Raw genomic sequence first — 59,653 nt, forward strand, 5'->3', positions numbered from 1 at the left:
CACCTGGACAAAAGGAACCCCTATGTGAGAATGCTGTTCATTGACTACAGCTCAGCGTTCAACACCATTGTGCCCACAAAGCTTATCACTAAGCTAAGGGCCCTGGGACTAAACACGTCCCTCTGCAACTGGATCCTGGACTTCCTGACGGGCCGCCCCTAGGTGGTAACGGTACGCAACATCTGCCATGCTGATCCTCAACACTGGGGCCCCTCAGTTGTGCGTGCTTAGTCCCCTCCTGTACTCCCTGTTCACCCACGACTGCATGGCCAAGCACGACTCCAACATCATCAAGTTTGCTGACGACACAAGTGTTAGGCTTAATCACTGACAACGATGAGACAGCCTACAGGGAGGAGGTCAGATATGGACAACGACCTCTCCCTCAACGTGAGCAAGTCAAAGGAGAGGGGGTTGAACAGGCCCCCATTGACGTGGCTGTAGTGGAGCGGGTCGAGAGCTTCAAGTTCCTTGGTGTCCACATCACCAACAAACTAACATGGTCCAAGCACGCCAAGACAGTCGCGAAGAGAGCACGACAACACCTTTTCCCCTTCAGGAGACTGAAAAGTTTTAGCATGGGTCCCCTGATCCTCAAAAATGTCTACAGCTGCACCATCGAGAGCATCCTGATCAGTTACATCACCGCCTGGTATGGCAACTGTTCGGGATTTGACTGTAGGGTGCTACAGAGGGTAGTGCGTACGACCCAGTACTTCACTGGGGCCAAGCTTCCTGCCATCCAGGACCTATATACTATACGGTGTCAGAAGAAGGCTCAAAAAATTGTCAGACTAGTCACCCAAGTCATAGACTGTTCTCTTTGCTACCACATGGCAAGCAGTACCAGAGCGCCAAGTCTAGGTCCAAAAAGCTCCTTAACAGCTTCTACCCCCAAGCCATAAAACTGCTGAACAATTAATCAAATGGCCGGCCACCTGTACTATTTACATTGACACCCCCTCCTTTGTTTTAACTCTGCTGCTACTCGCTGTTTATCTGTGCGTAGTCACTTTATCCCTACCTAGATGTACTAATGACATCAACTAACCTGTACCACCGCACATTGACTCGTTACTGGTCCTCCCTGTATATAGCCTCGTTATTGTTAATGGTTACTTTTTATTTTATTTTTTACTTTATTTCTTGAACTGCGTTGTTGGTTAAGGGCTTGTAAGTAAGCATTTCACAGTAAGGGCTACACCTGTTGTATTCGGCGCATGTGACATACAATTGTGATTTTGATTAATTTAAGCAGGGGGCCTGTTGTGTGATAAATAATACACCCAAAGTCATGTATTTTTCTTTCCTATGTTCCTGTCCCGTCATAAGGAAACCTTGTTAGGTATTTGCTGTAGAACCGGTTGGAATGGAAATAGAACAGCTCTTTAAATGGAAGTGCAACAGCTCTTGAGTCAGCAGTCTGTCATTAATGATACATTGGTTATTTATTTCCTTCATACATCCATACGTATGTATAATCAATCCTGTTTTGAACCTCTGCAGATGCTGGGTAAGAGGTGCTTGTCCCAGTCACTTAGATTCTTTGCCTGCCTGCAAGTAGCATTAATGCAGTGTTTGGCTTCAATGTGTGTCTGCTCAGGTGGTTTGAACTCTGTTTTCCTGGATAGATGGCAGCATAAACGTACTGCTGCTGACATTAGGTTCCTATTTCTCACATACAGTGCCTTCGGAAAGTATTCAGACCTCTTGACTTTTTACACATTTTGTTAGGGTTACAGCCTTATTCTAAAATGGATTCAAAAAAATTTCCCCCTCATCAATTTACACCCAATACCCAAAGCAAAAAAACATTTTTAAAATTTTTATGTGAAATTATGACATTTACATAAGTATTCAGACCCTTTACTCAGTACTTTTTTGAAGTACCTTTGGCAGCGATTACAGCCTTGAGTCTTGGATATGACCCTACAAGCTTGGCACACCTGTACTTGGGGAGTTTCTCCCATTGTTCTCTGCAGATCCTCTCAAGCTCTGTCAGGTTGGATGGGGAGTGTTGCTGCATAGCTATTTTCAGGTCTCTCCAGAGATATACGATTGGGTTCAAGTTTGGGATCTGGCTGGGCCACTCGAGGACATTGAGACTTGTCCCAAAGCCACTTCTGCTTTGTCTTGGCTGTGTGCTTAGGGTCGTTGTCCTGTTGAAAGGTGAACCTTCTCCCCAGTCTGTGGTCCTGAGCACTCTGGAGCATGTTTTCATCAAGGATCTTTCTGTACTTTGCTCCATTCGTCTTTCCCCTCAATCCTGACTAGTCTCCCATTCCCTGCCACTGAAAAACATCCCCCACAACATGATCCTGCCACCACCATGCTTCACCGTAGGTATGGTGCCAAGTTTCCTCCAGATTATGACGCTTGGCGCTCAGGCCAGAGTTCAATATTGGTTTCATCAGACCAGAGACTCTTTTTTTTCTCATGGTCTGAGAGTCTTAAGGTGCCTTTTGGCAAACTCCAAACAGGCTGTTGTGCTTTTTACTGAGGAGTGGCTTCAGTCTGGCCACTCTACCATAAAGGCCTGATTGGTGGAGTGCTGCAGAGATGATTGTCCTTCTGGAAGATTCTCCCATCTCCACAGAGGAGCTCTGTCAGAGTGACCATCGGGTTCTTGGTTACCCCTGAGCAAAACCCTTCTCCCCCGATTGCTCAGTTTGGCCGGGCGGCCAGCTCTAGGAAGAGTCTTGGTGGTTCCAAACATCTTCCATTTAAGAATGATGGTGGCCACTGTGTTCTTGGGGACCTTCAATGCTGCAGACATTTTTTTTGGTCCCCTTCTCCAGATCTGTGCCTCGACATAATCCTGTCTCGGAGCTCTACGGACAATTCCTTCGACCTCATGGCTTGAATTTTGCTCTGACATGCACTGTCAACTCTACAAAGTTTATATAGTCAGGTGTGTGCCAATCAATTGAATTTACCACAGGTGGACTCCAAGTTTTAGTTGCATCTCAAGGATGATCAATGGGAACAGGATGCACCTGAGCTCAATTTCGAGTCTCATAGCAAAGGGTCTGAATACTTATGTAAATTGCTGATTTTTATTTAATTTAGTCAACTTTAGGATAAGGCTGTAATGTGGTCTGAATACTTTCCCAAAGGCACTGTACAGCCACACTGAACTTTAGCAATTTTAATAAAATAAACTTTTCTAATTGAATGTGAACAGGAGTGATGTGGAGCTCCAAGCGGAATGAGCCACCCCTGACTGTCCCGGTGCAGACTACTGGGCAGGACAGCTTCTTAATGTCTGATGCAATTTTTTTGATGGAGCCTTTATTTAACTAGGCAAGTAAAGTTATTAAGAACAAAATCTTATTACAATGATTGACCTACACCGGCCAAACCCAGATGACGCTGGGCCAATTGTGCGCTGCCCTAAGGGACTCCCAATCACGGCCGGTTGTAAGACAGCCTGGATTTGAACCAGGGTGTCTGTAGTGACGCCTCAAGCACTGAGGTGCAGTGCCTTACCCGACTGCGCCACTCGGGAGCCCATTGTTCTATTACCATTCTTCTATCAGTGCAACATTCTGTCTGTCACACTGAAGGAATAAGGATGTGGGATACCTCGAATGTTACCTCGAATGTCTCTATGGGTCTGCAAAGGCTTTGTTTGCCTTTTTGTGTTGCTGATTTTTTTTCTTTAATGCCTTTCTCTCCTCAGAGCTGTCAGCTGCATGGAAAAGTCTGAATCAGACCAAAGCTGCTGTAAGTAAACCCATATTAACAATGTTATTTCACAGTTTTTCTATTTTTGTAGACTCACCACTTAATGCAATGACACATGGGCTGTGGTATTTGAGTTTTTGTTCTGCATTCTTTGTCTGAGTCAGGCGCTTTTGTTTTCCTTGCAGTTGCAGCACATTGAGAACCACCTGGAGGCTTCTCCTGGCTCTGGAGTTCTGCTGGATTCCGTCATGGATACAAAGAAAAGCTCTGGGGGCGCCACCAGGAAAGTGAGCCGCAGAGGTGAGGTACACAATGATATATCTCATCCTTGTAAGCCATGGTTACTATTTATAAAACAAGGTTCTCAAACTGGACTTAGCAGCAGGCATCGTCATTACTTTGCGTTGTTTTGCATTGCAAGGTTACTTTGCAGGAATTCTAACCCTATCTCTCCTGACTCAGATGGGCGGCGCACAGAGGACTGCTCCCAGGCAGGCGGAACCTCCAAGTCCAGAAGGAGGAGTCATCGGAGCCCAGACAAGAGCTCCCGCAGCCCCCTGAGGAACACCACACAGGACAGCAACGTCCACAGGAACAACTGTGTTGAGTTTAAAGAGCCTCTGACCTCTTATAGGTATGCACTGTTAATGTGATGTAAAAATATTTTAATTGTATTTCTACCATGTTAACTAATGTATGCTGAGATTGTGCAACGATACAGTGCAAAAGGTTGTTTTTAGTCCCTGACCTACCCTATAAGTCCTGCAGTCAGAGATGGTCGTTAAGTCGCTACTTTTACAGCCACATGTACATGTGTAGGTCTTTGCACATAAGGCTGCCATTCAAAGCCATGTGATCTTGACACATCCCATTCAAATAGCCTGAATGCTTATGTGACCCCCCCCCCAGGAAGCAACCCCAACACCCCCTGACCTCCTCCCAGCTGGAGGCCCAGAGTCTGCAGTCGGAGGATGCCACCCCCCCTCCCCCGGACTCCTGTCTCAGCCAGCTGGTCTACCAGAGCGACACGCGAGACCAGCAGACTCGCGGAGACCTGGACAGCACACACTCGTCTGCTCTGGACAGCACTGTGGTGCGCTACCTCAACCACTGTCCCACGCTGGAAGCCCTGCGGCCCCCAGGCCACGCTGCTACAGCCAGGGACGCTAACAAGGAGGGGGGCCCGGAGCACAGGCCCAAAGCACACACCCTGGAGGGCCCGGCCCCACCCCCAGCAGAGACTGTTTCCTCAAGCCCTGGTTCGGCCTCCCAGAGGCTGGAGAACCTGAGGCGGAGGAAGCCTGACGACAAGCTGGAGAAGCTGAAGGAGACGATCCGCAGACAGAGAGAGCACCTGGAGGCTGCTGACAGAGACAGGCTGCTGGAGCAGCCTGTGGGCATCAGTGGAGCTGTGGAGACCACCACCGTACCCACGGCTAAGATACGCAAAGTGGCAGCCGCACCTCCGGCACCTATATACAAAGGTAAAGCCCACTGGATAGAGAAAGTTGGTCTCCAATTGCACTGGATGTAAAAATCTGATTACATCATTCCTTCAAACCAAACAGTCATTTGTTCTTATCAGGTTTCAACAGGAGTGAGACCAAGATCTGCACTCCTGATGGTAAAGTATGGCGAGAGATCTACAGAGACCTGTCTCTCCAGCTGTCAGGTGAGCACTGAGTGGTAGATGACCAATCAAAGGACACACCCTATGCTATTAGCTATGCTTACATAATGACCCCTGCAGTTAACAGGTGTTATTGACAGATGTGGGGAGTGACTGAAAGGACTGTGGAGATGAACTGCCAGCTCATCACCGCTCAATAGAATCAATGGGCTGTTGACGTCATAGTGGATTTACAATGGAAAAGGGCATCAGATGGACAGCATAGTCCAGGGGTGCTCAAGTACTATTTGAGAAGATCTGATCATACAAATTTCATGGTGGCACAGGTCTGAATGGATATTGTCGTTTACTGGCATAATAACAAACCCCCACCTCGCAACCCATGTGATCCCTTGTTCACACCTTTTGTTGGCGGAGAATTTTTAGCAGTTTTAATGCTCATTTCCTGCAATTGTACACATTTTCCCATGTATTACGTGTTTCTATGGTACAGGGGTCAAAGCTTCCCCCAAAATAACTTGGTCGCTGTGTTAGAACATTTATTTTGATTGGCGATTTTGTGCATTTATCAAAAGGATTTGCCCACGTGAACATGAACATTTTGTCTGAAACGGCAAAATCGTGGCAAAAGACGGCTAAAATCGTAGTCTGCAAAGTCTTTAAGTGTTTTTCTTTTCGAGCCACATAATCTTTGGGATGGAAGAAGGCTTTGTTTTACTTGAACTACTAAAACCGGATATAAAGTATGTAGAAAAGATGATGGACCTATATAATCTTTGAGAACTAACAATTCTGAGAACTGAATTCGAGACCATTTATTTTATGTTTGAGCATAAGAACACTGCATTAGCCATGGCAAAATGCATAGAATTGCAGGAAATTAACTTTAAAACGGCAAAATCTTCTCGGCTCCATGCAGAATAAGTGGAATCGCATGAAATTTGCTTTAAAATTGCAACATTTTCTCTCCGCTCCATGGAGAAATCTGTAGAATTGCAAGAAATTGGCAAAAAAAAGTAAAACAAATTTCTCTACAATGCCAAGATGGGGGCCAAATATTATTGTCCTGGGCCATTCAGATTAGCTGACCAGACCTATTGCCACTCCCAATACCTAAACTCCCAGTTTGATCTGGGGAAAACACTGTAATACTAGGCTATAAATATAGTTGTTGTTCCGATTTCAAGCTCCTGTGCTTAAATACTGCTCTGCCGTTCAAACTGCCCTGGAAATGAGATGGCATAAAATACACTCCAGTATTTTCAGAAAGGCTAAGAGCTATTTTACCTATCCCAGTCAACTGTTTCCTTCAATAAATAAAGCAACTGTCCCATTTCGGACAAGAATGATTTTGAGAGAGAACATTTCCACCAAAGAAATGAGTGTCCTCTAAATTTAGGATAACTTGATGAATGTGGTGAGGTTTTTGCTGCAGCAGATTTTCCAGGCATTTTGCCACAACCGCAGCACTGCTCGCTTCCCTACCATTTTGTATGACTGTTTGAAGAAACATTTTTGTATTTTCTTTGTCCTCCCTGGCTCTCTGCTGATTCCTGGGCTTCCTCACAGGTTTTCATGCCAAATTTCTCTGCTTGTCCTCTGATACTGTTACAGTCCACCAGCTTCATATTCAATTGCTTTGTTTTGCATTCAGATGTCTTTCAGGAAGGTAGCAACTTTTTCGAGATTTGATAGTTCTGTTATTTTTCCCTCTTTTGTGTTCAAACTGTCATGTCATATCCTTTCTCCCCGTCTTAGAGAGCACCAATCCCAAGCAGCGACCCACAGAGAAGGCTAAGGAAAGGAAGCCGTCCAAGCCTGTGAGGAAAATCCATAAATCAGCTTCTGTTCCCGACCCGGAAACCAAGCTAGGTTGGATCTCTTTTCATTTATCCCCGTCTCTCTCTATCTCGCTTTTTATTTGTCTCTCGTGCTCACTCATCCTGGGTCTATGCGTTCAATAGAAGATGTGGAAGCTCCTCCAATATTGTGTGTGTAGGTGATAATTCATTACAAAGCCCAGGGGTCTTTCACAAACAGGGGGAATCTCCTCATTTGTTTTGGTTCATTAGTTACTGTGCAGCAAGCACACTGAACCTGAGCAGGCGTATCACAGTGAATACATCTGGAAGGCGTGTACCACAAGGCCTTAACTGTGTGCTCTTAAACAGGCCTCTGTTTGTCAGTGGCACCATTTAAGTCACTTATCCACAAAGAAATGTCCAGAATGTATCGAATGCTGATTGCAAGCAAGCCGCAGTGTAGATGCACACTGTAGTTGGAATGCAGATGTGGCACAGTTCTGCTGGGCTGGGCATACCAGCTCTCTGACAGCCACCCTGTACTGGGCCCATACCAGCCTCCCTCCTTCTCTCTCTCTCGGTGTGTGTGTGTGTGTGTGTGTGTGTGTGTGTTCTTCACAGTGCAGTGGAAAGTGAGATGAGTGTGGTATAGTGTAGTTTTACCCTGTGTTCCTGCTGCTGGACATCTGCTTCCAGCCCGCTCACCAGAAATAGCCCCCTGAATTCTAGGATCAAGTTCAGCTCCTTTACCAAACAGGAACAGCTGCTGGCCTAACGTCAGCCCCTGCTTTGTAGAGCAAATCGGTAGGCTATATTATTCAAAGTAATGGAAGAATTGAGAAATGGTAAAGTTCCATTTGTTGAAAATGAATCCAGCAACACTGTGCTTTGTGTTAGATCCCTTGAGTTCACTGCAGTGCTGACACCTTTTTATGAAGGATTTTTTTTTTCAAAGTTGGTTATGCAGATGGTGCATAATTGACCCATACTCATTACATTTGCATAATGCAGCTCTAAAATAATTTCTCTCCAAAGACTTCATATTAGAGCGAGACGACATCATTATGTCTCTTTTTGTGCAAGTGAGTATCACTTCAGTAAAACAGCATTAGGTTTTTTTTGGACACATTTTCAAGGGGCAATAAGCTGTTGAAACATCAATTTCTGGACATGGAAATGAATTATATGTACCAATTAAATCTTGAAGGATATAACTTATAAATGCCTCATGAGTTCAACTGTTGTACCCCATCATAACCCAAATAAAAGCTAGTTTTACTTCAATGTTTGTAACTATGTAAATGTAAACAAACACTGTATAGCCTCAAAGCATAGTTAACTGTCATTTTGATATCATGGATGGCCAGTCCTTGCATCCATAGCCCTGTCTATTACTGAGTGGCAAAAATTTCAGGTATATCCCTCCAGCTTTTTACCAAAACAGAGGAGGGTTGACCACTTTGTTTCAATTAAGGATTCTAAGTTGAAAGTCTTTGCTTTCTGATAAACAGTCCTGCCATAAGTCATTACTGCTGAACTCTACAGCGACCATGACCTTTCTGTGTGTTTTCGTGGTGTGCTCCCTGTTGCTGCAGTGATCAGCACCACGTCATGGCGGGAGGGCCAGAAGCTGGTGAAGATGGTACTGGGCCCCGCTCCACATCTGCCTCAAGAGCAAAGGCCAGAGCCCACAGACAGACTGGCCAGGACAGGTGGGTTGGGAGACATACAGTGCCTTTGGAAAGTATTCAGACCCCTTGACTTTTTCTTCATTTTGTTACATTACAGCTTTATTCAGAATAAATAAATAAGAATCCTCAGCAATCTACACATTATCCCATAATGACAAAGCAAAAACAGGATTTTAGAAATGATTGCATATTTATTAAACATAAACAGATAGCTTATTTACGTAAGTATTCAGACCCTTTGCTATGAGATTCAAAATTAAGCTCAGGTGCACCCTGTTTCCATTGATCATCCTTGAGATGTTTCTACAAAGTACTGAGTAATGGGTCTGAATACTTAGGTATATGTGATATTTCAGTTTATTTTTAAATGTGCAACATTTTCTAAACCTGTTTTTGCTTTGTCATTATGGGGTATTGTGTGTAGACTGATGGGAAAACCCCCTTAATTTAATCAATTTTAGAATAAGGCTGTAATGTAACAAAGTGGAAAAGGTCAAGGGGTCTGAATACTTTCTTTAGGCACTATCCACTACCCTCACCTATCTCTGCTCTACTTGGCCTTCTCTCCTCTATCCCTCTCACCCCCTCCACTCCCCCTCATCCCCCTCCACTTAATCACACAATAATGTGTACGGCTACATGCACACAATAATGAGATTGTTGTGGATAGTCAGATTCATATAATAGTTTGATTAAAATGTTTACATGCTATGCAAGAAGAACGATTCCCTTAATAATCATGTTTACATGGACACCTAATGGCACTCTCATAAATGCAGAAAATTGCATTTGTGTTACTGTATATGTGGCGTTCATGTTTTTGTTTGTTTATTGCATGTTAAAAGGCGTACAGTGCACGGCTAAAGGAATATCAATAAATAAAGAGTTTGTCGTCTCTTCTAGCACAGGCAGTCTCCCTACATTAGCCAACTTTGGCTGTCAGTGACCGGAATGAATTAAGATTGACTAGCCGTTTCTGACTGACTGCGCAATTCAGCATGGTCTGGTTTCCATGGGTTGTGCTGGTGGTAGACTCATCTGGGGGTTGGGGGTGAAGCATGAGGCTGCTTAAAGGGTTGTACTGCCAGTCTCTTTTTTTTTTACTGCTATATTAATTTATGCATTGTTGGGGTTAGACTTTTTAAGAAAGGCATTTCACTGAACTTCTGCAAGTGACATTAACTTGAACTCCACACAGAACATCTACTTAAACAATTGTAGATGTGTTGTCTGGATATAGCTACTAGGGCTGTCAAACCATTACAAATATTTATCAAGTTAATCGCATGGTTTTCTGTAGTTGACTGCGATTAATCTCAAATTTATTGAAGATGTTTCAATTAAAACACATCACATTGGGTTGTAGGAATAATTTAATTTGACTATAGGGGAAGAAAACACAAAATAGACTATTTAAGACAACTGAATAATAACAGATCAGTCAAGTCTTGAGTTCATGTAAAATATCATACAGCTATTAGATCTAGCCTAGACTATTTCTTATCCATGTTCTTCAACATGAACTAGTTACAAGCTGTTACTACAAGAATTGGGATAATTTGATCATATCTTTTGACCTGAGGACTATTAACAAAAACATAGCTAAATTGAATGGCTGTTCTGTTTTTAAAATCAAAGTTTAATCTAGAGGTATTCTGCCATTACATTCTAAACATTCTCGTTTGGCTAGCTAGCTAACGTTAGCATAACAAGCTAGCTACTTCTGTGCAAATTAAATGTCTGCTGTTATTTATAGAAACGCCTGAGAAAGTGTATGGTTGAACTTTCTGTATGTTTTCTTTCAAAATTGTTGCTCAAAGCTGCGTGTATAGTTGTTTTAGCACTACAAGAGAGGCAGACCGCTCTGCTGTTGGTAGCAGCTGTTAGTAGACCAACAGCACAGTGTTCCGCTTAAAGGGTCTGTGAGGAAACGGACTTGGCTGACAAAAATGAAATGCGTAGCAAAGATTGCCATTTAATTGTAACGCTTTAACTCTGACAGCCCTAATAGCTACCACAATTTTCCCCCTAATCATGCACACAAAACACATGTTCCTTTCAATTCACAATAACATTTAGTCACAAATCAATACAATACCCCTTGTCGTTTGCAAATTTTTTTCCAGCATCCCATCCTCGGTCAAATTCGGATCCCTGTCCGGAGCTTAATCGTCGGTCCAGACCCAGCAGCTCAGAGAGACCCTGCAGCCGGGACAGGACCACCCAGCCCACCCCAGACCCTTTCTCTGCAGGCCCAGCCGAGGACAGGGCCCTCAACACAGATCTCCTGTCTGTAGACATCCGGGGCATCCTGGACGACCTGCAGCTGGAGCACAGAGCAGAGGAGCGAGCTCCAGTGGAGCCCGGGATGGGTTCAGTGTCCGGGGCCAGAACCACAGCATGGATGGCTGGTTGCTCATCCTTACGGGGCTCCCGCAGTGCCAGCCCCACCAAGCGCAACAAGCCAGAGCCATCAGAACCAGGGCCCAAGAAGAGGCACTACGACGCAGACTCAGTGCGCCAGTACATCACCCGGCAACAAGAGGAGCGTAAAAGACGTCTAGTGGAGGAGCGAAGGGCCCAGAGGGAGGAGGCGGAGAGCAGGAGCCAACGTCTTCAGGAGCTATATAGGAAGCAGAGAGCGGGGGTAGCCAATAAGGGCCCTGCGGTACTGGAGAGTTCAGTACAGAAACGCCTGCAGGAGACCTACACCAAACTACTACTGGAACAGGCTGAGTTAGAAGAGGAGCCTCTGCCTTACCAGTCTCAGCCAGCCTCTACCACAGTCATCCACCAGGTAAAGGCATAGTTGAAGCCCTCACTGTCCCCTTACTCACATGGCAAGCTTTAGCGAAAATGTGGGTATAGAGCATGGTATGTATGTATGGCGTGTCAAATGCATTTTTATAGCTGTCCTTGTTACATTAAGGGCCAATAAGTGAAATGGTGACATGTCGAATTACCCTCAGTATAACTTTGGACATATAATGCTATTGCTCGTATTTCATGTAGTCAAGTGGCTTGTAGGAAATGACTCATCCTGTGGTGCGTTAAACTAGCTGTGAGTTATTTGTGGTGTGTGTTCTCCTTTAGCAGAGGCCCCTGTACCAGCCATCCGGGGAGTCGGACAAGGAGAACAAGAGGCAGGAGAGACCCCAGAGTGCCTCCTCTAGCAGTGACCTGTCTCTATCTGAGATACAACCTCATCCACTCTCCAGGTCAGCACACACCTCACTAAAACACTAATTACAGCTTATACAGTGCCTTTCGGAAAGTATTCAGACCCCTTGACTTTTCCCACATTTTGTTAGTTTACAGCCTTATTCTAAAATGTATTTAAATTGTTTTTCCCTCATCAATCTACACACAATACCTCATGACAAAGCAAAAACAGGTTTAGCAAATTTATTATAAGTATAAAACTGAAATCACATTTCTATAAGTATTCAGACCCTTTACTCAGTACTTTGTTGAAGCACCTTTGGCAGCGACTACAGCCTTGAGTCTTCTTGGGTGTGATGCTACAAGCTTGGCACACCTGTATTTTGGGAGTTTCTCCATTGTTCTCTGCAGATCCTCTCAAGCTCTGTCAGGTTGGCTCGGGTTCAAGTCTGTGCTCTGGCTGGGCCACTCCTGCATTGTCTTGGCTGTGTGCTTAGGGTCATTGTCCTGGAAGGTGAACCTTCATCCCAGTCTGAGGTCCTGAGCTCCTTGGAGCAGATTATCATCAAGGATCTCTCTGTACTTTGCTCTGTTCATCTTTTCCTTGATCCTGACAAGTCTCTCAGTCCCTGCCGCTGAAAAACATCCCCACAGCATGATGCTGACACCACCATGCTTCACCGTCGGGATGGTGCCAGGTTTCCTCCAGACGTGTTTTTAATCTTGTTTCTCATGGTCTGAGAGTCTTTAGGTACCTTTTGGCAAACTCTAAGTGGGCTGTCATGTGCCTTTTACTGAGGAGGAGCATCCGTTTAGCCACTCGACCATAAAGGCCTGATTGGTGGAGTGCTGCAGAGATGGCTGTCCTTCTGGAAGGTTCTCCCATCTCCACAGAGGAACTCTGGAGCTCTGTCAGAGTGACCATCGGGTTATTGGTCACCTCCCTGACCAAGGCCCTTCTCCCCGATTGCTCAGTTTGCCCGGGCGACCAGCTCTAGGAAGAGTGTTGGTGGTTCCAAACCTCTTCCATAAGTTCCTCAATCAGCTTTCTGAATTACCCTAGAGGCACCAGAACATCGAATTTTAAGAACATTTTGAAGATCGTTCCACAAATAAGGTGCAAGAGAACTAATTTACTTAGTATGCTCGGTTAACCATAAAATAGGGTACTTCTAGTGATAGTTTAGATGCAACAGTAACTTCAGATACTGTAAATATCTGTCTGGTCCTCACATAGGGTAAACAATATGGATGTAACTGTCATCTGCATATGTTCATAAACTCATGAGTTGCTATGTAGTTCTTGGAATCTTGAGTTGATCCTCGACCCTGAACAATTTTTGCTTATATAATGAACACAAAGGTGGTTCTCAGAAAGTCCTATTTAGACTGTACAAGTCACACATTTTAATGGCTTCATGCATATTTAGATGTCTTAAACCTTTGGCATAGTATCCTATGGACAATGTTGCTCTGTACTAAAAGTATTTAATGGGTCCATATACTAAAGGACTTGTAAATCCCCAAAACAATATTTTGAGTGTTTCTGAGCCCTTTGTTTAAAAAATGGTATATTTGAATACTAATCCTCCACTCTTTCTTCTTTAGGAATGAGATGGGACTGGGAGTTCCATCGTGGCTGCAGCCTGACCATCTTAGTTCTGCAGTCAGACCCTCTAGTGCTCTGGCTCCCCCCACAGACAAGCTATTCTCCCTGGGCCTGGAAATTGGAGGGGGCTCTGGGGTGAGGGGAACCAGCCCTCCAGCCAGGCCTCAGCACTCTACTCTCACAGGAGCAGCCAACAAGACCAAGATGAACCGCATTGAGGCCCTGAAAGCCACAGCCGCATCCCTGTCTACCCGCATAGAGAGTGAAGCACGGAAACTGGCAGACACAGGGATCAACTATGGCTGTGCGAGGGACATGGATCTTACCGGTCTGACCCATCTTCAGCCTCAAGACGACGGCTGCTGGGCCAAGCCTGTGAGCCCATCGGTCAGAGAGCGCACTGATGCTGCTGACGAGCTGTCCCTGAGGATCCAGAGGCTCCTGAGTGCTGGCCAGAGCACATACAATGAAGCTCTCCCAGGGGTGGGCGACCTGCACAGCTTCAGAGAACAGAGAGGCGGGGCCTCTGCTTCAGGCAGCAGGCCACAGACATCCCCAGGCCTCGGCTCCCATAAGAGGCCGGAGGACCACCCTGAGGTACCAGGGAAGACCAAGCTCCATGACTCCAGCTGTGACTCCATCAGTGAGGGCCCACTGCTGAGCGAGGGCAGCCTGTCGGAGGGCAACGAGAGCCCCCGCATGCACATAAAGAGGGACCCCAAACCAGCAGAGCGTCTCAGGTCACTGGACTTCTGTGCAGGCCAGAGGGAGGGCGTCCAACCCATCTCTCACTTCCAGAGAGCGGCAGAGAAGTACCCAGCCCTCAGCACCCTCCCCTTCTCTCAGGCACGGGACCGCAGCCGAGGCCCATGGGAGGAACTGACCAAGGGAAGTCCTCATAGCAGCATCAACATCTTCACGAAGAACCACCTGCACAACCACACCAAGGGTTAGCCAACACATTTACACACCCACCCTATCCATAGAAGTGTTTTGAATGAAGAACGAATGTTTAACCCCTTCTCCCTGCAGTTGGAGGAGAGGAGCAAGCAGACAGGAGCTCCCCTGCTGTGCATTGTGGCCTGTCTGCAGCCAGCTCGGTAGATGTGGCACCAGCGTATGAGGATGACTTTGTGTCGTCCCGTAGCAGCAGCGGCAGGAGCAGCCAGTCTAAGAAAGGATACAACGGATGCAGGTAAAGTGGTTTATACCACTGTCACGTGACTGGGTGTTGCTATCTGAATACCTCTCATGCAATTAAAACATCATTTGAAAATCCTGTAAAAATTATGGGAACCTGACCACAAGGTGGCACTAATGTCACATGGCTGGCTAGGAATTCAACTCAACAGATGTGAGTTGCTGTTTTTGAAGTTGTTTTAGTAGTCTGTGGTGGTTTGATGCACATGATGTGGGTCTTGAAATATGGCTTATCTCGACGTCTCATTGCAGCATCACCAGCGGGAACAGTCACTATGGCGAGTTGATGAGTCGCAGGTCCCCTTATGACACCCGGACTATAGACCTGCCATCCCATCACTCCTCAGGCTCCACTCCAGTATCTTCACCTCACTCAAAGGGCTCAGTGAAAAGGGGTGAGACTTTCCCCACAAAATAAAATAACCACTTCCCTGAAATCATACAGCCAAGTGACAATTTCTTACTAGTGTAAGTGTCTCCTAGGCACTGCTTCAGACAAGAGTGATGCCACTCTGGTGGAGGAGCAGAGGAGCCCCTGCTCTCCGGGGTGGGAGAGCCTGTCTAGAGACTCAAGACGAGGAGGCTCAGCCTCTGAGAGAAGCTCCATCCACAGCCTGGTGAAGAGTGTGTACACTGACAGTACACTAGGGGGCGCCTCAGGCCACTTACACTGCAGGTAAGGCGTTCCAGCCCAGACCACTTCTGAGGGGCTCAGGGGAATTCCCAGGAGCTTGAATATCCTCCTTGACCTTCAGTGATTACTGGTATTTCCTTCCTTCCTGAGCTTCTTGGTTGTCTTATAATCTCTGAGCACATTTGTGTGGGGATATTATTGCTGGCATATGGGCACAATGCCTCTTTCAATTACATGAGTTTCTGGTCTATTTGTTTCACTGTGCAGTTTCACTTCAGGTATGCGACACAATTTCCTTGTTAGCCAGCAGCCTACCACCCTGCATCCACTGCTGGCTTGCCTCTAAAGCTAAGCAGGGGTGGTCCTGGTCGGTCCCTGGGTGGGAGACCAGATGCTGCTGGAGCGGTGTTCGAGGGCCAGTAGGAGGGCCTCTGGACAAAAAACAAATATCCCAATGCCCCAGAGCAGTGATTGGGGACATTGCCCTGTGTAGGGTGCTGTCTTTCGGTTGGGACGTTAAACGGGTGTCCTGATTCTCTGTGGTCACTAAAGATCCCATGGCACTTATCGTAAGAGTTGTTGTGTTAACCCCGGTGTCCTGGCTAAATTCCAAATCTGACCCCACCATCATAGCCACCTAATTATCCCCAGCCTCCAATTGGTTCCTTCATCCCCCCTCTCCCCTGTAAATATTCCCCAGGTCGTTGCTGTTCTCAGTCAACTTGCCTGGTAAAATAAGGGTGAAATAAATCAATTAAGTGGTCCTTGGCTTCCAAAGACCACCACTTATAATATTTACACATTTCAAGTGACTGGAGAGAATATTGGAGTAAACTTGGACACCACATCAGGTACAGTGTTCTTTCTACAGGGTCTCTTTGCCAACATAAAGATGCATCTCACTCTGTCAGGCTTGAGCAGCGAATGAATGTGGTCTTTTCAGTTCAGTTCCCAATATAATGGGGTGGCCCATTTATATACACTGAGTGTACAAAATATTATGAACACTTTCCATGACAGACTGACCAGGTGAAGGCAGTGATCCCTTATTGATGTCACTTGTTAAATCCACTTTAATCAGTGTAGATAAAGAGCCTTGAGACATGGATGTTATGTCTGCCACTCAGTGTTAATGGCCAAGTCAAAAGAATCCAACTGCCTTTGAACGGGTTATGGTAGTAGCTGCCAGAGTCACTGGTTTGTCAAGGACTGCAACGCTTCTGGGTTTTTCTTGCTCGACAGTTCCCCGCGTATCAAGAATGGCCCACCACCCAAAGGACATCAAGCCAACTTGACACAACTGTGGGAAGTATTGGAGTCAACATGGGCCAGCATCCCTGTGGAACACTTTCAACACCCTGTAGAGTCGGTCTCCACAACTTGAGTCTGTTTTGAGGGCAAAAGTGGGTGCAACTCAATATTAAGAATGTGTTCCTCATATTTTGTACACAATTATATTTATTTTTGTGAATGGATTTAGTCATACCCAATGCATTTTATCAAAATTCACTACATCACCAAAAGTATATAGACACCCCTTCAAATTAGTGGATTCGGCTATTTCAGCCACACCCATTGCTGACAAGGGTGTAAAATCGAGCACACAGCCATGCAATCGCCGTAGACAAACGTTGGCAGTAGAATGTCCTTACTGAAGAGCTCAGTGACTTTCAACGTGGCACCGTCATAGGATGCCACCTTTCCAACAAGTTCTTTCGGTGAATTACTGCCCTGCTAGAGCTGCCCCGGTCAGGTTTTTGGCTTCATGCTTCTTCTTCGCCATCAAATACATAAAAATATATATATTCACTCGGAAACACGTATACAATATAATATGGCTGTGGTTTTCATGACTGATAATGCAAATTTGAGGCTCATTCTTAGCCTACATAACAAGGAATACTGAAGTAAAATTGACGTGCCACTTGCACATCGTATGGCTTTAGCTAACACAACACTCTAGAATGCTTATTTTGCTGTGGCTATAGATCTGGGCATTGAGGCTAAGAAGTAATGATTCAAATGTGTTCAGGAAGTCTAGTGCAGAGTGCCAGGGAAAAATAGTATTTTGGCTGTTGCTCTGGTTGCGGCTGAAGGGTCTACAGCAGCCTGCCTCATGGCAGCCTAACACTGACTCTTTTGTTTGGGCAGCGAGGTTGTTAAATCTCCTCACTGCAAAATGGGCATGTTGCCAGGGAGTTTTTTTCTTCTCCTGGGACATTTGAGCCTCCCCAATGGTGTTTATTGTTTTTTTTTGCCCAGGTGGTAGATTCCCTCCATACCTTTGTCTGCTTGATGTGATAGCGATTACATTCAGGATCAAGTCCTTAATGCTGCAGTTGGAGCAGGAGAGAAGCACCGCCGTCTACCATTCTGTTTCTAGCTAGGAAGCAGAAGCATATTATACTGTATCATCATGATTAGACGTCTTTGGGCATTTTTGTTTGGCTCAAAGCAGCACAATATGTTAACTGAAAGTTATTTTCTTCACCTACTGTATGTCTTAGGATGGCTTTCCTGGGGCCCCCTTTTCTTAATTCTGTTAGTTCCTGGTTCTCCATTTCACCTGGTTAATTTAGTGTTCTGGCAGTATAGCACACATACCTGAACTGAATCAAAGTTGTTAATGTTCCATCTGTTATGTTTTACGTATACTGTACGGGCCGATGCTCAAAAAAATAAAGGGAACACTTAAACAACACAATGTAACTCCAAGTCAATCACACTTCTGTGAAATCAAACTGTCCACTTAGGAAGCAACACCGATTGACAATACATTTCACATGCTGTTGTGCAAATGGAATAGACAACAGGTGGAAATTATAGGCAATTAGCAAGACACCCCCAATAAAGGAGTGGTTCTGCAGGAGGTGACCACAGACCACTTCTCAGTTCCTATGCTTCCTGGCTGATGTTTTGGTCACTTTTGAATGTTGGCAGTGCTTTCACTCTTGTGGTAGCATGAGTTGGAGTCTACAACCCACACAAGTGGCTCAGGTAGTGCAGCTCATCCAGGATGGCACATCAATGCGAGCTGTGGCAAGAAGGTTTGCTGTGTCTGACAGCGTAGTGTCCAGAGCATGGAGGCGCTACCAGGAAACAGGCCAGTACACCAGGAGACGTGGATGGAGGCTGTAGGAGGGCAACAACCCAGCAGCAGTACCGCTACCTCCGCCTTTGTGCAAGGAGGAGCAGGAGGAGCACTGCCAGAGCCCTGCAAAATGACCTCCAGCAGGCCACAAATGTGCATGTGTCTGCTCAAACGGTCAGAAACAGACTCCATGAGGGTGGTATGAGGGCCCGACGTCCACAGGTGGGGGTTGTGCTTACAGCCCAACACCGTGCAGGACGTTTGGCATTTGCCAGAGAACACCAAGATTGGCAAATTCGCCACTGGCGCCCTGTGCTCTTCACAGATGAAAGCAGGTTCACACTGAGCACATGTGACAGTCTGGAGACGCTGTGGAGAACGTTCTGCTGCCTGCAACATCCTCCACCAGGTTAGGCGGTGGGTCAGTCATGGTGTGGGGTGGCATTTCTTTGGGGGGCAGCACAGCCTTCCATGTGCTCGCCAAAGGTAGCCTGACTGCCATTAGGTACCGAGATGAGATCCTCAGACCCCTTGTGAGACCATATGCTGGTGCGGTTGGCCCTGGATTCCTCCTAATGCAAGACAATGCTAGACCTCATGTGGCTGGAGTGTGTCAGCAGTTCCTGCAAGAGGAAGGCATTGATGCTATGGACTGGCCCGCCCGTTCCCCAGACCTGAATCCAATTGAGCACATCTGGGACATCATGTCTCGCTCCATCCACCAACGCCACGTTGCACTACAGACTGTCCAGGAGTTGGCGGATGCTTTAGTCCAGGTCTGGGAGGAGATCCCTCAGGAGACCATCCGCCATCTCATCAGGAGCATGCCCAGGCGTTGTAGGGAGGTCATACAGGCACGTGGAGGCCACACACACTACTGAGCCTCATTTTGACTTGTTTTAAGGACATTACATCAAAAGTTGGATCAGCCTGCAGTGTGGTTTTCCACTTTAATTTTGAGTGTGACTCCAAATCCAGACCTCCATGGGTTGATAAATTTGATTTCCTTTGATAATTTTTGTGTGATTTTGTTGTCAGCACATTCAACTATGTAAAGAAAAAAGTAGTTAATAAGAATATTTCATTCATTCAGATCTAGGATGTGTTATTTTAGTGTTCCCTTTATTTTTTTGAGCAGTATATAAAACCCTTTGCATGACAGACAGACCAGGTGAATCCAGGCGAAAGCTATGATCCCTTATTGATGTCACTTGTTTAAAAATGATGTCAATTGACATTGAAATGACCAAAACCTAATCAAAACTGTGTAGGAATGATAATGAACTTATATTTTATAGTCTCGTCACTCTGTCCAGCTTGTTAAGTCTTCGAATGCTAGACAGCCAAGGAGCATCAGAAATTCTAAAAGCGATGGATGTGGGACTATATTTTGCAAATTTGACAGTGACTAAATAATATAAGAAATTTTAACAAGGAATACTAAAGTAAAATTGACGTGCCACTTGCACATCGTATGGCTTTAGCTAACTCAACACTCCAGAATGCTTATTTTGCTGTGGCTATAGATCTGGGCATTGAGGCTAAGAACTAATGATTCAAATGTGTTTAGGAAGTCTGGTGCAGAGTGCCAGGGAAAAATAGTCTTTTGGATGTTGCGCTGGTTGCGGCTGAAGGGTCTTTAAGCGCGGCCCTCCGGACCTTGGTTAAGACTGAATGTAACCCGCGGGGCAAAATATGTTTGACACCCTTGGTTTAAAGCATAATCCCCAGCCCCCACCCCACCACTTTTTCAAACGATAATCCAGCCTTCTTTAAATTGACAGTTACAAATGGGAGTTTGTACGTTTTCAGAAAGCATGCATATGAATCAATTGTTTATTTTTCCTTCTCTTGGTTCCAGTGTGGGCTTGGACAGTAAGAAGTCCCCGAGAAGCCCTAGCCCGTCTCCAGCTGGCTCTCCGACAGACTCTAGTTCCCGTCGTGTGTCTCCAGGCAGCGCCTCCCTAGCCGGGGCAGACATCCTTGGTCTTGGATCCGGCTGCCCTCACTCCTCAGCCCGCCCCAGCTCGTCCTCATTCCGGTCCGCTACACTGGGGGGCAGAGCAGAGCCCACGGCTGCAGGTATACCACCTAGAAACACCCGCTCAGCCGTTTTGATAAATACTCTATTGCCTATCTACAACTTCCTTTGTTTCTATCCATCTCTCTGTTGTCCAGGTGAGCTCCACTACACCCCAGGGGTGTTGCAGCAGTGTATGTCTGCAGAGCTCCACTACCTGGAGTCTATAGAGGAGTCTGCGCGTCAGCTGGGCGACATGGAGCAGTTAAGGGGTGTGTCTCTGGCGCAGCAGGAAAGTGTCTCGCTTGCCCAGATACTCAAGGTGAGGGAGGCCCAACCCAACCAATCAGAGCACCTGAAGAGTGCTCACTTATGTATATGACTGCTTAGTATAGGCACTACTCCACTCTTGAAATGTTAGCTATTGGCATGTAGTCATGTTCTGGTGGTTTTCATTCACCTTTTTCCATAGGTCCTGACCTTTGACCTCTAACCTTTTCAGGCGCAGCAGCAGCGGCACGAGCGTGACCTTCATGAGTTGAAGGTGAAAGCAGAGCAGGAGGCGCTGGAGACCCAATGGCAGCTAGAGGAGACACGGCAGAAAGCAGCCAGGGTACTGCACACAGCACTGGCATTTAGAACGGGCAACTCTGCAGAATCCACGTACTTCTCACCTAGAGTTAGATCCATGCACCAACTTGGTAGATTGTTGATCCTCTCTAGGGTGGCTTCATATTTGCCAACACCTTGAATATTTATAGAACTCAATCTACCTTCACTGTATGTAGTGTGAGAAAGGAGCTATTTTACTAGACGTGTGTAGGCTGTAGTGTGGTTCAGTAACAGAACTGTGTGTGTGTCGTTGCAGGCTCACGTGGAGCTGCAGGAGAACATGGCTCAGACCCAGCAGCAGTCTCTGGGAGGCATGCAGGAGGCCAACGCTAAGATGATCAGCCAACAGGCCGAGTCTGTACGCTATACGGCTGTAGCGGCCCACCAGATCAAAGAGGTCCGAACACTCTCGCTCTCCCCCTCCACTCTTGTCCCTACAGCCCGTCACTGGGCTTGGTTTGTTTCATCACTGTTGCATGTATTTGCAAATGTCTGACTCTTGCTTCTCGACACAGTTTCTTTCAGTTGATATATTGCTGACTTAGTTGCTCTCTCCTCAGATGACGGAGCTGGCCTGTTCTCAGATCGGTGACCCTGCTGCTGCTCCCATCAGCACCCTGTTTGACCAGCAGAGGCAGCATCACCAGAGCTTCATGGGTGAGATGTCTTCTGCCAAGAACAAGACCGAGGAGCCCTTCTCCCTGGACAGCCGCTCTGACTCCACCCCCTTCAGGAGACCCAACATCAGGTACTGGAATTCACACTCTGGTGTTCCTCACAGACAGACACCGGTAGATGTTTCTCCTTGTCAGCATACTTGGCTTGGTCAGGTTAAACTTTATAGGCATGGCTAGATAAGCAATTGGTTTTCTCCCTCACATGTCCTCTCTGCGTTGTACCCCCCCAGTGGTGGAGAAAGCAGCCACCGGAGTCCCTCCCTGGCCTCCTATGAGAAGAGACAGAGGAGGAAGTTGGAGACGGGTAACAGCTCACTGGTGGAGGCTGTGACCCATACAGCAGCTGAAGACTCCATCCCCAGTGACCGTGTTCAGTCCCTACTGGATGAGAAAGGTGAGGCCAGGGGTTCATAGGACTCATTGTGGGGATTGGAAGGGAGCCATTATCACAAACAGGCTATGCATAATAATCGTTTGATGCATAAATAGCCTGAAGTCTCTTAGAAAGAGAAAACAATGTTCCTCTCCCCAACAATCTGTCCCCATAAAGACAGCGCCTCAGTGGGTACAGAGTACTCTCTGAAGTTTGACGAGTCCATGACGGAGGATGAAATTGAGGAGCGTTCGTTCCGCTCGCTGCTGCCGTCCGAGTCTCACCGGCGTGGAGTGTTGGAGAAGAATAGAGTTCCTCACGAGGAGTCAGATGATGTTCCCAGTCTGGAGAACCCCGCAGCACAGGACAGCTCCAAGGTTAGTTTGCCACCTCATTTCAATAACTGTAATGCTGGCAAGGTAGCAAGACTACTCAAATACATAATGATTGGCTGAAATCTTAGCACTTATCCAAAAGCTTAAATGTACTAGTTTACTTTGGGAGGTTTCTCCTTAAAGTCACCAGCGTATAATGCTTATCCACATTTAGCCCGATTTGACCGCAGTAATGGTGAAATTATAGCTTCTGTCTAATATGTTGGCAGCAGCATTTGTCTTAGCTCTTAATGTCAAGCCACAGTGGTAGCTCCCTGCCTCTCTGAAGGGTTCAGTATGCGGGATTGTGCCTAGCCATACTGACGCCTGGAAAGAGCTGCCTGCCTTGTAGGGCTCCACTGGCCATGGCATCAGAAAGACTGGGAAAGCCTGCTCAACTCATTACTACCCTGGGCACAATCAACGTTCTGTGTGCCCCGGCCCCGCTTAACTGGGTTCTGGGAGATTCCCTGCCTGGCTGTATCGTTCCCTCCCTGACCCATACCTGGTCCCCTCAAACACAGCAGGTGGAGGAGAGGTTGTGGTGCGGCTAGGAGAGGTTGTGGTGCGGCTAGGAGAGGTTGTGGTGCGGCTAGGAGAGGTTGTGGTGCGGCTAGGAGAGGTTGTGGTCACACCTGGCTGCCACATGTAGGGATGATCTTGTACATACCTTGGCCTTCATTGGCCCCAGGTGTTTTGACAGCGCTCTGGATACACTGGCGTTTACAACACTGATTCTATATCGTAACCACCAAGGCCAGTAGCCTCTCCCTCGCCTCAATTTGTTTGCCAGCTGGAGGGAGCATGTAACCAGTGGCCAGAATGATCTTCCATCTACCACTGTTTGCTCTCTGTGTATGCCTGGTTTCCTGACTGATAAGGCTTTGTGATGTGTTAGTGACTCATTGTTCCCGCTCCCGGCAGCAGGACGGCAGCATGCCCTTCTCCAGCGGACAGGACAGCTTCTCCAGGTTCACCATGGACATGGTGCGTCAGTACATGAAGGAGGAGGAGGTGCGCGCCCACCACCAGAGCTCCCTGCTGCGCCTGCGACAGAAGGCCCTTAAGGAGAAGACCAAGGCCGAGCTCGCCTGGCTGGAGCATCAGAAAAGGCACTGGTTTACTTTTATTAGGATCAATGTTTTCTGAATAAATATTGTCTCATTCTCCGCTAATGCCAAAGTTTTTTTGTTTTCCATCATACGAAAATGTGCGACTGAAATTCAGTAGAACACATTGACCAAAACTATTAGTCTAGTGTTGGTCAATGGGTTCTGTTGAATTTCTTTCGCATGAGGCACTTCTGTCCTCATTTTGCATTCATGTTCTCACTGTTTCTCCTTTCTGACCTCATAGGCGCCTCAGAGACAAGGGTGAGGATGACAAGATGCCACCCATCAGAAAGAAGCAGAGAGGCCTACTGATGAAACTTCAACAGGAACAGGTAACTAACCAACAAAATCTCTGCCCATCTCACCTGCTCCCATCACTGCTCATCTGTAATGCTAAGTGACCATGACCGTTGACCCTGTCTGTGTGTGTTTCCAGGCGGAGATCAAGCGTCTGCAGGAGGCCAACAGGGCAGCCAGGAAGGAGAGGCAGCTGCTTCTCAAACAGCAGGAGGAGATAGCGAGAATGAGATACACCACCCTCAAGCTGAAGGAGCGCCTCAAGTGTGTCGGCACCGGGGACACCCCACCAGTCAGTACTACCACCTTCTTACATCATATTCATATCTGGGAATGTGTTAATTATGGAGATATTGAGCTAATCCTCAGAAAGAGATGCTTTGTGTTATGCATTTGTCTAAAATAATACTGCATGGTTCCATTTAAGATTTGAAAGGGTCTTGTGCTCTTCTTCATTTCTGGTGTGTGAGTGTGTAACCATCTATGTCCTACAGGAGACTCCAGTGTCGGAGCACGTCGAAGGGGCAACCTCCCCCAGTGCTGCGAAGACTGACGGGGACGTGCGCAGCGCCTCTCCTCTCTCAGTGTCTGGCAGTGAGACCAGCAGCATCATGCAGAAGCTCAAGAAGATGCGCTCTCACATGGATAAGAAGTAATTTAAACATCTATTAACCTATTGACCTAAATGTCTTATTGGAAGTCTTTGTCATGGGCTCTTTTTTTCTACTTCAGGGCTTATAATAAGATGGACACAATTTATACCAACTTTTAAACCGCTGAAATGACCATATTTGATAGCTTTATCTTTATGGGTGTGATTGTTAACTTGTCTTAGACTGACGATCTAACAAAACCATATTGGGCATATCAATCATTAAAAATGGTTTCCTTTGTTAATCACAAGGAATGATGTACCAGCTTCAGAGCTTCTGTTATTGTAAATCATTTGATGGAAGTTGCTGTTGCCTTGTGAAAGTGAGGGATTGACTTGACTAGAAACCTTAATTCTTCTGTGGTGTGGATATGAATATAAGCATGCTCCATGTCCTCTATAGATCAGGGATCATCAACTAGATTCAGCCGCGGGCAGATTGTTTTTGTTTGCGCAGAAAACCTGGGGGGGCCATTTAAAACCACTTTGCGAACAGCCAGTTGGGGAACCCTGCTATACATACATGTTAGTTATTCAGACTGCATCTTCTCCAAGCTCTGTACTTATTTCAAAATGTACCATATGTAGTGTAAAATGTCTGTCTGGTGTCTCATACAAGCAGCGAGGGCAGGTTTTAGTCTTTTAACAATGTGGTCATGTGACTGGAGGGGACTCTCACAATGGTTAAACAGCCAGACCTGCACTCCGACTGACCTCATTCTTATGCTTTTGCATTCTGCAGTACAGGTCCTAACAAACGTTCAGTTGTTGTGGTGTTTAAGGATTTGTAACTTTCGTTCAATAGCAACGTGATCAGTACAAATTGTAGGCCGAGAGCGAATGATTCCTTGAATTGAATAATCTACCAAAAATCATGAAACTGAATGTACCCAATATCACAGCTAAAAGTGGGAGGTAACTGTCAATTTGAGCCTAGACTTTATTTTCTATAGGGAACTAACAAGCTGCTTGTAGCCACGCCTCTGTCTGCTTGCATTGGTAGTCTAACAACCTGCCATTTCAATATGTTAACACTGTCTCTTTTAATAATGCTCTAGTGTTGTTGTGGATCATAGTGAAGGTTAATGTGTGATTTAGCCAGTGTTTTAGTCTAATAAAGCCTAAATCAGATTTTAGTTACCAGTACTTAAAAACAATTATCACCCACCACTACATTTGCAACTTTTTGCTAAAATAATCTAATCTCGCAAAACACCCAGTGCATTTAATTAAGGAGAAGCACTATATCCTCTGAGGTGCAACATGAGACAAAGGCCTCTCTTAACCTTTTTAGGATTATAATTTATCAGTCTCTGGCACTGCCGCACGCTTTCACACATGGCTGCCCATTCCTACACACCTGCTCTTTATTGGAGTCCAGCTCCAAAGACACACATGCACATCTTGCCATGTCCTGGCCAACTCCTGATGAAAAGGACTGAGTTTTAATACCCCTCTAAGCTCTGCCACCAACACAAAACCCTGGCAGATTAACTACATTACTTCTCTTTGAATGAAACCATGAAACATTCAGTACAATTAAGCACATGCTTAATCACTACTGTATTCTCTCTCTAATTGGCTGTTTTCTCATTCTCCAACTCATATTTTGTGGGGTTTTTCCTGTGTCACGTGTCCTTGCTTTGTTTGGTTGTAGACACTGCTCTCCTGTTCACTACTATTTCTCTCCGTTTACGGCCCACCACTGGGCATCTCGCAGTGTCTGTTTCCCCTACCTCCAGCTGTTTATCTACATCCAGTTGGTCAGGTACAGTGCTGCTCTCGCCTCTCACTGCTGCCTCTCCTTCTCTGCCCCCTGTCCCAAGGACCATGCTTGTGTTCAGCTCCCACCTCACAATTTCCTTTTTTTCCAGGAAGTGTGAAGTGAAAGCTTGAATTAACACCCAATGGCATCCTGTTGGCAACACAAACCAGGCATTGCATGTACGTTCACAACCATATGCATGAAGGGGCACAGAAATTAAACAAGAAGTGAAAAAACGAAAGGCATTTTTGCCAGTAATGAAATGACCTCACTTTGGTCTGCTAAGGTCAAAGGTCATATTCCTTTTAATACAGTTGGCCTGATTTGAACGAGACTCCCATTGAACAGCGAGAGCTCTCCAATCTCTGTGGTGTTGCTTTGAGGGGCTCATTTAACTCATTCAGAGTGAATGAATCAGGATCTGCATGACTTTCTCATATTCATGTCACTCACTACTTTTGTTGAAGAAATGTCCAATGTCCAGAGTAAATTATAAGATATTAGGCTACACACCATCCATGCAAAAGAAGCAGTGCCTTTGGCCGGTGCTTTAGCATTGATAGAGGGGTTTAATCTGTTCAATGAGCCCAGTAAATCTTCACCGACGTTCCTGATTAGGTAACTGTTGCTTGTGATGGGCTAATGAGTATGTATTGCAAGTGGGCTTAATAGAATTGGGAGCACAGTCTAACCCAAAGCTGTACTAGTGCGCAAAAGAGAGACAAGCAAACACAGTACTGTCTGGCACTTCTACTAATTATAGTCAATGTGCAAAATAGCTGATTAACTTGCAGTGCATAATGAACCAGTTCTTTTCAATGTACATTATAAATCAAAGCAATGGAGAAACCATTTTGAAAGTATTTTCTTTCCGCAGTATCCATGGGAAATGCATTTTGACTCTTGTGTTGTGTAGAATTCATGTCGACGTTACACCCATAGACATTTTGACTTACAATCTGCAATGTGTTTTTTTAACCATTGGTGGTCTTTGACTGATGTTTTGTGGGGTGTCCTACAGTGATGTTAAGCCCTGGGGTCAAACCAACTGATTGAACATAACTACTACTCTTTGTGCCTGTTTTATCCATTTTGATCAAATGTTTGTACTCTGTTGTTGGGGGAAGAGTGTGGATGACTTGTGCACTATGGTGTCAAAATTAAACCATGTCTGAGGTATGTGGACCGTCCCGGAGGTTTTAGTTTGCAGTGAAGATGCGCAGGGGGTGGTTGGGTTGACTGGTTGGACTGCTGATGACTCCACTTGCTTCTGCGACATTGCAACCATTTCACTGCTTCTCACACCAATTGCACCTACCATTCTTTATGCTTTCTCTCCCTTCCTCCTGTCCTCCCCACCACCAGGTTCCTGACCAAGCGGGAGCAGGGTCTGATGCATCGGCGGAGGCACGCGGAGGAGCTGCTGGAGTGGAAGCAGAGGCTGGATGCTGAGGAGGCTGAGGTGAGGCAGATGGAGAAGCAGGCCCTGGCTGCCTGGGACAGAGAGCGTCCTAGAGACGGAGACCAGAGGTCAGATCACAGAGACTGCTCCAACGCCAGCCCCAATGCCAGCTCTGGCCAGCACGATCCTGAGGGAAAGACTGACAGAGGTGAGAGACCGCTGTTGACCGACACTGAGCTATAGGCCTATTGTATGAGATGAAATTAGCACATGCTGTAGTATGCAGTAGTTTCTGTTTATTGCCTGTTATCAGGTATGAGTTTGCTTGCCTTGTGTCGTATACTTTTATGAAGGCGAGAACATCATACAGCAAGCTGCATATCCATGTTTGAGGCTGCAGGTGTATTCATCTGCTCTTGACCTTTGTGTCTCTCCGCAGACTCTGTGAGTGAGGGTGACTACTCCCCAGTAGTGACTGGCTCCAGCGTGCTCACCGAGCTCTCTGGGTCCCAGCAGCCAGACATCCCCTCCACTGATCAGCCTGGCTCTGTCTCTGAGCTGCCCTCCACCCAGAACAGCCCCTCCATCTACACCCAGGACTTGGACTCTCCCCCTGCGAGCAAGAGAGTAAGGCCCTGTGCATGTTGTGGTGTCATGTTATCTATTACTACAGTAGAAATACATTGATTACATTTGTTTATGAACCCTTCCATAAGATTAGATTGTTTTATTGTCCCCCTCCCACACAAAAAAAGCAACATGCACAGGGCCTTACTCTCTTGCTCACAGAGGGGGAGTCTAAGTCCTGGGTGTAGATGGAGGAGCTGTGCAAGGAATTGTATGAGTTACCAGAATCTGTCAACGCGCATGCTCCAAGTATTATCCCTCCTGAGAGCAAAGTGAGACTTTGTTAGCTCTCTTCCCATCAAATTTAATTTGTGACGTGCGCCGAATACAAGTGTACACTTTACCGTGAAATGCTTACTTATGACCCCTTTTCCAACAATGCAGTAAGAAAATTAACAAATAGATACAAATAAAATATTAACACAATGAAATATACGTCGTATCGGTAACAAATCAGTGTGCTGGAGTACGAGGTAATTGGAGTGATAGATTGAGGGGGAATTGTAGGTTTGGTTAGGTGATTGAAGTACTATGTACATCTGGGTAGGGGGTGAAAAGGAACAAAATCCCTGTAGCCATTTAATGAACTGTTGAGCAGTCTTATGGCTTGGGGGTAGAAGCTGTTCAGGAGCCTTTTGGTCCCAGACTTGGCTCTCCGGTAACGCTTACCGTGCGGTAGCAGAGAGAACCGACAATGACTTGGTTGGCTGGAGTCTTTGATTATTTTTAGGGCTTTCACCTGACCGCCTGGTTAGAAGGTCCTGAAAGACAGAGAGCTCGGCTTCAGTGATGTACTGGGCCGCACGTACTACCCTCTGTAGCGCAATACGGTCGGATGCTAAGCAGTTGCCATACCAAGCGGTGATGCAGCCAGTCAAGATGCTCTCAATAGTGCAGCTGTAGAACTTTTTGAGAATCTGGGGGCCCGTGCCAAATCTTTTCAGCCTCCTGAGGGGGAAGAGGCTTTAGGCAGCTCAGTGAATGTCGGCCTTTGTCCAGACTCAGTTGCTTCTTTCAGGGAATTGTCACTTTCCTTGTGCACAGTTAATGTGTTACTTGATTGTTATTTGAGTGTGACATTAATAAATACTCAATTAACTGCCCTATTGGGTAAAGAGGAAAACACTTTTAAAAAATCACTTCTTTCATTCATTCCTGTGAGCTCATCTTATGGAGCTAGATGTCACTATAGTTATTTGGGGTTATTTAAATCGTCTCAGGAATTTAGAAGCCACATGCAAATGAGATGTAAGCAGAAACACTCAAGTCTAAATGTCACAGAAAGGCATCTGTGCATGTACCGTTAGAGACACTGCCTTTTGAGTGTGTTTGTTTTTGTGTATGTGTGTGAGTTTTGGTGTGTCTTGGTTAGTTAGTTTGGGGCATGCTGTTGTGGTGAATGTGAGACTGTCCTGAATTCCCCTTGGGCCCTATCCTTTTCCTCTGTTGTACAGTCTCCTTCACCAAAAGCCAGCCTCAGCACTAACACACACCCAGAGGGCAGCAGCAAGATGCAGCTCCGCTCCTCCTCCAGGACCTCTAGCCACGACCCCAAGGCCGCTGACACTCCCTCTGGCACACGCACAGGTGAGCTGGTCCCCTCTCTGGAGCAGTAGGGCCTCCAAAACGGGACATCATTTTTATTTTGTGTTAGAGCTGTTGAAAAGCAGAGTCGAAAGAGGACTGACTGCAGGCATAATATGATGCTGTAAGAAAAGGATTATGCGTGCAGTTCCCTGACACTCAACCTGCTTAGTTGTGTTATGGGAGTATGGAAGCTTCCCAGCCGTCACTGAGCTACAGTCATAGTCCTTTAAACTGTCGTTGCTGGTTCTGTTGTGCTATTATAGTGGACATTTCAATCATCAGATTTTTATCACTAACATAACATGTGCAGGCATTTTTGGAGTAGCCTATGAATGTCCGGATGGACAAACCGCAAATAAATAAATATTTACTCCCCCTTCTGAGAATTTGAGTTCAGTAGTTCTAAGTTGGATTACTTTATACTAATCAGTCTGGCATGGATTTCGCATTCTAACCGTACTTATTGTGTCACACAGAGCCTATGTCAGATCAGAGCGACATTGAGAGCCGTATCCGTGCCCTCAAAGAGGAGCTGCGAAAACGCAAGTCTGTGGTGTACCAGCTGAAGAAGGAGCAGAAGAAGAGGCACAAAGAGCGTCTGAAAGCCCAGGAGGCCAGCCTACTGAAGCAGCTAGAGGTCAGTGTATATCAGAGAATCCTAGCCTGCCCTGCTCCATTCAATGAGCAATAACAAGAACAGTGACTTACTTTGGGCTTTGTTTGTTTCCTTATGTCTAGTCCTACAATTATTTCATTGAGAAGACCGAGACTGAGTTGAGTAAGGAACCGGACTCGACACCTGCTGCCAAGCCTCAGATCCTGGCCCCCACCTCAGCTACAGAGAAGCCCAAGATTAAACCACCACCTCCTTACAGGTACACCAACGTACTAACTATGTGTATGTTGCACAAACTGATGAATTGGTCCATCTTCATCTAAACATGTTTTTTTCCTCTCCAGACCTGAAACCGACTGGAAGGTTGACTCAGAGAAAGCTGAGAAGACACTTCCACATTCTCCAGTTGAACAAGGTGTGTTGTGCATTGTCAAGAAGTTTATTTCTCCACGTTGACATTTGTGCCCATACTGTGATAACACAAGTTGTTCCATGTTTTGTTGTCAGATGACATCACAACATCCGGGCTCAGTAAATATTCAGCATGGCATGAGGAGTCCTCAGACGAGGACCCCCCTACTGTCACCCCAACTCCAGTGTATGGGAGTCCAGAGCACACCAACAGTCTGAGGGGCCTGCTGTCCCCAGAGCCTCTCCCCAGGCAGCCCTCTGAGGGGGCACTCCCCCTGAGGGAGCCAGCCAGGCCACAGGCTACCGACTCTGGGGATGAGCGTGTCGTCTCTAGCCACCAGTCAGAGGTCATGGAGGAGCTGGATTCTGTGAAGTCTGAAGGAACTGAGCACACTCAGTCACGCTCTGAAGACCATCACTTTGACCATCTACTCAAACTTGACCTAGAGCACAGCCCAAGTTCCCAGCAGCACCATTCTCTGTCAGAACATGTTTCCTCAGAGAAAGGAGAACAAGGGATTTCCCTGATAAGCAGTCTTTATGTTGATGAGATATCTGCTAAGTCACCATCCCCCATCAAAGAGCGAGCCTACACCCCTGAGTCTGATGTCTTGTCATCAAAGGGTGACTTTTCAACCAAGGGTAAGGATGCCTCTCCTCCTTCAGCTGATGGTTATCATGAAGACTTTGAAATCTCAGTGGAGTCGTCACTCAGGGAGGAAAACCAAGGCACCAAACCTACCTCACCATCCCGCCAAGAGACCAGAGAGGCTTCCCACAGCAGGTCCCCCTTCTACAGTAGTGAGGAGGAGATTGGTGAGGAGCCAAGTGGAAGATCTGGAGCTCCTGGTGGCAGTCCTCACTCTGAAAGACTTGACCTGCAGAGCCAAACCAAGGATTCCCAGGTCATTAGTTCAAACTGCTCCCCAACTATCTCCCCTTCCCAGACTCCACCTTCACCAGCACTGGATGAAATGCCTAACTTTGCCATTGGAGACAGGGTTTTAGTGAGCAACGTCCAGCCTGGTATGCTTAGATTCAAGGGCCACACCAGCTTTGCCAATGGCTTCTGGGCTGGAGTGGAGCTGGACAAGTCTGAAGGAAGCAACAATGGCACCTACGATGGGGTGATGTACTTTGAGTGTGAGGAGGATCATGGCATCTTCGCTCCTCCGGACAAGATCTTCTGTATGCCAGAGAAGTTTGAGATCTATGTGGACACCATAGAGGGCGAGGACTCGTTCCTTGAAAACCAATCTGAAAACGAGCCAAAGAAATGCAACTTTGAGGAGGAAATGCATGAAAGCAATCTGCAAAATAAAAGAGGGGGTGTATCTCAGCGTAATCGTTCTGGAGACAACGGACCTACTGATGTGAATGATGATTCAGCTGAACACCAGAAAAACTTGATCAACTTACATGAGTTCAAAGAGGGAGAATATTCAATGTCCAATAAAAGAACCAAGACCATCATTCTGGACCTTGAAGATGTACCTACCCGTCTCATCACTGACATAGACCGTAAGATAACTCTTGATGAGACCTCTACCATCATTGAGAGGAATGGCCTAGATACCCATCAGAAATCTACTCCAGAGCAGACCGTGGGGAAAGACACCCTCGGTGCTTTTTCAGATAAGCTTCTCAACAACTTCATGAAAGACGCTGTGAAGCAATTCGCACAGATCAGAAAGGCCAAAGAAGAGAAGATATCAGCTGTTAAACAAATGAAAGATGACCTTTTTAATGAAGAGGGTAGGGACACAGTCTCCCAAGCTCACGTTGTGGCACAGAGAGATGGTCTGCCCTTCTTCCTAGATGGAGACCAAGAGGAGCAAGTGTCGTCTCCAGACCTCTGTAACCGGCCGGTGAGTTTTGATCCCATTTTGAGACGGTTATAGAGTAAATGTTCGAAGTGTTAAAATATACAGTATTTTCTTCAGATAATGTGATAACCTGCAATCACATCATGTGTAATGCATTTCATTTATGATATTTTCAGCTAAAGTACTTCAAAGAGCTGATTTGTCTTAGTAAATGATTAAACAGAACTGATTACATTGCTGTAGGGGAATGGATCAATAATTGAGTTTAGCAGCACTGTTGATAACCATCCAGAGTTGATTTGACCTCAAAATACCCTTTTTGTGGATTTGTTTGAGTCCAAAGGTCAAACAACAACTTTGACCAACGTGCTTATCTACGCTGAGTGTATAAAACATTATGAAAAGCTGCACTTTCCATGAGACTGACCAGGTGAATCCCAGTGAAGGCTATAATCCCTTATTGATGTCACTTCTTTAATGTAGATAAAGGGGAGGATATGGGTTAAAGAAGTATTTTTAAGCCTTTAGACAATTGAGACATGGATTGTGTATTTTGATTTGATTTATGTGTGCCATTCACAGGGTGTATGGGAAAGACAAAATATTTAAGTGCCTTTTGAAGGGTTGTGGTAGTAGGTGCCAGGCGCACTGGTTTGTATCAAGAACTGCAACGCTACTGGATTTTCCGTGCTCAACAGTTTCCCGTGTGTATCAAGAATGGTCCACCACCCAAGGGACATCCAGCCAACTTGACACAACTGTGGGAAGCATTGGAGTCGACATGGGCCAAAATCCCTGTGGAACACTTTCGACACATTGTAGAGTCTATGCCCTGACGAATTGAGGCTGTTCTGAGGGCAAAAGGTTATGCAACTCAATATTAGGAAGGTGTTCTTAATGTTTTGTACACTCTGTGTATATCCATTTCAATTTGGAGCTCTGTTTTCTTTTGTTATGTAAATATTTATGCCAGTAGAAGTAAAAAAATAAAATAAAAATTAGATTTTCTTAGGGTTTTCACTTAGTGACTCTTGTCCTTACTCTGTATCCATAGGAGAGTCCAGTGTTGGGGGCTAGTGGTCAGGAAGAGTTGACCAAGCGTCTGGCAGAGCTGGAGTTGAACCGGGAGCTGCTGGATGAACTGGGGGACGAGCAGGACTGGTTCGATGAGGATTATGGCCTCAGCTCTCGTAGAGAGCAGCAAAAACGGAAACAACAACAGCAGGAGGAGGGGGGGCTGTCAGTAAACCTGGCTGACCAGGTGAAGACCCCACCCAGACCAGAGCTGCCCCGGCAGCCCAAGCTCCCTGAGCAGCCTGCCATGGTGGTGCCCCACTCCACCCCGAAGGTGGAGAAGCTGGTCGACGCTGCCACCCAGGAGATCTGGAACCAATCTAAACTGGGCCAGGGCACACAGACTCTCACTGGGCTCCCAGTCCCTAAGCCTTCAGAGGAGTTCCTGGGATGCGATGGCAAGGATCAAGAAAGTCAATGTGTTCGCAGCTACAGACAGGTAAAGACACATTGAAAAGAGATGACCCTTGTCATGTATTGAAATGTATCCACTGACATTTGCTTATTATCTGCAGGCTGTATATGACTTAACATGGGAGATCATCCAGGAGATCTTTGCAGAGGATCCTAACGCCCATCAGCCTCAGTGGGTCAAGCCTCGACGCATGAACTCCTCCTACTTCCATAGAGTAAAGAGCCCTGGCGACATCACCAGAGTTCAGGTGTGTATGTGAAACCGACGTCAGTGTGCTGCTAACAGTATAGCTTCCTCCACTGTCCCTGTTCCATACCAGGCTCAAACTAGTGGTGTTCTGCTCGCAAACACATGTGACTGCCCTCCTTGACAAGCAATTGAGCTATAGAAAAAGCTCTGTATCGATGGCAACATTTCAAGCTAGCTGTGGAGTGATCTTACGCCACGTTCTTAACTCTTGTTACATATGCCATGCTTATGGTGCCATCTAAACTAAAATCTTGTCTTCCAGGCGTTCATCACCACAGAGGTGTTGAAACTGTATAGCCTGAAGAAAGACCTCAACCAGAAAACAGATTGGCAGAAGATGCTGAAATTCGGAAGGAAAAAACGGGATCGAGTAGATCATATTCTGGTAAGAGCATTAAACAGTGAAGCTTTAGGGGTGACTCGTTCTGAGTTTAAGAAGTCCTTTATTTTATGAATTACCCAACTAATGTAAAGTGTATTTTCTGGTAGTGAGATGTCTTGTGTGCATTTTCAGGTCCAGGAGCTTCATGAGGAAGAGTCTCTGTGGGTGAACTATGATGAGGATGAGCTCTATGTCAAGATGCAGTTGGCTGACGGTATCTTTGATTCGTTGATAAAAGACACAGCAGAAGTTCTCACACAAATTCAGGAGAATAGATTGAAAAGAGCCCTTTCCTGAGCTTTTAAGCCCCCATTGTAAACCCATCTTCCACCAGACAGTCCCTCCCACAGCCAACGTGCCAATGATCTCCAGATGCCTTCAGTTCAGTCAAACTGGTACCCCTCTGCAACACAGCTTTGGACTAGCTAATTGTGGATCTACCACATGTCTTACACCAAACATCTTTGATCCAGCCTTCAACCAACATGTAAAGCCTCCCATGCTGGCTGCCCTGTTCATGTCCAGTCAAAGATGGAGTGGATCTTGTTTCCCATTAAATTCATCAATGCTGCTAAATTGACTGTTGAACTCAAGACAGTATTGAGGAGCAGTCTGGGTCATCTAATAATAGGTGATGATGAGAAGATTTCTATGTCAAGTGTGGAAGTCATTGGGGTTATCAGGTTGTATAAAAATGAAATATTTTGCCTTTTGTATTGTGCTATTTATTGTATGGAAAATTTGCTGTTAACAGGTTTTCGAAACAAATTACTTCAGCATTTTGTAAAAGAATGATGAAATAACAAAGCACAAAAAGAAATGTGAATGTAGAAATGGCAATACATTGTATAGGGAGTGAGTGAAAAATAAATTAAAATCTACCTTTTGTATTTAATATTTAAGAATCCAAATATTAGTAATTGATGGGTTTAAACACTGTCCTTTTTCTAACATGTTTTTGCCTCGTAACTAGTGTATTGGCAAGGAGAACAGATGCCTAGAGGTTCTACCTGGTTAGATTGGAAACCAGCCTGTCACGCTGGATTCAAGCCTTAAAATTGGCCTTTTACTTGATTCAGTTAGTGTCTCCTTTTTTTGTTCTGTATGATTATGAATTGCCACACTCAAAAGCAACAACACAATTTACAGGCCTTAGTTGATGTCTCTACTCTTATGTACCTCCTTTATTTGAATGATATTTATATATACAGTACATACCTTTTCATAAATACCTAAAGGAAAAGTATTTTTCCAACTGGGTTAAACTTCAGCCTCTGCCTTGTTCAGTGTTTACCTAAGCATAGTTCTAACCAGAGAACACCCTTTGAAATCCCCCATTTGCCTTTTGCTCACAGACTCGGTATTGCATTTCTAATGGTTCTAAGGTAGCATGACTCAAATGCCATTTATGGTAGGTAAATGTATTATGCCTTTGGGTGTCACTGATGATGCACTTCTGACTTACTGCAATGGAACCTAATGTTCTCTCCATTCGTCACGTACACAATGGCTTTAGCAGCATGGTAGCAAGTGTGAGTCATTGATTAATTTGTGTGGGTCCTAGCATTCAACAACAATGTTCAAGGGCTTATTCTGTCCTCTCATCAGTAGATACTTTAGTCCAAGAATGCTGTGATGTACAAGTTAATTTACCATGCACGGTGATGCTTGTCAATTGTCATTTTGGTTAGACAAGTGACCTTAATGGTGGGAATGAAAGTAGTTTCCATGCCAATTTGCATTTTTACAACCACTGTTATTTTACCAGAAGGAGTAGATTAACTGTCTGTTGTGAATTTGCATTTTACCACTGCTGTTATTTTACCAGGAGTAGATAAACTGTTAACTGTCTATTGTGAGACGTTGAACTGTACATTTCCCTTTAATACCCATTTCTCCATGATATGCCCCATGTTGTGTGGTATGAGAAAATAGTGATGTGATTTAATACCTAGTAAATTAATTTCCACAGGGCTGAATTGCAACCCCCCCGTAGAATGGTGAGAATAATCTGAATTGATTGTAGCTGTGGATAAATATGAATTGATTGTAGCTGGTGGATGTAATGTCCCATTTATAACTATGCAGTATTTGTTGGTTGGGTACATTGTTTTATGTTTGGATCGTACAAGCCAGCTTTGTAGTCTTGTGGAAAAACATTGAATTGCAATGTAACCAATACGCCTCCAGACAGTTTTCAAACTGCTGTCTGTAGTAGGTTTGTGTTGGCCCTTGCTGTGAAGATGGGTATTCTAACTCCAAAGCAAAAATGTATATTAGGCTAAAATGGTTTGATAATGAAATTGAGTACACTAGAGATCTTTTTGCATCTTTTAAAGTGTATGAATATTTAGACTGTACTACTGTCAGAGACGCAGCTACACTAGACTTGTGAATTGTTTTATGGGGTGTAAATATACTAGAACAGTTCCCTATTGGATCTGACTCACTATTGAACCTGGAAGATATTTGTAAAATAAACATTGTTCACATTGCAGATATGTATATAGTATACATATATTTTAACTAAATTGAACGTTGAAGTTGTAAATAAAGCTTTATTTCCAAATATTAAATGTCTGCTATAACCTGCAAAAATCATCCCTAGCACAGTGCCTCAAGTACGTTTGGCCAAATGTGGTTTACCTTTTCCTTTTTTTTGCCTTATTATTTTTCCCAATTTTAGTGATTGTCATAAGTGTATTATTATAAACAAAGCTGCAGGACTTCCTCACTGTGTCCTGTTGCACCCTGAGTTATACCCCACACATTATCACAATGCTGACTCATCACCTCAGTCTTTGATTGTCATTAGCTTGTGGAAGTAGAATATGACAAGCATTAAAGTACAGTAAAGCTCATACATTGAAAATGTAACCCATACAATTTACTTTTATAACTGTACAGAACAAAAATTTAACTCAATGTTACTGTGTATAAGGAGATCAGTCAATTGAAATAAATTCATGTTAAATCTATTTAACATGATTGGGCATGGTGTGGGCCTGGGAGGGCTTAGTCCCACCCACGGGGGAGCCAGGCTCAGCCAATTAGAATGAGTTTTTACCCACAAATGGGCTTTGTTACAGACAGAAATACTCCTCGGCACACCCTCCCTCCAGATGATCCCGCAGGTGAAGAAGCCGGATGTGGAAGTCCTGGGTTGGTGTGGTTACACGTGGTCTGCCGTTGTTCGGCTGGTTGGATGTACTACAAAATTATCTAAAATGCCGTTGGAGGTGGCTTATGGTAGAGAAATGAACATTACATTCTCTGGCAACTGCTATGGTGGACATTCCTGCAGTCAACATGCCAATTGCACGCTCCCTCAATCTGTGGCATTGTGTTGTGTAACAAAACAGTACATTTAAGTGGCCTTTTATTGTCCCTAGCACAAGGTGCAGCTGTGTAATGATCATGCTGTTTAATCAGCTTCTTGATATGCCAAACCTGTCCGGTAGAAATTGACAAAGGAGAAATGCTCACTAACAGGGATGTAAACAAATTTGTGCACAACATTTGAGAGAAATAAGCTTTTTGTGGGAATTGAACATTTCTGTGATCTGGGGTTACAAATTGGATGTTCAAATCCTGGATTGGAAAAAACACTTTCTGATATGTCAAGTCAAGTGATAAAGACAGATGCAGCTGGTAATGGTTGATTGGCCAGACAGTATGGAATAGCCACAAAGTAAATATTTAACAAGAGGGTGATTCTTGATAGAAAACAGAACTAGCAAGTCAGGCTGTATCAGCTGAACATGATGTGGGAGGTTACAAATGAATACATTGTATCAAATATAGGCCAATGGATAGACTTTGGACACCACAATTCTTGGGGATGTTACAATGTATATCTACTGTCTGTTGGCAAAAGTTGCTTGTTTGCATCCTCCAAAATCAGGATGCTGATTAAACTAAATTGCGTTCCATAATCGAGGTTCAAGTAATGGAATTACTCTGTCTTACTTTATGAATTTAGCCAAATGACTATGATTTAGCCCTGCTTCGGCTGGCGGTGAGAGATTGGGGGAGGGAGTTGGACGAGTGACATAAGTGAAAAAGTTTATCACTTTCTTTTACAGTGGTTGCCTTTCTGAGTTGCTGGCTGTCAGAAAGAAAACACTCGAAGATGGCGCGGCGCTGCTGCCGTGCCACGTCTCGGTTTACAGGGGAAATACATACAAATTTCAGAGAGTCATTCATATCTACGATTGTCCTATTTGTGTGTTTAACTTTTCCTTTTACCACCGAAGCTGGCTTGTACACCGCTTCTGATCAGATAGTAATCTTAACCCCGGATAATGTGGACAGCGTTTTGGTCAATTCCACCGCCGCACTGGTGGTTGAGTTTTACGCCTCTTGGTGCGGGCATTGTATTGCATTTTCTCCCGAATGGAAACGTCTCGCAAGAGATATTAAAGGTTGGTATGCATTTTAACGTAATAAACATTTGTTGTAAATTGAACGCGTTGTTAGTAAACCAATCACAATTAACTGGTCGTGGTATGCATAAGTGCATGGGTTAAAACAATACATATGTTCTTGCCATGGGGATCCCTAAATTTGTCTTCATTTTGCAGAGTAGGCCTATGCATGTTTTCTTGTATGCCCATCGAACTTCAGTGCAAATTAAGGCAGTGTGTAGTAACCAGTTCAAAAATAAAATAATTGATTATGTAGACTTAAAATTAATTATAGACTTTTTAAATAAAATAATTATTAATAATTGTTTTAATTTATTCCTGTATTCCACTTTAACATGTAAAAAAAAAGCTGTGTGATTCTGACTGGGGAATTGAGAACACAACTTGTTGTTTCAGCAGCACAGACAGTTTCTCAGCCCTCCCTTCCCCCTTCCCCCTTCCAGAAAGCAACCTCTACATGTGATTATTGGAGCATATGATGTGATTTAGGAGTTCACATTCTGTCCATGTCTCATTGCTACTCTTGTTCAAACACCATCCTTTGGAATCTCAAATGAGAATACTATCTGACATTTCAGGCCTCAGTCTATAAGCAGGATCCAGTTAACTATAACAGGAAAAGAATTCCATACAATTAGTTTGAAATTGACATCGTTTCCTATTGGCAGCAGGCCTGAACACAGAAAGGTTTTAAGGCCTCAGATCTAGAGAGCGCATGACCCACCAGCCTCTGGCCTGCTTTCAAGCTGACCATACAGAATACTTGTAAATGCTTAGGAGCATAGGAGGAATATTTTTTTACACAGATCAAAAGCTGTTTTGACTTCTGAATTCCTGCAGATAACCCTTACTGTGTAGAGTAATGCACTTTTGGTGCATTGACTTTGACACTAATTATCTCTCTCCCCAGAGTGGAAACCTGCTGTGGATTTAGCTGCCATAGACTGTGCTAATGGAGATAATGGGCCAATTTGTTCCCGTTTTGGTGTCAAGGGGTACCCAACACTGAAGGTACTTCAACTGTTATATTCCACAAGCCTTGTGGATTTTCAGTCTTACCTCACCGGAACATGTATCCAATGTTTAAAAATGAACCGTATCTCACAATGATCGTGAGTCATTATCAGCTATTTTTACTCTGAAACGTTTCCATATATAAACTCATAACCTCTAACACTGTTACATTTCAGTCAGCAATGCACTCACTTTAGATTAGTCAGCAATACATCTGTTATTTTTCTTCCTTTCTGTCATCCGGTGAAAGTCAAATGAAAGAGATCATTTGTCTGAATGAATGAGGGAGCTGAAACATCTGCAGTTGATTTGAAGTATGAAGGGGTTGTGGGGGAAGGGGTGTCCCCAGTTCCTCCCAGTGGTCAACATGCGGTCACCTGTCATCTGATCCTCTCTTTCTCTCCCTCTGACAGTTCTTCCACGCTTACTCCAAACCTGACTCCAAGGGACAAGGTTTCAGAGGTAATGCAAATGTTCCGATAATTCATAGGGCAGATGGTAATGATATGAATGGTTAGTATGAGAAGTTAAAACACACAAAACGTGATCCATATCCTCTTATTAATCCTGTGTACCTGAATCCTCCCAGAGGGTCCTCGTGATGTGAGGGGCTTACGCCATAAGATCATCGAGAAGATGGAGACCCATGAGGAGCCTTGGCCCCCTGCCTGCCCCCCTCTGGAGACCGCTAGGTGAGGCAGCCTCTTCTGATCATTTCAAACACCCCGGAGCTCACACATACAGACAGTACCGGTCTCCAGCAGCTCAATCGCGAGATCCAAGTAGCTAGCAGACCCCCTATGAGTAGCTCGCCAAACAATTCTAAAAGTAGATGCACATGTTCCACTGCACAATGTCATAAATATATCTCACAAGTATCAGACACAGTAAACTCCCAGCTACTACCTAATCCACGCAACACTGGCATTATATGCCACCCCTGGTTAGACACTATTGGCTTGAAAAACCAAATCTAACACAATAGGCAATGCATTTCCAGCAATATTGCCCCCTTTGTGCTGTGTGATGTGGGCGTTTGTCTATCACTTTGTGTGTAGCCAGTAGTCATTGCTTGACTTAGGTGCCGATTGAAATAGGTGTCGGTACTCATTTTGGGTGCCGGTACTGTTTATATTCAGGTGCTGGAGCTCCACAATACTTCTTAGCTAATATTCTATAAGAGGAACAGGAGCTCAAGCAGTAGAACATTTGAGGTGCTGGTACTCTGCTCCCAGGAGCTCCTGCCCAAGTCGAGCACTTATCGTGAAATGTGAGTTCAGGTGATGGTTTGGAGCAGATCTGTACCATAAATCCTAAAAGGTTAGCGTTTGAAACAATGGCCAGGTAAACAAAATCAAAGCATAGATACCTTGTCCATAGACTGCGTACAGGGTAAGGAAACCAACATGTCATTTTGTAATTTGGGAGAACTATCCCTTTAAGGCCCAACCCCATGTGTCCTTTGTGTTGTGTCAATGCCCAGATTGTGCTGCTGTTCACTTTATAGTCTTAATAGAAATGGATTTGATGTTTCAAACGTCAGCTTTTATGGAAATGTTGTAGTCACTCTGTAGAATGTATTATTCTCTTCTCTCCACAGCAAAGCAGAGATTGACAACTTCTTTGAGACTAACGGTGTGGAACACCTGGCCTTGATCTTTGAGACCTCTAACTCATATGTGGGCAGAGAGGTCAGACTTTATTATCATCAGTCAAGCTACATGCTCCTCAGAGGGAAATGGAGGAGAAAAAATCCTGGTTGTGATCAAATAGAAAGTGTTTTTAATGGACATGTTTACTGTGTATAAAGCTACACAGTGGAGGAGTCATAATACCCATAAAGCCTAGCGGTCAAACAGGGAAATGTTTCAATCATTTTTCCACAAATTATTTTTTCCCATTGGGGATTTTAGAAACACTTCAAATAAGGGATGTGCTTGGTAACACTTTACTTGACAGCCAGTGTCATGGTCATAATCATGTCATAATGTCATAATAGCTGACATAACTTGTTATAATATGATCATAACACTGTCATGACATATATTTAGACCTGTTGTGACATGTTACCTTGTTTTATGACTGGTTATGACACCTACATAATGGTCAAATCCCACAAAACCTACCACACAAGGCAAAACATTCCATTACCCCATAGCCTACGTGTCAACAGTATGTTTGTTATATTCATTTTTGATTGACCATGTTATCATTGTAACATGAAATAGTTAATCCAGAGATTTTTACCTTTGCCTCGATTCGGCAGTCCCGTCCAGATCATCATGGCATTTCTTGTTCCTTATAAAAGCCACATTAGCAGCTAATTAGCATTTCATTTTTGTTGGGTAAATACAGGCAAATATATTGATAAAAGTCACCTTGTCCTAGAGAGATTTACATGGTTATCAAAACCTCACTCCAGGGTAAGCCTACGCGAAGCACATCCTTTATTTTAAGTGCTTCTAAAATCCCCAATGGGATAAATTAATAGTGGAAAAACAATTGGAACCATTTCCCTGTTTGACCGCTAGGTTTTATGTGTGTTATGACTCATACTGTGGTGCTCTATAGTACCATGCAGAAAATATGTTGACTGTGGGACTGTATCAACAAGAGTGTGTCACTATGTCAACAGTGTACTTGCATGTTTAATACAACCTGTTGTAAACAACATACAGACAGTGGATCATTACTGTGTTGGTTTGTTCTTCCTCAACAGGTGACTCTGGACCTACTGCAGTATGAGAACATAGCCGTGCGGAGGGTCCTGAGGACTGAGGAAGCCCTGGTGGCTAAACTGGGTGTGACTGACTTCCCATCCTGTTACCTGTACTATCCTAGTGGGAACTTCACCAGGCTCCATGTGTGAGTGGCTGTTTGAATACCATCACAATATATGACAGAACTGCGGATCACTTTACGCATCTTCAGTCTGGATCCTAATGTACCAACTCGTCAAGTGTTTTTCTTCTTCTTCAGTTTTCACGGTTCAATGCGCAACAATCTTGTTGTGAAAGGCTTTATTTCAGTTGTGTTATCCACAGCTATGATAGGATGCCTTTTAACATCTGGCCTCTTAATGGGATCATGGAATTAAAATAAGTCATTATTCATTATCATAGTACTTTGTATGATGACTGCTCACCCCGTGAATTAATCTGCGTTTTCTTTCGCTTTGTTTTGCTTATTTCAATAACTTGGCACTCAAGAGGAGTCTTTTTAGTTGACAAATGCAAAAAGGAAATTATTTATTACTAATTTATTTATTCCCTCCCCCCTCTTCCCGAGCATACAGAGGGGTTTTTAATTTCTTGCATGAAAACAATGGCGTTCCTTTCCTGCGGTTCACCTGCCAAGCCACCCCAGCCTCGCCTCGCGCTGCGACAGATGGTCGCCCATCACAGCTGAATGCGCGATTGATCCAGGAGGGGTGGGGAAATGCAGTCGAACATCCGTCATGCGTGTGCCTCTCCCAGGTGAACGCTGCCCCTCCTCTCTTCGATGCGTGCCTCTGTGCTCTGGGGAACCCGCTCTGGGGTGGGCTGGACGAGCTCAGGCCTGGAGCAGCATCCTCCTCGTGCTCGGGGGTGGCTGGCTGGCTGGCTGATGGGGACAGTGGGAGGGGTAGCAGTGTTTTTGTTCCATTGCCAGGGTTAGTGGAGAGGGAAATGATCAGCTATGGTATCTCAGCACCATCTGTTCAGCAGAGGAGAGAGGAGGCCATAAGGGCGTAGTGAGGGGACTAGGGGCCCACCCGTGGCTCCAGTTCCACACACTACTGTGGTCTGATGAGGGCAGGTGTTACGGTTTTCTAGGTGTGAAGGAGAGTCGGACCAAAATGCAGCATGTAGATTGCGATCCATGTTTAATGAACGAATGTAAAACACGAATCAATAACAAACACTACAAAACAAAGAACTTAACGAAAACCGAAACCTATATTTGTGTAAACTAACACTGAGACAGGAACAACGACACATAGGACAATCACCCACGACAAACTCAAAGAATATGGCTGCCTAAATATGGTTCCCAATCAGAGACAACGATAAACACCTGCCTCTGATTGAGAACCACTCCAGACAGCCATAGACTTTGCTAGATAACCCCACTAGCTACAATCCCAATACATACACACCAAAACCCCAAGACAAAACACACCATAATACAAAAACCCCATGCCACACCCTGGCCTGACCCAATACATGAAGAAAAACACAAAATACTTAGACCAGGGCGTGACAGCAGGCCCTGGCAGAGGCAACCACTTGTGTCCTATTCCTAGACAGATGAGCTAAAAATGCTTATTCTTCCACTGTAGCTAGAATATAATGTGAGTTTTGTGTTCTAGTGGGAAGGATTTTTCACCTGTTTCCATGGTTAAAATCATCCAGTTGCTGGATGCCAGTTCAATGGAAATGCATCAGTCCTACCTGTGAAACGCATCAGTCCTACCTGTGAAACTGTCTGCTTGGCTGTCTTCCAGACAAAATGAGGCCCGGACCTTCTACACCTACGCCCTGCAGAGGCTTCCTGGGGTACTGCGGGCCGGAAATACACCACCAGTGACCTCTGACCTCTTGAAAAATACAACAGAGGACCAATGGAGACCGTTCAACGGGTAAACCACTTTAACTCGCCAAAGCAGTAAAAAAGTTAATTTTTTGGGGGGGGGTGTATAAGCCTTACAAATGTAACCCCAGTGATTCCATGACAAAAATGTTAAATTCTGTGTGTCAGGTCTCGTGTGTATATGGCAGACCTGGAGTCTACTCTGCATTACTCTCTGCGCTTGGAGCTGGCAGCTCACCCTGTCATCAAAGGAGAGGCTCTGATCACTCTCCAGCGTTACATCTCAGTACTGGCCAAGGTGATTGGGCAGGTCTACTCACCCCCTGAGACAAACCCTACCCATACTGAACACTAACCTCACATACATTCATCCTCTGTTCATATCAAACACCCTGAGGAAAGGGCTGTGTAGTTAGGGTGACACGCCACTAGAGGGAGAGTGAGACAGTGCTTTGGAGTTGTCGGATATCAGTTGGGAAACGCATATTTTTCTGCATGATTTACCTGTACAGTTTCTTCTAAAATGTAACTTCGCTTTGAAAAATATAGCTGAAAATATGGTCCCTATAATGCATCATAATAATTTACAATTGCTCTCTTAGTAGGTACATGTATACAATATTCATAATGGTACAACTATGTAGTAACTACAATGTTACATATTTATTACAGAAGAAGACATTCACAATTATTTGGGCACAGTATCACAGTAGGAATGACACCCTCAATGTTAATCCCAAAAGTGGAGGCCATAAACCTGACAGGACACAAAAGGCTCTCTTGGGTATCATTTAAATACTTAATTTGCTTCCCTGGTGAATAGAGCGTGCCAATACCCCCTACTCATTTTTTTTGTACGCAGACATACCATGATTAAGATTTCTTTGGACTGGGTCCCATCTTCTCTCCTCTCCTCCCTTCCCAGCGCTTAGCGTACCCAGACGTGTGCCAGGGATCCTTTTGATTAAGACCAGGACGATGGTATGTCACAACAAACTAAGATCCTTAACTTCCAGAGTGACTGTAATTGGATCATCCTGAGAATGAGTTACTGTGTACATAACCTACAGCTGGTGTCACACCGATGACACACCTTGACACACTCCGTTGTCAATAGAATCTGTGGTGTGCTGTGCAGTGCTGCACCCACATCACAGTGCATCTCCATCCCAGACAGGATGTAAACAAGTTATATTTTCCTGTGCCATAATATTACTAGATTTACTGTCTTAACAACCAGAATCTGGATTTATTCATCATTATGTATATGAGGATTTAAAAAAGTGGATCTGGGACGCATGAGAGCATTACAAAGAGGTTCTAGGATTACCGTTTCTATCCTGCTTTCTTGAAAGAAGCCTCCAGCAGCGATGGAGGGAGGGCCAGGGAATTAGGGGGACTTGAGCCCAAATCTTGCTGTCCTTCATCCCAAATCCAGCTGTCCTCCATCGCTCTCTCAGTGTGCCCATGCTAAGGTTAGCAGTTAGCGGAGGTGCATGGTGGTGGAATGTGGCTGTGGCAGCTGCTTGACATCAGTGATACTGTATAGGTAGCCCACCAACTCCACAGTAGAACAAAGGTCTTTGTTTGTCAGGCTTTGGCTGGGCTGTGGGTATGACAGATACAGTGGGGCAAAAAAGTATTTAGTCAGCCACCAATTGTGCAAGTTCTCCCACTTAAAAAGATGAGAGGCCTGTAATTTTCATCATATGTACACTTCAACTATGACAGACAAAATGAGAAAAGAAAATCCAGAAAATCACATTGTAGGATTTTTAATGAATTTATTTGCAAATTATGGTGGAAAATAAGTATTTGGTCACCTACAAACAAGCAAGATTTCTGGCTCTCACAGACCTGTAACTTCTTCTTTAAGAGGCTCCTCTGCCCTCCACTCGTTACCTGTATTAATGGCACCTGTTTGAACTTGTTATCAGTATGTCCACAACCTCAAACGGTCACACTCCAAACTCCACTATGGCCAAGACCAAAGAGCTGTCAAAGGACACCAGAAACAAAATTGTAGACCTGCACCAGGCTGGGAAGACTGAATCTGCAATAGGTAAGCAGCTTGGTTTGAAGAAATCAACTGTGGGAGCAATTATTAGGAAATGGAAGACATACAAGACCACTGATAATCTCCCTCGATCTGGGGCTCCACGCAAGATCTCACCCCGTGGGGTCAAAATGATCACAAGAACGGTGAGCAAAAATCCCAGAATCACACGGGGGGACCTAGTGAATGTCCTGCAGAGAGCTGGGACCAAAGTAACAAAGCCTACCATCAGTAACACACTACGCCGCCAGGGACTCAAATCCTGCAGTGCCAAACGTGTCTCCCTGCTTAAGCCAGTACATGTCCAGGCCCGTCTGAAGTTTGCTAGAGAGCATTTGGATGATCCAGAAGAAGATTGGGAGAATGTCATATGGTCATATGAAACCAAAATATAACTTTTTGGTAAAAACTCAACTCGTCGTGTTTGGAGGACAAAGAATGCTGAGTTGCATCCAAAGAACACCATACCTACTGTGAAGCATGGGGGTGGAAACATCATGCTTTGGGGCTGTTTTTCTGCAAAGGGACCAGGACGACTGATCCGTGTAAAGGAAAGAATGAATGGGGCCATGTATCGTGAGATTTTGAGTGAAAACCTCCTTCCATCAACAAGGGCATTGAAGATGAAACGTGGCTGGGTCTTTCAGCATGACAATGATCCCAAACACACCGCCCGGGCAACGAAGGAGTGGCTTCATAAGAAGCATTTCAAGGTCCTGGAGTGGCCTAGCCAGTCTCCAGATCTCAACCCCATAGAAAATCTTTGGAGGGAATTGAAAGTCCGTGTTGCCCAGCAACAGCCCCAAAACATCACTGCTCTAGAGGAGATCTGTGTGGAGGAATGGGCCAAAATACCAGCAACGGTGTGTGAAAATCTTGTGAAGACTTACAGAAAAGGTTTGACCTCTGTCATTGCCAACAATGGGTATATAACAAAGTATTGAGATCAACTTTTGTTATTGACCAAATACTTATTTTCCACCATAATTTGCAAATAAATTCATTAAAAATCCTACAATGTGATTTTCTGGATATTTTTTTTCTCATTTTGTCTGTCATAGTTGAAGTGTACCTATGATGAAAATTACAGGCCTCTCTCATCTTTTTAAGTGGGAGAACTTGCACAATTGGTGGCTGACTAAATACTTTTTTGCCCCACTGTAGGTCCACTTGTCTGATGCCACAGTGGGAGCAGGGGAGCAGTTAGGCAGATTTTACTCAGTGGCATGTATATTGGTCCCGGAGGTCGAATGGTGCAGGATTAAAAGGGCTTCCCCGGGCCAGGCCGACAGATGCATTCTCTTTTAAACGTCTCTCAGAGGAGACTGCGGTTTCTCAAGTGCTGATACTAATCGGATTTAAGATGACATATTGCCGTGGTGAAGTGAATTGTCATGGTCCTCCGAGAGATGGGGGAAGGGGGAGTGTAAGGTGGGGGCTCTGATAGTGGTTGGAGGTACACTACCAGAGAATAGGTCACTTAGAGAGATCCTTCATAATGGTGATACTGTATACTGTAGCGTTGGTTCATCTCACTTGATATGTACATGAAACATCTGCCCATCAGTGACCTCTGCCAATACTTCAGACAATGTACTACTGATTTCCAAGCCAAATATGTTGGCCTTTGCTTATGATTTGGGAAATAGACACACAGGTGGAAAGCAGAACATGCTAAACGTTTGGCTCTAGTGAGCAAAGCGCATTAGTATCTCCATCCCCAATTGCATCCCTCTTAGATTCAAATGTGTGTTAATGAGCTTTTCACCCTGGTTAATGCCCAGTTGTCCCCAGACCTGAGCGTCTGGGCCGGATGGTCGCTAAACCAATTGTCCTCCTCCTCAGTAGCAGCAGCAGCCGGGGGACCTCCTTTTGAATCTTGTTAAAACCCCACCTGTAGTACGTGATTGGGTATCTGTGTCTGTGAATACCCAAACGGCATATTTTTGGCTGAATGTCTAAGATTAAGGGGAGCAAATCAAAGCCTGTGTGGGGCGCAGGGGTTAAGTACATCTCCAGGAGCCTTTTTAAGTGGGCCTGGTGTAATGGAGATCCAGTTAGAGTGATGAATAGAATCCTGCGCCAGGCACCCAAACGCTGCTGAACAGATGGCCGGGGCAAATTGAAAAGACTCTGCAGCACAAATCAAAAAAGGTGCACTTCTGGGATGCTGGCGCCCCGGCCGGGCTGAGCCAGGCCCCTGCCTCTGTGTCTCACTGATGGGTTTGTGCCCCTGTGCCGCCCAAGGAATCAAAAGGTCAGCACTGGCCCACTTTCAGGTCCACCATATTCACACTGCTGGATGTTACTACACTGACTGTTTCTTTCCTCGTGTGCTCTATGCAACTGTGGGCGTGTGTGTGCATGTAATTTCATTGTTATACATTGTCTCCTCATAAGTAGTCACTTTTTCATGACTCAATGCCAGAAAATGCTAATGAACTTAAATGGTCTGTCGTGACTGAGACATCTTACCTCTGTTTTGAATGGGATGAGGTTGCCATGACCACCTGCTGTTTATTTGGTCGTCTCTCAGCCGTTAGGGTGAAATCCAGGCCGACCTGTAGGATCTAGTCTTCATAGTATAATAGTGTGTCCTCCAGGGTGGCCGTTTTAGGAGTTCTTTAAGGATAGGAAGTGACTTTACACCTCCATTCAGCTGACACATTTCTGTCACCACTGTCTGAAACACAAGGCACTGGGATTTCCTCCCTGCCTTCCATAGTGGCCCACTGTTGGTTGCAGTGTCATTTCTACACACGCCATGTTGTCTTGACAACTACAGAGGTTGGAGAATGGAAACAAACAGTACGAGAGACAATCCTGAAAAATCCAACAGTGACTTTATTACACGTTAAGAACTGCAAAAGCAGTTTTAGGTTAAACTTCGACCCTCCGACAGATGACATAACAGATGGATTTGGAACTCCTAGTGATTATAACCTATTACCACACGGTCAAAAATATGCTGTTGAAGAGTCTATTGTATTAAATGTGAGGAGAGTTAATGATGATGCTTAACTGTAATGTTGTCTTGGGCAGTACTTCCCTGGCCGACCTGTGGTGAGGAACCTGCTGAAGTCAGTGGACACGTGGCTGAAGGGTCAGAACGACACAGAGCTCTCTTACAGCTCTCTGAGGGACGCCCTGGACAACACAGCAGAGGTGAAGCGTCAACCCAAAGCCACCAGCCAATCAGACAAGCCTGAGGCAGAACCACCCACCATATTGTCTGAGCCAGAGTTTTTATAATAATGACTGAAATATTACAGGCACACAGGGAAGTAGGTTTATGTAATGCTGTGTATTCAGATATATCTCGATATGAATCTTTGCTCACTGTCTTGTGCAGGCATGTGTATAACTGGAAAATGTATGTGAAGTTGTCTTTGGATGGAAGCTTGCATGCCTATAGGTTCACAAATTGGACCAGTCACTTAGTGGCATCATTAGCTTTTAGCAGCCAAATCAATGAATCAATGAGGAGGTATGAACCAGCTCCCCTAAGGAAATGGACTGATGTCTAACAGTATATACACACTGAATCTTTACTATTGACTTCAGAGTAATTCTGTCAATCATAGACTCAGCAATCCTGGCCAGTGGCAGGGAGGGAACGACTATATGTCAAGAGAAATATGCTGTTGGATCAAACCACGTTTAAACAGTGTTTCCTCCTTCTGACCTGAATACACTCTCTCCATTGAGGCGATCCATTACCTGGAATTGACATGATATGGAATGAGAATAGTATGGCCCAGAATGCTCTACCACTTAACATGAAATGTTGCAGTAAAGTAGATTGCAGATGAATTCTCCTCCATGTACATGCTTATCTTGTTGTTTACATGAATGTAACCAACCTCTAAGAATCCTCAGATAAATCTGTTTTCCATGTAACCTGCTCTGTGAGAAGAGTGATCAATGTGGCCATATCTTGGGCAGTGTTTAAGTGTCAATACATGTATGTGTTTGTGTGTGATCAGGTACCTAATGCTGCGCTGCCTGAGGGGGTGAGGTGGGTGGGCTGCCAGGGCTCCAAGCCCCACTTCAGAAGGTACCCCTGTGGCATGTGGACCCTTTTCCATGTCCTCACTGTACAGGCCGAGGAAGCTGCTGGCAAAGGTAAAAATAAAAAAATTTAAAAGTCACTAAGCAACGGCTGTTTATGTCTTTATCATAACACTATCACTAAACTGTTAATTCAGTATGAATGTTCCTGGGACAATGGTAATACGTGAGAAAGTGTTGCTAGATTCTAAAACAAACCCTCCTGCCTTGTTAGCCTGTTGCTGTGGCCTGTAGAGCCCATCGTCTGGTAGGAAATTGGCCAGAAGTCAGCAGCCATCCAGTCTTGGAGGAGTGAGTGTGCCCAGGCGATGAACCATGACACAAGTGTTTCCAGTCTGTTAGAACTCCTATGGCTCTCTGGGGACAAATCCTCGTAGTGTATTGAGCCAGTCAGAAGCGTGTGCAGCATTAACACAGGGGCTGCGGCTTTCAATGCAGGGATATGGGGCAGCTGGGGGGATGGCAGCAGGGGAGGGGGAGGGGCGCGCGCGCAACTGGGGACAAGTGCTTTGTAAACAAATTTGTCTGGAATGTTTAGTGGAATGTTTTGCATTCACCTGATGTGATCGCACACACTTGCACAAGCACAACATTTAGACTCACACACACACACACACACACAAGTACGTTCAGTGTTATATTCCATTAGTAGCCTATACAAAGCACTGTTCTTTTTTTGGTTTGTTATTAGTTTTGTTTTCTTGACACACCACCAGCTGAAACAGTCCCTAATTGTGGGTGGGTAAAAAGGGATTTCTTTAGATTAGTGGTTAGAAAAAGAGGCAGCTAACCAGCACTCCTCTCCTGGAGGGGTTAATCCCAGGGCTTATGGGTTGGGGAGGAGGGTTCACATAACCTGCAGATGGGCCACCAGGGGACCAGGGGTGTTCATCTGGCCCCCCGCGGATGGACCTCTGGATTAGAGCTCCACCCCTCCACCACGGCTCATCTTTGAGCAAAATAAGGTTTTACTTTAGCAGGGCATGATACACAACACAACCTGCATCAACAATATCTGCACTGGTACGATGCTGTTACTGACAGTGACATCTGCATACTTGGTTGTTCTCACAGCGCGTTGACTAAATACTGTTATTCATGGTACGTACACATCACAGCACCGTAAGAATGCAAAGGAGACTCTGTTTATGGCCTTATTTCCCTGTTATTAACTACCCATGGTTTAATACTGGAAAAGCACTCACTCCATTGTAAAAAATGTTGTTGTTTTACCTTTACGCCTTTTAATACAACGGGCAACAAAATGTAAGGGACATTTTTTAGTGTGCCAAACCAATATGGCCATAGCCCATACTAAATGTATGTTCCAAAAAACTATACACAGACATTGCTTGCTGCGATTTTATAATATACAATATTAGACTACTTTTCAATAGTAGACATCACTCTGAAGTGCATAACAAGTATGGTTAATCTTGTTGTTGACTTCCTCCTCCTGTGTGTTCTTTTCCCCCAGACCCCCAGGAGGTGCTACAGGCAATGAGGTCCTACGTCCACAGTTTTTTTGGCTGTCAGGCGTGTGCCACCCACTTTGAGAACATGGCCAAGGATAGCATGTCCCATGTGGGGACGCTGTCCACCGCCATGCTGTGGCTCTGGTCCCGCCATAACCACGTCAACAACAGACTGGCAGGTAAGGACACATGACAAATGTTACTGTTACTTCCATAGAGGATGATTGATCAGCTGTCTATAAGACTGAACCTCCAACACATACCTCATAATATGCTAATTATATCAGTATAGAATATGCATATAATACCATTTTAATATTTGAAATATCTAGAAGAAAAATAGAAACGTCTCCCTTAGTGGTCACCATTGTCCATACAGGAGATAAATGTGGCCCTCACAGGCCACTACTTCTCCCTCTCCCACTTTCCCCCCTAGAGGATCTCTTTCAGCCTCTCACTCCTTTACACAGGTCTCATAAGGACCACACCTTACTTTTTTGGTGGATTCCTCCCCCAAGTGTCCCGACCCTGCTCCTCGCCCCTAAATCCCTATAATACACCCGGAGATCCTCTGAGCAGACACCAGCTGTCCCCCCTCGCTTCACTCCCCTGTCTCTTCCTCCACTGAGATTAGCCCTCCTTCCAGGAGACTGAGATTCCCTGCCCCAGCCTGTCTACGGCTCATTACAGGTCAGCAGTAAATACTCAATCTGTGCGCTTAACAGTAGTGCTAAAGACAACAAAACAGCGAAGACTACAGTCTTGTTCATTCAATTTTGGCAATTATTTGTTTCTATCCTTTGTCAATGTTTTAATGTCAAATATTTTATCCATTCATATTTTGTGAAGATGGTCAAGCCCATCTGTGGTACTTAACGTTTTGACGTGTGTGTCATTTTAATGAGAGCTATATGGCTGCTGCGTTGGCCTCCCTCTGGTAGGGCCATTATTTGAGTTTATTAGGCACAAGCCTGTCATTACCACCTCACTTTGTTTAGTCGCTTTGTTGTCTTTTCTCTATGGTGGTGGTGGTGGGAGTGGCTCCCCCATCTTCAATCTCCTGGACAGCCTGTGTCCTGAATAACATGGTGCGTCCCCTTCTGGGCCTGTCCCTGGTCCTCAGACACTCCTCCCTATTAGGACTGACTGTCTGTCCCTCCCCAGAGAGTCATATCCTCCGCTTGACAACTGATATGGCAACAATCTCCCAGAACGGGGACCACCAGCCCAGGAGGAGCCCAGAGGCCCCGCCTCAATTCCCAAGATGCTTGTGACAGCTGGTGGCACACGCCATGTCACCGGCATCACGCCTCCCTCTGTTTTGTAATCCCTCACCAGGGTGGTTCAAGTTGTGGGGTTTTGGGGGCAAGTACCTCAGGGGGTGGGGTGGGCTGAGCTGTGGGGGGAGAGGAGGGGAGGGTGCAGGAGTGTTGGTAGCAATGCGTAGCAGTACCTCCTCTGTCGGCCCACCCCCCTCACTGACCCCTCACGCCTCTGCTTCGCATCCCAGTCTTCCCCAGGGGGGAACATCCTCTCCTCCCCCTCCTCCCTAAAGTGGGGCTCTTTAGCAGCTCCCCCCACCGTCCTTTCAGAGGCAGCCATGCATGAAGTAGGCCCAATTTGTAAAGCAGAAACACAATTCATTTAGCTGGCACAAAAGGTCCCCGAGCCAAGCCTGGCGCAACAGCAGACCTGTCCTGTTGTCAACAGGGTGAGATAGAGACTCATGTCTAAAGACTGCAGAGCCACGGGCCTGCCAGGGCTTGGAGATGCTGTATGGAGGATCTCACAGTAGTGCTGCTGGAGACTGGAGCAGCTCATACTGTACTATAGGGCGGCAGGTAGCCTAGCGGTTAAGAACGTTGGGCCGCTAACCAAACGATTGCTGGTCGAATCCCAGAGCCGACTAGGTGAAAAATCAAAGTCCTCTTAGTCACTCTGGATAAGAGCGTGTGCTAAATGACTCACTACTGTAAATTACTCTGGATAAGAGCGTGTGCTAAATGACTCACTACAGTTTGAGTTTATTTTATTTTTACAGGGACAGTAATCATTAATCAACGTTTCAGTAAAAGTGCCGGTTTTAGCCAGCCGGCTAATTTTCAACCGCAGTTCCTGGGCAGGTTATTAAAAACAATTACAATATAGACAATCATTGAGCAATGAGCACACGCAGAGCAACATAGGACAAGCAAGACATGGCATACAGACAGAGCAACATAGAACAAAAAGCAGCAAGACAAAATTCATAAAAGCAACAAAGTGTTTCCACACCTCACAAGCTACAGACAACATGGAAAGCGCCAATACACAGCTAGGGAATATGTTCACAAATCTGATTGACCTTTAGCCATGTCTTCATGCATTTTGTGAAAGTGTGATATGTGGTGCAGTTATGTGTGTCTGATGGCAGTGTATTCCAGACATGGGAAGCTCTCAGAGAAAGCATATTTACTAAAGGTGCTTTTCCTTATGGGATCTATACAGTCACCTCTCATGGCAGACCTTGTGGCTCTGTAAGTTACTCTGGATAAGAGTGTGGGCTGAATGCTTGAAATGTACTGTGTGCTTCAGAGCATCACGATGCGGATCTACCAGTCCATCTACACTGCCACTGCTCCTTCATGTCCTGTAGTGTAGATCTCCACATTCACAATTAGTGGCGAAGAAGCTAGTTTAAACTGTATTTATTTATACTCTGAGTATTTATGCAGCGCTATGAATGACATTTCCTGACAAGCCTTTGTTTCAGTATCGGTACTATTGCTAAAGTCACCTCTGAAAATGAAAGGCAAGGTGATGAGAGTAGACACATCAGAGGCATGTCATCACAAGGGGATGGGAAATGAAAGCTGTCACGCTGGTAGAATGTATACAAAAGGTCCCAATCCCAGCAGGACAGGATAAAATTGATGTATCTTTTATGTAAAGTGTTGTATGCAGATTACATGCACACATGCATATGACTGAGATGAATCTGGGGGAGAGACGGTGGATGTAAATTGACACCGCTGTAAAGTGACAGAACTGCTGCAGCTTTGACTTTCCTCCCGCATGGGCGTCGCCAAGCAATTTATTAGCAGATGCCTCCATTTGGGGGGCTAAAGGAAACATGTAAAGCAAAACAATTGTAATTCGTTAAAAGGAGAGCTCCCCTCTGGAGGTGCCTGCTTTCATATTCAATTTAGCGATTGGGCCATCTTCAAAGGGGTGTGGAGGGTAAGGGATTGGGGGTCTGGGAGAGGTTCGGGGGGAGGGGGAGCTGTCCGCATGGACCACATCTATTATCTGGCCTCTGGGACATCCCAGAAGCCCATTGATCATTGTTAGACCCTGTCACACTGTCACATACTCACACACCTAGACATCACACACACACACTGCACTTACTGCTTATTATGAGCCATGTGGGGGGAATGGATCTAATGTGTTCAAGCAGCAACACAGATTCTGCATACAAAAATATGTATTGGTATCAGTTTGGTTTCATTGTGGGCGATCCAGTATGTCATCATTATGTCCTTATATGGAACCAATCTGTTTTACCTAATACATTTCAATTTTCACCAAAACAGTTTGTCCTCTCAACATGACTGGGTTATCTGTAATATTATATCATATGAGTAATCACACACACACATCCTAACTGTCATATTCCTTCTGACCAGGTGCTCTGAGTGAGGATCCCCACTTCCCTAAGATCCAGTGGCCATCCCCAGAGCTGTGTCCCAGCTGCCATGGGGTTAAGAAGAGTGGAGAACACACCTGGAACCAGGAAGAGCTGCTCACCTTTCTCCGATCCCACTTCTCTTCTGAACACCTCCTCTCTGACTACCTGGAGAAGGAGGCCCAGCTCCTCAGCAGGCAGAAGGAGAGCCTGGTCGCCAGGCAGCAGGAGAAGGAGCAGGAGACCAAGAGAGGAGCAGAGAGGAGGGCCAGGGAGGCCTTGGCCGAACCACCTCCAGGCCAGGAAGAGGAGGAGGAGGAGGAGGAGGAAGATGAGGAAGAGGCTCAAGAAGAGCCAGCAGCAGAAGAGGAAGTGGATCAGAGGGCAAGAGGAGAGCATCTGGTGGGTAAGACCTTTGAACCCCCCACCTGGGTAAAGCCCGAGGCAGACGTGTCCCGCCAGTCCCAGCGCAGGCCCAGCATTGTGGGGCTGAAGCTCAGGCCACCCCAGGAGGAGATTGTGGACCTGGATTCCTTCGTCAACCAGCACTACAAAGCCAAGGCCCTCCGCGCTGCAGCCGCAGGGTCCTCCCGCGTCAAACGCAGGACCCTGCAGAGGCAGGAGGAGCCGCAGCCTGGAGCCGGTCTGGAAAAGGGGCCGGGGCTGGGGCTGGGGGTGCAGCCCGTGGAGCCGGAGGACTTGTTGGGGCAGCGCAACACTCTGCAGAAAAGGATCCTGACGGGCCAGTACACTGGGTCAGAGGAGGAGGGGGCTCTGGAGATGTACCCCCACCCTAACAAGAGGCGCTGGATGTCCTTCCTGAGTGTGGGCTTCTCCAGACTGGACATCAGCCTGTGTGTGCTCCTCTACTTCCTGTCCTCCATGTGTCTGCTGGCCATGTACCTCTTCTTCAAGAACCGCCTGCGGCTGCGCCGGGCCAAGGTGGCTCTGCCCTGAGTCAACTCTGCCTTGCTGTGCTACTGTAGATTTACCCATACATGTGACAGTGATGCTGTGGTCAGTTCTTAAACCATCCAAGTGAAGGATCCGTAATGTTCCGCATTAATGGATTGCTTTGTGGTGCATGCTTCCGGGATAATAATTTATGACGATTTATGCATTTTATTTGTGCCTTTTTGACCACTTGTGAAGGATTAATTAAAACTCGAGGAAATTAATGTGATTTTGGTGATTTTTTTTTTTTTTGTGGATACAACAAAAGGGTTGTTGTTGATATTTATTGTAATTTTTAGGCTATGTATAAAGCCATATTATAAATGAATTCATGTGAAAAGGAATCACTACATAGTTTTATGGATAGTAATTCAATATAAAAGACAAAGCTCTTTCTCTTACTGTTACTTCCACCTCTTCCAAAGAGTTCAATAAGCTATGTACTCTCACAACTGTAGAGAACCATTTCATATTCTTAGAATGAAATCAATCTTCTATTCAAAAATGTGATTTTTACAATGAGAAATTGGCCTCGAATGAAATGTTGTATTAACAGTGCCTGAAGGATGATTATCCATATTAATTTTAGCATTAAGCAAGTGAATGTTTCCAAATAAACAAAGATGCCATATGACAACAGTCTGTGGTCAGAATTGTAGTGCTCAGTGTTCACACTATAGAATTAGCTCTAATTCTATGATTCACACACATTCCGTTCCACAGTGGTCTGTGTTGACTGACCATGCTATGCTATTGGCTAGGACATCTTACATGTCCCAATTAGCTTTGCACAATAGAGTTGAGACATTAATGAAATGTTTTGGAGCAGCACTAGTTAACAGGATACAAAATAAGGAGGATTGGGGTTTTGGCTCATGCCCATTACATAAAACTTACTGGTCTCAATCAACTTGAGACACTGTGTTTTGCTTTGCTTATCTCAATCAATAAAATTATTTTTGCTAAAATTGTGCATTGTTGTCACGATTGGTCACTTGTTGACTTTGACAGTTCTCTTTAGGGCAAGGGACACTGTTGCAGTGTATATTCTAACTGCTGTTCTGGGGTTCTACATCTATAGATGAATGGAAACATTTACATTTATCATCAATATCCAAAGTACCTGAGATGTCAGATAATGCTTTCTCTGTCCCTCTACATTTTACCACTTGATGTTTTGCATCAGTTCAGATGAATAACATTCAGATGTTTTGTTTTTCGTAAGGTGGCGGGGTAAGGAGTGGTGGTTGTGGGGGTGGCTGTAGGTTAAAGGAAAAAGCCTGTTGCCATCTGGTCTGTTGCTCTAGCTAAATCCTAACAATTTCATTGGGATTATAGCAAGTGAGTAATCCAGCTTTCCTTTGGACTGTAGGAGATTACCGTGAGGATTAGCTCCCACCCGATAATAAACTTTATTAAAACGCAATCGGCTTTCAGGGTCTCTTCCTTCACACTTGGAAGTGAGCTCCGTTGGGGGTGTTTTTTCAACCTTGTGTGTGTGTGGGGGGGTGTAGGCCGGATGGGTACCTTGGGGGATAGGGCAGTTTTGATGTGGTCCAGGTTGCAAGCTCATTTGAAGGACACTAACTCTTGAGCTTTGTGTTTTCCTGGAACATTGAACTCAATCGATCCCATGTCGCTGCACCCTCTACACCAAGACCCTCCCTGTCTCCTGGCTTTCACATTGGCTGAGCAGAGCAGGGCATGGTGGCAGCAGTAACAGTAGCCAGCAGTACGGTGGTGGAGCTCTCAATTCTCCACAAAAACACAACATGATTAATGGCCCTACATTAAAGGAGTGAAGCACCAAGCCTGAGCAGCTGTGATCTCGGACTAAATCAAACCTTTCAGAATTGTGAATTAAGCCAAATGACAGTTTATGATCTGTAGAATGGACTGAGAAAAGCATAGTTTGTCATGGTGAAATTACTGCAAGGCTTAGACATTTTACTGATTGCCTCCGATGTATCATCTATAAAACTCATTTCGGAGAGGTGTATCTCTCTGATCGAGGGCTCTTTCTTTGGCTCGGCAAACTATAATAACAATGATGACATACAGTACTTATTTACTTGCTTCATCACTTGCTTTGATCCAACTTACCTACTTATCCTTCTCAATTGACTAGTTTATTTGTTTACATGCATTGCTATTGGATTGTGAGCAGTAAAGGTGCTTTTTGACCCCTTCCCTGCTGCTCATGGCAACCCTCCGGTGCTCTGAGCCCTGAAGCCCAGGGTATTATGTGGGTTGAGACTAATGCAAGTTAATGAGGAAGTTGGCTGCAGTGCAATATACGTCTTTGGCTTTGCCAATATGGGAGGTGAAAAGTGCGCACTGAGGACAAGGGTTTCTAATCCAATCGTAGACTCTCAGCCATTCACTTGATATCCCTGCTCATGAATTGAGATCACACAGGGACACTCTTCTACTACTTTAA

General features: G+C 45.2%; 2 protein-coding genes across 2 annotated transcripts; both read left to right on the forward strand.

The window, feature by feature from the left end:
- The first annotated feature begins 336 nt into the window (after window positions 1–336).
- LOC112248247 (centrosome-associated protein 350) lies at window positions 337–37,708 on the forward strand. The gene is made up of 35 exons (XM_042327885.1): window positions 337–390; window positions 3,873–3,987; window positions 4,150–4,321; window positions 4,597–5,171; window positions 5,273–5,359; window positions 7,076–7,189; window positions 8,715–8,831; window positions 10,937–11,607; window positions 11,904–12,028; window positions 13,581–14,530; window positions 14,614–14,776; window positions 15,034–15,176; window positions 15,265–15,457; window positions 20,368–20,588; window positions 20,685–20,848; window positions 21,029–21,139; window positions 21,395–21,535; window positions 21,699–21,886; window positions 22,046–22,209; window positions 22,366–22,565; window positions 23,487–23,674; window positions 23,919–24,006; window positions 24,111–24,263; window positions 24,466–24,623; window positions 27,754–27,998; window positions 28,230–28,417; window positions 29,872–30,004; window positions 30,481–30,641; window positions 30,743–30,879; window positions 30,965–31,035; window positions 31,128–32,899; window positions 33,912–34,370; window positions 34,447–34,593; window positions 34,858–34,980; window positions 35,110–37,708. The coding sequence occupies exons 1-35, from the start codon at window positions 337–339 to the stop codon at window positions 35,272–35,274; spliced, it is 8,856 nt and encodes a 2,951-aa protein (XP_042183819.1). The 3' UTR covers window positions 35,275–37,708.
- Window positions 37,709–38,814: 1,106 nt separating this feature from the next.
- Window positions 38,815–58,186, forward strand: qsox1 (quiescin Q6 sulfhydryl oxidase 1). Its single transcript, XM_024417155.2, has 12 exons — window positions 38,815–39,401; window positions 40,315–40,415; window positions 40,832–40,880; window positions 41,008–41,110; window positions 42,019–42,109; window positions 43,138–43,283; window positions 44,905–45,039; window positions 45,159–45,288; window positions 50,089–50,211; window positions 51,033–51,171; window positions 52,595–52,771; window positions 56,261–58,186. Exons 1-12 carry the CDS (start codon window positions 39,110–39,112, stop codon window positions 57,214–57,216), a joined length of 2,442 nt encoding a protein of 813 aa, XP_024272923.1. The 5' UTR covers window positions 38,815–39,109; the 3' UTR covers window positions 57,217–58,186.
- The last annotated feature ends 1,467 nt before the right edge of the window (window positions 58,187–59,653 follow it).

The sequence above is a fragment of the Oncorhynchus tshawytscha genome, linkage group LG01, assembly GCF_018296145.1.
Source record: "Oncorhynchus tshawytscha isolate Ot180627B linkage group LG01, Otsh_v2.0, whole genome shotgun sequence".
Lineage (NCBI taxonomy): Eukaryota > Metazoa > Chordata > Actinopteri > Salmoniformes > Salmonidae > Oncorhynchus > Oncorhynchus tshawytscha.

Coding starts and splice junctions, on each gene's coding strand:
- qsox1 (XM_024417155.2), top strand. CDS start 39,110: ATGGCGCGGCGCTGCTGCCGTGCCACGTCTCGGTTTACAGGGGAAATA. Junction 43,284..44,904: donor AACTTCACCAGGCTCCATGT/GTGAGTGGCTGT, acceptor GCTGTCTTCCAG/ACAAAATGAGGCCCGGACCT. Junction 50,212..51,032: donor CCCTGGACAACACAGCAGAG/GTGAAGCGTCAA, acceptor GTGTGTGATCAG/GTACCTAATGCTGCGCTGCC.
- LOC112248247 (XM_042327885.1), top strand. CDS start 337: ATGAGACAGCCTACAGGGAGGAGGTCAGATATGGACAACGACCTCTCC. Junction 14,777..15,033: donor AAAGGATACAACGGATGCAG/GTAAAGTGGTTT, acceptor GTCTCATTGCAG/CATCACCAGCGGGAACAGTC. Junction 21,887..22,045: donor TTCAGGAGACCCAACATCAG/GTACTGGAATTC, acceptor GTACCCCCCCAG/TGGTGGAGAAAGCAGCCACC.